Source organism: Xenopus laevis, chromosome 8L, assembly GCF_017654675.1.
Source record: "Xenopus laevis strain J_2021 chromosome 8L, Xenopus_laevis_v10.1, whole genome shotgun sequence".
NCBI classification, from domain to species: Eukaryota; Metazoa; Chordata; class Amphibia; order Anura; family Pipidae; genus Xenopus; species Xenopus laevis.
Genome location: NC_054385.1, coordinates 31,722,171 through 31,794,259, shown reverse-complemented (window position 1 = coordinate 31,794,259; position 72,089 = coordinate 31,722,171). Strand labels below are relative to the sequence as shown.

The following is a 72,089-nucleotide window of genomic DNA, read 5'->3' as shown; positions in this document are numbered from 1 at the left end:
GCCCTGACACCAATGTTTTTTTTTTTTATATATAACTTGTCTGGGGGGTTTACTTTTTTAGCGCTGATGTCTGTGTGGTCTTTGGGCGGGATGGAGTGGGGCTTGGATGGAGTGGGTGGGATCTGGGGTGGGGCTTGGGCGCCAGTGAGGGAGGGGACAAGAAAATGTTGTTGTACGGGGCCCCGTGATTTCAAATGCGGCACGATACATTAGATAGCTTTAAGAAGCGGTTGGATGGTGTTTAGAAAGGGAATACAGGGTTATGGAAGTTAGCTCATAGTACAAGTTGATCCAGGGACTGTTTTTGGAGTCAGGGAGGAATTTTTTCCCCCTCTGAGGCAAATTGGAGAGGTTTCAAATGGGATGTTTTGCCTTCCTCTGGATCAGCTAGCAGTTAGGCAGGTTAAAATAGAGTTAAAAGTTTGAACTTGATGGAAGTGTCTTTTTTCAACCTAACTTACTACGTTACACTTATTATAAATACAATATTGCACGTGGGGCTGCAGGAAAGCTGCAATTGCCCCATTATCTGTGTTGTTTCACCTGCAATTTCTTAAGAAATCAGAGGTTCTATGATCCGGAAGTCATCTCAACTGACATGTTCTTAGATGTAACACTCACTGCCGGACTAAGTCTGAACCTGTTCTGTACTACCAAAGCCATAATACTTACCATGAGAGTGTCCCAGGGAAATGTCTTCTGATCTCAATTCCATCCCCTGCTCTTTTCTTCTGCTTCTTATCTGCATATTCCTGATAAAGACAAATGTATGAACATTATCAATAAAAAATACCTATATCAGGATTTTTTTGGACAACTTACTTTTCAAAAGGTCCAGTCATTTTTGTACAATTAGTGTGCTTGCAATTAAGCACCGCTGATTCCACCCGCTCGTTTATAGTACTAAATGACAAAGCACAGAGGACTTCACCCGCACAGTGCCCTAGATGTACTTAAAATGATACACTTCCTGGTTCTACCCGCACTGTTCTCTTAATGTGCTTCTCATTCGGCACCCCGGAATATAGCCGCTCAGTTTTCTTGGTGTGCGCGTATCACCATGTACTGTAGGGGAAAGTTTAAAGGTCTCGGCAGAAGTGAATTCAGACTCTCAGCATAGCGTAAACCACTCGCTTCCACCCAAACAAACCCTTCCGCCCATTCACCAACCCGCAACTTAAATGGACCGTCTCCCTGCCTAATAGTTTAAAAATTAGTAGCTTTGTCAAAGGCGGGCGTTTCCCTGCTTGGGTAAAGGAGCGGGTTGCCTGCATGGGTAAAGGGGTGGGCGGGTTGCCTGAGTGGGTAAAGCGGTGGGTGACTTTTCTACATAAGTAAAGGGGTGGGCGGGTTACAGGCATGGGTAAAGGGACGGGCATATTGCCAGCGTGGGTAAATGGGCATGTGGTTTCCTGCATGGGCAAAGAGGCGGATTCCCTGTGTGGGTAAAGGAGAAGGCGGGTTTCCTGCATGTGTAAAGGGGCGGGTGAATTGCCTACATGGGTAAAGGGGCGGATGGGTTTCCTGAATAGGTAAAGGGGCAGGCGGGCTCCCTGCGTTGGTAAAGGGCGGATGGGTTTCCTGAATCGGTAAAGGGGCAGATGGGCTCCCTGCATTGGTAAAGGGGCGGGTGGGTTTCCTGCATGGGTAAAGGGGTGGGCAGGTTCCATGCATGGGTAAAGGGGCAGGCGGGTTCCATACGTGGGTAAAGTGGCGGACGGGTTCCCTGCGTGGGTAAAGGGGTGGGCAGGTTTCCTGCGTGGGTGAAGAGGCGGGTGGTTTGCCTGCATGGGTAAAGGGGCAGGCAGTTCCCTGCATGGGTTAAGGTGTGGGCAGGTTCTCTGCGTGGGTAAAGGGGCGGGTGGGTTTTCTGCATGGGTAAAGGGGTGGGCGGGCAGGTTCCCTGTGTGGGTAAAGGAGCAGGCGGGTTCCCTGCATGGGTTAAGGAGCGGGCGAGTTGCCTGCATGGGTAAAGGAGCGGGCTGGGCAGGTTCCATGCATGGTAAAGGGTCAGGCGGGTTCCCTGCATGGGTAAAGGGGTGGGCTGGTTCCCTGCATGGGTAAAGGGGCGGGTTGCCTGCAAGGGTAAAGGGGCGGGTTGCCTGCGAGGGTAAAGGGGTGGGAGTGGGCGGGTTCCCTGCGTGGGTAAAGGGGTGGGCGGGTTCCCTGCGTGTGTAAAAGGGCGGGTGGGTTTCCTACATGAGTAATTGGGTGGGCGGGTTCCATGCATGGGCAAAGAGGCGGGTTCCCTCTGTGGGTAAAGAGGCGTTTTCCATGTGTGGGTAACGGGGCGGGTGGGTTCCCTGCGTTGGTAAAGGGGCAGAACAGCCTCTTTATTAGAGAGAAAATAGGTGCTCGCTGTGTTTTACTCCTCTGGGATTGTCTCCCCTGAGGGGCAAGATGTTTACTACAAGTGACACACAGGTGCTGCTGTGTATTATTGGCACCTGGTGTTCTGGGTCATTATAATTATATCTTCATAATCATTATTAATATAATTATGGGAAAAAAGATGCCTGATGTCGGGCTGCCCCTTACCTGCCCTTATGTTGGGGAGATTCCCCTGGTGGGAAGGAGCACAGCTTACAAGCAGGCATCAAGGAGGGAGGGCAGATGCAGGGTGGGGTGCAGCCCACAAGCAGGAAAAAAAATCTGTTATACCCTCTCTCATTGCATAACAGCCACCAGTGGGAGTTATCTGCTGACTGGCGCCTTTGGCAACACACCCTCTGTGGGGGCCAATAATGACTTTCTCTGGCCACAAAGTGAAAGTCACAGGATTGAACATTTCATGGGACGGAGAACTAATCACCACCTGTTCCTTCGACAGAACCTTCAAGCTGTTGGTCTGATATACAGTAACCCCCCATAGTGACTCTTCAGGGTGTGTAGATAATTGAAATAGATGTTTCTAAATCCTGACTGCCAGGTGTGTGGCCCTCTTGCTACAACTCCCATATCCTCCATATCTAACATGTGACTCATGGTACATATACTGCAATAACTAATGCAGCCATTGAGGGAAGCTTAAACTGCCTTTTCCATTCAGTACCATGGACAGCACTCTGTGGCTGCAGCTCCTATTGATTGACACACTGGTTGGTGGCACCGCTGTCACAGCAAAGAGTCAGTTCTATACACCTACAGATAACAATTTTATAACATTATTCCTATTAGATATCCTTGTACCACGGATATAGGCTGACTCTGTGGTCGGACATCTATACGTATAGTTTTATCTAAGTATGTGGCATATGGGGCCCCAAAATGAAGACACCCATTTGAGCTTTCAGTTCTGTCATTCCAAATACTGCAAAATCAACACATTTACAGATTTCTTTTGAGGGGCAGAGGTAGAAAAGGCTACATTAACACCAAAAAACATATATTTTTGGAAAGTACACATTCCACTGAATCCCAATAACTGTAGATATGCTCGTCTTTCTACTCCAAAGCATCAAGCCGCAAACCTTTCCTAAATTTTTATATTTGGTTACATTTCCAAAAATCCCCTCAAAGTTTTCACCTTGAAGTACCTTATCTCTCAAATACTATTAGTTACCAAGATAAAAAAAAATCTAGCGCAGAGAGCACATTGGCCCTGGACCCCTCCGCCAACATTGTGGACCTCCCCCTTGACTCCCTCTGTTGCAAAAAGATGAGCACACGAGGGGGGGCAGCAAGCTTCCTCAGGCAGCGGAGAGAAAGAAGTTGGGTCTGAAAGGACAATGTAGAGCCAAGGGTTGGAAATATAATGAAACTAATAACGAGGACATGCCAGTGGGTCCCAGTTCCCCCCAGTTCTGACACTGCCTGTCAAATAAATACATATCTGGCTGCTGTCTATCTGCTGTATAGTATAATAAATAAACATTCTCAACCCTTATCTATGAATTACTTCTATAGCCCACTACCAGAAATTGTCTTATTGGGTAAAGCCTGAGCATGTTCTGTACCAACAAAAGCCATAATACTTACCATGAGAGTGTCCTGGGAAATGTCTTGTCTTCTTCTGTATTATGATCTTAATTCCATCCATTCTGCTTTATCTCTTTTCTTCTGCTTCTTACTGGCATATTCCTGATAAAGACAAATGAATGGAAATTGTTAATAAAAAAAAACCAGGGTTTTTTTGGGGCTACTTAAGATTTCCAAATCTGCCATAATTAGTGTGCAATCCCACTAATTCAATAACATTGAATAAAACCACCATGCTTACGCAGCCCTAATGCTAAGGGGACCTGTCACCACATTCCCCTCTAAAGTGACTATAAGAAAACTAATCCTATGTTAACCAGGCCTCACAGTTCCTACTTACTTGGGTCCTGGCTGTGGTTCTCCTGCAAAGTGGCTTCTTCAACAGATGTTCCTCCTCTGATGCACATCTGCCCCTGTGACTTGTCTCCTTTCATATTCTTCTAAACTCCACCCTCTTAGAACCTCCTATGTGTCTCACTACTCCCTCTAGTGGCCAAACACTATATATACAGCTAATGTCTAATCTAACCCATCTCTACACTGCCATCTAGGGGAAGGGGAAAATGGTAATTACTCTACAACAGCTTTAACCCTTTCACTGCAGGCCGATATGGCCGATTTGAAATAAAAAAACATCACGTTTCACATAATACAATCACACATATCAGGCACATCATTTATGTTATGTACGAGACACAGTATATTTGGAAAGTTCAATTTCTCCTCAACACGTCAATACCAAATAATAGAATTTAATGAATATTTCTCACTTGTATAGATCAAAACTCCAAGCAGTTCACTACTAAAATTCCAAAGCACTGCTGCCCAAAACTCCATAAGTTTGATGTCAAGGCCAAACATTCAACTAACAGTATGTTTACCCTAGAAAACTACACATTATTAGAAGGAGCAGATTCTGGCAAATAATAAGAACATATATCTATGTACTAGTGATGTGCGGGCCGGCCCGATACCCACGGGTTTACCCTCTGATCTCCCCACCCGCCACTGTCAAATGCCGGCTTTCGACTTCGTCTTTTATAGACGCTGCACATGCTCGGGTCGGCGCGGGTCTATAAAAGCAACCCGGAAGTCGGATGCGGCGGGCACGGGCTAAGGGAGGGCGGGTATCTACTATGTACTCCAAACTACCAAGTTGCAATTCTTTTCTAAAATCATAATTTTTTTATAGAAACTAGTGAATTTTTTGAAAAATGACCTCAACGATTCTAGTCTACAGCATCATATATGCCACATATCATTGGTTACCAAGGTAAAACACTCTATGAATGCCAGGATTCCACTGAACAGTTTTATGCCCAATGTGTATGGGTTTATGTAAGTATACTGCATATAGGGGCCTCAAAATGTAGACAGCCCATACGAGCAACCTGTAAGTCTACTTACCACCCTGGTGATTTGGGGTATATTTCAACGCATTCCTGCAGGGGAACAGTTGGGTCTTGGTCATCACTGGTTGCGTGCGTATCTTGACGTGTGCGTGGATGTTCGTGTGTCGCAGTGCATCACTGACCATGTGAATAGATGCTGGGATAATATTTGGACGGCAAGTACACTAACCGGTTGCTAGGTTGTTCCACAAAAACAGCAACAATCGCAGACACCGTCTTGCCTTACTAAAAACTATCCAACAGTAACAGCAACAATCCCGGAGATAATCTTGCTTTACTAAACACTATCCAACAGTAACAGCAACAATCCTGGAGACCATCTTGCCTTATTATACACTACCCCACAGTCACAGCAATAATCCTGGAGATCATCTTGCGTAACTAAATACTATCCCACAGTAACAGTATCAATCCCTGAGACGATCTTACCCTACTAAACACTATCCCACAGATACAACAATCCCAGAAACTGTCCTGTCTTACTAAACACTATCCCACAGTTACAGCAACAATCCTGGAGACCATCTTGCCCTATTATCAGAACAAGGGGAATGCAATGCTGTATTTTGCTAATACCATGTACAGGGAGCGAGGGGTCCAGTCGAGTCTCAATCAGCTGTTTCATTGGCACTCGAGAGGTTGGCATCAGTCTGAGAGACACTAGTGTGATGCCCAACAGCACACTGCCTTTATAGTGGCTCTCATTTGGTAATGTTTTGATTATATTATTATCATAACATAACCATAGTAGGTGTCAGAGTTGTAGTATTGACAAATATTTTAGTGAATACATTATGTATGTATTATGTATCAGGATTAGTACTTCTTCCTAATGAATTTCTTAGTATATGACTAAAGGACCTGATATATAAGAGCTCCCTACAGACAGCACTGCCTACCTGCTCCGCCACCTGATCTTCTGCACCCAGTGAGGTGGGACCAGTGGGGTACAGCTATTTGCCACTTCGGCACTACTATCACCTTGAGTGAGGATCTCAGGCACTTCCCTTCAGCTTCAATTGTGAAAGCAAAGAGAGGACAAACACTAGCATAGAAGCCGTGGTGTAACGCGAGTGTGTCGGGCCCCCCTGCAATGCGGGGCACATCTGCAGAAGGGAGATAGGGGAAAGTGCTGTGTTGGACTTAAATATTTTTTGTCATGCCAGACTCTTCACCTGACATATGGATATTCCAGTGCATGAGATTCATCTTTATCTCTAGTGTGAGGCAGGTGGGTTCAGCGCTTGGCCGTTGCAAACATCAGATTATTGATTACACAGAAGCCTGGCAAGTATCTGGTCCATTTGGCAAAAAGCTTGATCTTGCTGGCGGGTCTTATTTACAAAGGCCCTGGACGCATAAATCTGATGCAAGAAACAGAGAGCTGGTGGCTGCAAAACAGCCCTGTCTTTACTAGCACCCTGCACACACTGGCACTCCCTAACTTGCATGTTTGGAGAAGAATTCGGCCGAAACCAAATCCTGCTTAAAAAGGCCGAATCGTGAACCGAATACTGGATTCTGTGCATCCCTGATGTAAATATCACTGGCAAGCTACTGCACCACTACTGCAGGGAGACCATTATCCTCAATGTGAGTGCTTATCACTCTGGTGCAGTGAACTTGATGGTCTATGGACTTGCAGCATCTTGGTAAGACATCAAATAGGTTTGGAAATGTACGACCTAAACCTTGTCTATCTAATTCTATAGAAATACTGTTTATTATCCACTACGGGTAAGACTGTGCAATATAATAGCTGTCGATTGTAGCCGGTGTGCAAGACAATTCTGGGCAGAGGGGGAAGCATTTGGGATGTCACTTTCAAGGGCCCATTAGGCTCAAAGTAGCCGGATGCTTTCACGGGTAGCATCTCAAACAAGGAACAATTGCACAACCCTATTCCTGTACGTACAACAGACCTACATTGCTAAATCCCAATTCCCCAATGTACCCAACAGCCTGTCATAGACTATTGGTCCTTGACAATACATAACTCCACATGGGAGAGGCAAAGCCAAAACTATTGAGTTATTTGTCTCTCTACAAGTGACTTTCAGAATATACAATATTTGGCATTGAAGCTGTGGTCATGGAGGCCCAGCAACTATTCAGATGATTAGGAAGAAAATAATAAAACAGCTCCTTCTATAATTGCAAGAAACTGAATGTGCCACCCAGTCAGACACAACATAGCAAAACTATTGCAGATCATGACTTATTCTGGCAGTGAAGCAGGCAATACAACCACAGCAACACATATAAAAGTAACTATTGCCATTTTGTCCTAGTTTACCTCCTAGGAACCTACAAATCGTTCTCTGGGAAGACTAAGGGGCAGATATACATAGGGTCGAATATCAAGGGTTAATTAACCCTCGATAATCGACTGCCGAATGTAAATCCTTCGACTTCAAATATCGAAGTCGAAGGATTTACCGCAAATAGTTTGATCGAATTTTAATCCATCAATTGAACGATTTTTCTTCGACCAACAAATTGCCAGGAAGCCTATGGGGACCTTCCCCATAGGCTAACATTGCACCTCGGTAGGTTTTAGGTGGCGAAGTAGGGGGTCGAAGTTTTTTTATAAAGAGACAGTACTTCGATTATCGAATGGTCGAATATTCGAACGATTTTTAGTTTGAATCGTTCGATTCAAAGTCGTAGTCGAAGGTGTAAGTAGCCAAAGTTTTTTTTTATTCTATTCCTTCACTCGAGCTAAGTAAATGGGCATACGTGCAAAGAGAAAGTGTCACTACATGTGGCACTATAATGGCAAATTTTAATATCAAAGACATGCCAGGAAAAAACAGTTTCTAAGAACAAATATATATAGTAATGGTGGTATTTTTGGTATAAAGCTGTAGCAAAATAAGGTGACTTTTAGAACCTGTTTAGTAACACGTTTTTAAATGGTAAAGAATAGGATGCCATTAGTGCTGATAATTATTATTATAAACATTGCAGGACAGTAAGGACATGGCCACAAATATTATACCCACTGGTGTAACTTTGCTGCAGGTAAGAGAGCGGCTGGGGAGTATGTTTTTTTAATTAGCGATAGAGGAACCAGATCCCACAGTCCGGGCCACCCTGTTCCTCAGGGCCCCCTGCTACTGCGGGGTCTGCTTCCTATAGTTACGTCACTGATTACACTCCACCAAAAAGACAAACATTATACTTGCTGCCATTCATATGCAAAAAAAAAGTCTATAATATAACCCAAACAGAGAAATGCAAGTGAAGGATAAACATTTTTTTAAAAAATAAAGGAATGCACCCCCAAACAAACATACAGATTAAAGACAAATATCACAGGCCTGTATCAGAATGCCATTTTTCTTAACTCATTCCTCTCCCCAAGTAACTGATTATGGGAGTCAAAATAAAGCTCTGCATCTACTCTGCAGATTGAGGCTGTGCTCAGAGAGTGAGATACATCTGTTTTTACACATCACAACTCAATAAGCTTTCTGTTCAATAAATAGAGAGAGGTTAGGTCTTCCACTGATGACTCAGCTTGCACTACAGTATAACTGCTGGGACAGTGTAGCAATTTCTTGAGGATTTTTTCCAAAAATTGTGGGCAACCCAGCCATAAGGAAGAGGCTCACTGGGTCATTGGGAATAATCCACATTTCATCGGTGGACCCTTTCAAAGTAACCCTGGCTGTGCATGCTAATTACTCTAGTCACTATATATGTCACTATATATGGCAGAAAAATGAAGCAGTGGTTTGTCTGACTTACTAGTGTTGAAATGCTTCTGCATTTGTAAACAGCTTAATTATGCCAGGAGCCAGGTTTGATCCCAGCCAGGGCACTATCTGCTAGTAGTTTGTATGTTCTCCCAGAGACTGTGTGGTTTTTCTCTTTTTCTTTGTACGTGTGTGTTAGTGCAAAAAGTGTGTGTTTGAGTGTGTTAACGCTAACCAGGGTAGCAGATCTGTCCTCTGCAACGTGGGACCGGCTGGAGGCGCTGCAGGAAGTTGTCCCTCAGAGATCCAGGTTGGGAGTCGTCGCTGGGGGGAGGGAGAAGTGCGGGCAGCAGAACGTGCCCCCCACTTTCTGACCATCCAGCTCTTTGCTTAGGGCAATAACAACATATATACATAACATTAACATGCCCTTATATCAGAACCTGCTTTTACAGTCTGTCCATGGATTGTAATCATATAGAAGGATGCTGCATAGATATTAGACTATAGATATCATTCTGACAGTAGTTCTCTGTATTGGGACCAGAATATCAATGACTGCGTTTTTCTTTATGTTAAAAGTGTACATAATCCTAATCACTCTTACCAGCAGTTGTTCATCAGCATGTACACTCTTTCAGAAGACATCTTGGGTCTGAAGAGCCTCAGTCCAGCTGAGATTTTTTCCACAGCCTCGGAGCTGAAAAAATGTTCAAATGGTATCTTGCCCTTGCTGAACACCTCCCACACGAACACTCCTAAAGGAGAGAGAAAAGAAAGGTTTGATTAGACTGATCCACCAGACAGCTGGGCTAAACACTGACCCACACATTATAGTCTTCAAACCATGATATGCAGAAAACACGATACACCAATATTTTACTATTACTGTAGCCATTTCATGAGCTAAAGGGGGCCCTGGCCAGAGGAAGGACCTTCAAATGAGGCTTGTATTAATAAGTATGACAACCGCTGCTTTATACAATAATTTTATGGTGGAGTTTGAAATTGTCTCTTTATTGTGGCTTCTGAACCTGAAATTAGTTGCACTTACCCGGCACCCCAAAATTTGAAACCATGATGACCAATGATTCCCCACCAGGCATGCAGTCTATTAGAGAAAAGGACAGACTACGTTTGGATCACAGGAGAATGAATAAAAAACAGTTTTATCAGTTCTGAAGTTATTAAAAAGGCATGATATGGACAGGTGATGGTTACAAATACATTCTCTAGTTGCTATGGGTTACAGGGCTTGGGAAAATTATCAGATTTTATAAATAATCAGTCCTACTATATAAGCATCTTGGCCTCCTCCACAAAGTCCACCTCAGATATCATCCCTTCCCAAATCATTTTTACTGCCGTTCTGTGAACCTTAAATGAATTCTTATGGATCACGGTAATAGAAACAGTTTTTGGGGATAAATATGGCAGCAAAGTAACTGCACTGACTCAATAGGCCAACATACAAAGCAATGCTCTGTGTACGTAATAAGATATGTATGTACTGCACATCAAAGCAGAAATAAATGCCATATGAACATTACTCTTATGAACCCTACTTACAGGGTACACTTCCCTTTAAGAGCAGGGAACAGAGTTGACTTCCTTCCTAGTGCTGTGGCAGTTGGTTTCAGTCCGTTGGTTGCCATCGTGGTGAGTGGTAAGTGTATATTCTCTCTGGGAGAGATTCTTTGTCAAATAATGCTTATTTAATGAAAAAATAGGGGAAATTGTTGGGTGACATCCCCAGACTAACAGATATTGATCCTCTTACTGATTTTAGTGAATTTAGAACATTTTCCCAGAAAATGGGTCTTTGGAGACGCCTTTAATCTTAGTGCTGGTTGGGAGATACAGACTCAGGATTTGGCAGCTATACAGGACTGACAGCAAATTTACATGTTTTCTACAGTAACTCCATAAGAAGGTAGCATTTGGGGACCCCTGTGCCTCATGATAAAATACTTATTTTTATGCCCAGTATTGACAAGCTCCTTAGGGTTTTGCAACTCAGCCCTTGGTATCTGCCCTGCTCTTATGTACCAGCCTTAACATGTAACTGAATTTAATGGAATAAATAGCAATGCTTCTTCCTTTTACACATTAACATTTATTTATAAGTCTCATGGTTTAAGAGCAGAGATGATAAGTGACATTACCCATAGGGATTTGACAGTTGGTTTGGTCCGTTGGTTGTTTGGAGTGGTAAATGTGAGAGCTTTTCTGACCAATACCCCTTATTTTAGTAAAAAAGGGGGGGTAGTTGGGGACAGACAAGCGGATGTTGATCCTCTTACTGATTTTAGAGAATGTTCCCCTAAAATGGGATTTGGAGATGCCGTTAATCTTAGTGCAGAGATGAGAGGTGACTTTACCCCAGGGATTTGACAGTTGGTTTGGTCCGTTGGTTGGTTGGAGTGGTAAATATGAGAGATTTTTTATGACCAATAACCCTTATTTTAGTAAAAAAAGGGGGGGCAGTTGGGGGACAGACAAGCGGATGTTGATCCTCTTACTGATTTTAGAGAATTTCCCTCTAAAATAGGATTTGAAAATGCCTTTAATCTTAGTGCAAAGATGAGAGGTGACTTTACCCCAGGGATTTGACTGTTGGTTTGGTCCGTTGGTTGGTTGGACTAGTAAATGTTAACAACCTTAACATGAATTTAATGGAATACATAGCAATGTTTATTGCTTTCATGTCCTTTCCCTTCAAATGTCCTGGCTGTGGAGGGGGGGGGGGCAACAGGGTACAAGGTAGGGAAAGCATTGATTACAATAATAGGCAAAGGGGGTAGGCAAAGATGAACACTGGACAATCTGCACCTGGCCAGTGATCTTATGTACAATACATTAATTCTCACTATACCAATGCTCATTTCTGATTGGCTGCTGTGAGGTACTGTATTGTATAAAGTGTCTGTGTAGGGTAAAATGGGCAGATCTCTGCTTTCCTCTGTACTTTATGGGAAATATTAAGTGTTAAATGCATTATCCTTGAAACTAATTTGTCAATTTATTCTCTTCCCTATACAGATTGCTACAGTGGACGGATTGCTTTTTTTAGCAAATTACCAGCGATACTGCGTTGTTTTTTCCTGGCTTCTCCTTAGTTCAGATTTTAAGATTCTTTTCTGAACACATATAAGGAGAGCCAGTAATTAAAGAGGGAGACCCTCTGGGGTACCCCGGCCTTGTGCCGGCCCCTCTACCAAAAGCCAGAACATCTCAGGCTTTTTTTTTTTTTTTTTTTAAACATCATCGGACATCTGAAGAGCTTCTTTTAAGAGGTATTCTTGCAAATCCAATTGATAAAGTTTATGATTTCTTTTACAGCAAACCTGCCCTAAATTATGGGGGAGGGGGCAATTTGTAAGGTCCCACATCTCTTTCCCAGGCCTGTGCTCGTCTTCTTCAAAAAGTGAAGCGCACCTACCCAGGGTAGTTTTCTGCAGGTCAGACTGGTAATCTAACTGGCCGTCTAGGGGGAAGGATTAAAACTAGTGATGGGCGAATTTGGGGCTAAACGGCACCATTTTTTTTACACCAGCAAATTTCTGCTGCGATTTCGCAAATCGCAGGAATTTGCGCCTTGCGAATAAATTTGACCCATCACTGATTAAAACAGAAAGGGACATGGAGATTCGAAAGAGTTTAAAATTTGACTAACTTCTTGATATTTTGAATGGTCACTCCCAGACTTGGAGTGATAGCTATTGTTTGGTTGCTAGGCTTTAATTACCCTAACAACCACACAGCAGTTTGGAAATAACATTGGGAGATGAATAGTAGATGGGCTGAAAATAAATAATGACACCAGTAACAAGAACACAACGTGAAAATGATAGCACCACTTTGTACCCAAATCTTGCCTTAAGTAAGTGTCCATTGGGGGGGGGCAAATACTATTATTAGAAACAAACTAGTGCCTTAATCCCCAATTTTTGGGTTGTATAGCTCCATTAAAAAGAGAATATTTAAAAACGGTTCTTTTTACTTACTGAAAATCTGTCATTGTTTAATGATGTCGTTTTACTTAATTATTATGGCAACATTTCTGAAATATTTATTGCACAGAAGCATTTTATCTCATTTGCACTTGATGCACATTATTTAACATAATCCTTGGTCCTTAAGGCAACCTTTATTATTAGACATTTTATGTCTCTGCATTTGACTCACCGCCACTCGCAATTAGTGTGCAATAACTGATTCTAATATTTTCTAATATTTCCCAGAAATGTCTTTCCCTTTACTAACCTGTAGAATTTTGTATGTAAAACACATCAGGGGATCCGCCATTATCTCTGGAAACTGCATTCTACTTCTGTACTTGAAGTGTTTAGGCCGGATTGCCCACAAATCCACGGTTTTGTTAGGGCACAAATGCCCCCGTGTTCCACAGCCCTAATGTGATGTAAAACAATAGTTTTAATTTTAATTTTAATTAAAGGATTCCTATTATCACTCATACTTTCTTGATATGTAAACATACCTTTAACAGATGTAACAGCCACTTTTCCAAAATTTAACCCACTAATCCAATATTATGCAAGTAGAAAAACTACTTTCTGTCTGTTTTGTTAACTCCATTTGCTATGTCTTATGTTATGATGCCGGGACACTAATCAGAACAGAGCTGGTTATGGGAAGCAGGCACATTGGGTACATAATTTGTCCTTTGGACTAGGTCACAAACCAGGGTTAATCTCCACTCCAAATGTCAGAAAAACAAAACAATAGAATAATTTGATCCTATAAAACAAAAGTGCAAATCAAGGTTCACTTAACACCAATACTGGTGTGGCCACAACATTTTGCTTTTAACACAACTCCTATGAGAATAGTGCAATAAGCTAAAACCTCCTCAGTGACGAGGTAGCCCTAACACTGCCAGCCCTCCCATTTTTGAGGTAGCTTAATATGCAGAGTTTTAAGCCAATCCTTCAGCCACATCCATCATACTGCCCCCCCGTACCCATGCCAGTAGCCATCTCTACTGCCCCCCTGTACCTGTGCAAGTAGCCATCCATTATATGCCATCATACTGCCCCCTGTACCTGTGGCAGTAGCCAACCTTCATACTGCCCCCCTGTACCTGTGCCAGCAGCCATCCATACTGCCCCCCTATGCCAGTAGCCATCCATCATATTGCCCCCCTGTATCTGTGCCAGTAGCCATCCATACTGCCCCCTGTACCTGTGCCAATAGCCAACCATCATACTGCCCCCCTGTACCTGTGCCAGCAGCCATCCATACTGCTCTCTGTACCTGTGCCAGTAGCCAACCATCATACTGCCCCCCTGTCAGCAGCCATCATATGCCATCATACTGCCCCCTGTACCTGTGCCAGCAGCCATCCATACTGCCCCCCTGTACCTGTGCCAGCAGCCATCCTTCATATGCCATCATACTGCCCCCTGTACCTGTGCGAGTAGCGATCCATACTGCCCCCCTGTACCTGTGCCAGCAGCCAACCATACTGCTCTCTGTACCTGTGCCAGTAGCCAACCATCATACTGCCCCCCTGTGTCAGCAGCCATCCATCATATGCCATCATACTGCCCCCCTGTGCCAGCAGCCATCCATACTGCCCCCCTGTACCTGTGCCAGTAGCCAATCATATGCCATCATACTGCCCCCCTGTACCTGTGCCAGAAGCCATCCATCATGACGCCCCACTGTACCTGTTCCAGTAGATAACGAAACTGCCCGCCCTGTACCTGTGCCAGTAGCCATCATACTGCCCGCTGTACTTGTGTCAGTAGCCAATCATACTGCCCCCCTGTACCAGCAGCCATCCATCATATGCCATCATACAGCCCCCTGTACCTGTGCCAGCAGCCATCCATACTGCCCCCCTGTACCTGTGACAGCAGCCATCCTTCATATGCCATCATACTGCCCTCTGTACCTGTGCCAGCAGCCATCCATACTGCTCTCTGTACCTGTGCCAGTAGCCAACCATCATACTGCCCCCCTGTGTCTGCAGCCATCCATCATATGCCATCATACTGCCCCCCTGTGCCAACAGCCATCCATACCACTGTACCTGTGCCAGTAGCCAATCATATGCCATCATACTGCCCCCCTGTACCTGTGCCAGCAGCCATTCATACTAACCCCCTATGCCAGTAGCCATCCATCATATTGCCCCCCTGTATCTGTGCCAGTAGCCATCCATACTGCCCCCTGTACCTTTGCCAGTAGCCATCCATACTGCACCCTGCTGTACTTGTGCCAGTAGCCAACCATCATACTGCCCCCTGTACCTGTGCCAGCAGCCATCCATCATATGCCATCATACAGCCCCCTGTACCTGTGCCAGTAGCAATCCATACTGCCCCCCTGTACCTGTGCCAGCAGCCATTCATACTGCTCTCTGTACCTGTGCCAGTAGCCAACCATCATACTGCCCCCTGTACCTATGCAAGTAGCCATCCATTATATGCCATCATACTGTACCTGTGGCAGTAGCCAACCTTCATACTGCCCCCCTGTACCTGTGCCAGCAGCCATCCATACTGCCCCCCTATGCCAGTAGCCATCCATCATATTGCCCCCCTGTATCTGTGCCAGTAGCCATCCATGCTGCCCCTTGTACCTGTGCCAATAGCCAACCATCATACTGCCACCTGTACCTGCAGCCATCCATCATATGCCATCATACAGCCCCCTGTACCTGTGCCAGCAGTCATCCATACTGCCCCCCTGTACCTGTGCCAGCAGCCATCCTTCATATGCCATCATACAGCCCCCTGTACCTGTGTCAGCAGCCATCCATACTGCCCCCCTGTACCTGTGCCAGCAGCCATCCTTCATATGCCATCATACTGCCCCCTGTACCTGTGCCAGTAGCCATCCATACTGACCCCCTGCACCTGTGCCAGCAGCCATCCATACTGCTCTCTGTACCTGTGCCAGTAGCCAACCATCATACTGCCCCCCTGTGTCAGCAGCCATCCATCATATGCCATCATACTGCCCCCCTGTGCCAGCAGCCATCCATACAGCCCCCCCTGTACCTCTGCCAGTAGCCATCCATCATAACGCCCCACTGTACCTGTGCCAGTAGCCAACCAAACTGCCTCCCCTGTACCTGTGCCAGTAGCCATCCATACTGCCCCCTGTACTTGTGCCAGTAGCCAACCATCATACTGCCACCCTGTACCTATGCCAGCAGCCATCCATCATATGCCATCATACAGCCCCCTGTACCTGTGCCAGCAGCCATCCATACTGCCCCCTTGTACCTGTGCCAGCAGCCATCCTTCATATGCCATCATACTGCCCCCTGTACCTGTGCCAGTAGCAATCCATACTGCCCCCCTGTACCTGTGCCAGCAGCCATCCATACTGCTCTCTGTACCTGTGCCAGTAGCCAACCATTATACTGCCCCCCTGTACCTGTGCTAGCAGCCAACCATCATACAGCCCCCCTGTACCTGTGCAGGTAGCCATCCATTACATGCCATCATACCGCCCCCTGTACCTGTGGCAGTAGCCAACCTTCATACTGCCCCCCTGTACCTGTGCCAGCAGCCATCCATACTGCCCCCTATGCCAGTAGCCATCCATCATATTGCCCCCCTGTATCTGTGCCAGTAGCCATCCATATTGCCCCCTGTACCAATAGCCAACAATCATACTGCCCCCCTGTACCTGTGGCAGCAGCCATCCATACTGCCCCCTATGCCAGTAGCCATCCATCATATTGCCCCCCTGTATCTGTGCCAGTAGCCATCCATATTGCCCCCTGTACCAATAGCCAACCATCATACTGCCCCCCTGTACCTGTGCCAGCAGCCATCCATACTGCCCCCCTGTACCTGTGCCAGCAGCCATCCATCATATGCCATCATACTGCCCCCTGTACCTGTGCCAGCAGCCATCCATACTGCCCCCTGTACCTGTGCCAGCAGCCATCCTTCATATGCCATCATACTGCCCCCTGTACCTGTGCCAGTAGCCATCCATACTGCCCCCCTGTACCTGTGCCAGCAGCCATCCATACTGCTCTCTGTACCTGTGCCAGTAGCCAACCATCATACTGCCCCCGTGTCAGCAGCCATCCATCATATGCCATCATACTGCCCCCCCTGTACCTGTGCCAGTAGCCATTCATCATAACGCCCCACTGTACCTGTGCCAGTAGCCAACCAAAATGCCCGCCCTGTACCTGTAGCCATCCATACTGGCCGCTGTACTTGTGCCAGTAGCCAAACATCATACTGCCCCCCTGTACCAGCAGCCATCCATCATATGCCATCATACAGCCCCCTGTACCTGTGCCAGCAGCCATCCATACTGCCCCCCTGTACCTGTGCCAGCAGCCATCCTTCATATGCCATCATACTGCCCCCTGTACCTGTGCCAGTAGCAATCCATACTGCCCCCTGTACCTGTGCCAGCAGCCATCCATACTGCTCTCTGTACCTGTGCCAGTAGCCAACCATCATACTGCCCCCGTGTCAGCAGCCACCCATCATATGCCATCATACTGCCCCCCTGTGCCAGCAGCCATCCATACTGCCCCCCTGTACCTGTGCCAGTAGCCAATCATATGCCATCATACTGCCCCCCTGTACCTGTGCCAGTAGCCATCCATCATAACGCCCCACTGTACCTGTGCCAGTAGCCAACCAAACGGCCCCCCCTGTACCTGTACCAGTAGCTAACCATCATATTGCCCCTGTACCAGCAGCCATCATACTGCCCCTCGCCCCCTGTACCAGCAGCCATCATACTGCCCCAGGAACCAATCTTTACCTGTGCTAGCAGCAGCCAAAAATAAATTAGATCATGCGGCCCCCCCACCCCTCAAGTATCGATGTACCTGTGCCAGCCCAGCAGCAACATTAAAAAAATGGCCCCAAATCTGTACCTGGCTGTGCCAGCAGCAGGAACCTTCACAGTACAGAATCCAATCTTCAGTGCCTGCAAACAGTGTGCAAGGCTGCGAGCACTGAGCCTGACTGAGCCACACCAACGTGCCTGTCCACCAACTCTCTGTCGTGTAGGCACCAGTGACGTCACTGACGGGCGTACGTGTGTGTGACGCAAGACGCGATGCGCCACCAGGCAGCTCTTAAGCTGCAGTACTAAGTTGCCGGCAAGAGGGAGAGGGTGGGCGGAAGTGCTGGAAGGAGGCGGGAGGTTTCCCCCAGGCAAGAGTGCCATGAAAACTATAAAAATAATTAAAGTAAATAATTAAATAATCACTTAAAAAAAAAAACTAAAAGAAAAGGAAAAACAAAAAAATAAAAACAAAAATGCTTTTTGAAGTGCGCCCCTCACTGATGGCACCCTAGGAAGCCACCTACTCTGCCCACCCCTAGTTCCGGCCCTGACTCACACTGGCACACATTGCCAATTGCAGTAATGTATAACATTTAAACTTACATTTCTAACATCAACAATGGCAGCTGTGAAATGATTGGTTGCTCTGACTAATCCAGTTTAAATCAATTGGGATAAGAAGTTTGATATGATCATAATATAAGCACTTTGCCCATATCTGCTTCCCTTTCCCTACCTGCCCAGGTGTGTAGCTGTGATGTTACAGAGAGGTGCTTGTCTTCTGTTTGTGATTTACCAGCACTTGTATTCTTTATCTCCACTAAAGCAGTGACTTATACTAACCTTTCTTTTCTTGTACAGGAGTTTCAAGATGGGCGCCAAAGTGTGTGGCATCTCATGTCGGCACCGGCATACTGAGGTAAGGCAGATGGAAATATAAAGCTGTTCTTTTATACCTGACAAAATAAAGGGGAACTGTCAATGCAAAGAGAAGAGCCTTAGCTTACAATAAATATTTTTTTACATTTCTCTGATGTTCTTCACAAATATCATGTCTCATTGTACAATATTCATTATAGTTTGGGAGAATATCAAGAGCTTAATAATTTTTTCAAAATTTTTTCCATTCTCTATAGACTGTTGACATCAGTCAGTCTTTTGAATTTTTGGGGCCCTCGGTAAGTATGGGTAAGTATCTTTTAGATACGAAGCAGGAGCTGCTAATAAACATCAAGAAAGAAATGCGGATAGCAGCAGGGGCAGAAAAGCTGTTCCATGTCACCAAGGACAGGAAGACGAGAGCCCGGGTGAAGGAGCTGCGGAACAGCAGCGAGAAAAAGGTGAAAGATCTTTACACCTCTCTCCACAAGCTGAATGAGGAGATAGTGCAGTGGAGGGAAGAAGAGAATGCTCCAGGTGAGATATAACAGTCTCTGACCTCTTTCCTATTGCTATTATGTAGGGAACCCACGTGCCATCATAACATGAAATCCTTATATCTCTCAAATTTGCTCTATTTTCAGAAGCAGTACAGGAAACAACAGAGAATGCTGGAGACATCAGTGTAGCATTCCCAACAGAGGTCACTGAGCCGGAGGATCAAGTTATTTCAGAACTCGCCAGTGATTCCTCCAAAGTGAGTACATTACACTGATTCTATTCATTTCTTGGGCTTAACAAAGCATTGCCCTTTTTCATTGTCACATTGATTAATTGCACACTTGTCCCTTATTTGATGCAGCATCAACAGGATGATTCTGCTGAAGAACCTGTGCCAGAGGTAGAACAGCCACAGGTGCCATCAGACAGGTAAGGATTTTTGGAGTTTCACAGAGGCCAGATTAAATTTTTTTAATAATGAGATTATTCTTATAATACAAGCGAAGTAGCAGCAGATTAAATTGTTGGAGAAAAAGAGAACAGATGGTAAGATGCACCTGCATTTGATGGGGAGATTCCACAATATATAATAATTTAGTAGCACAGTGCCATCTATGAATTATAGCTAAGGGTGCTGCAGAATAGTGGATTATGAAGAATTAATAAACTAAGGGAAGCTATAGGGTAGCTCATAGCTAATCAATCACTAAGGAAAAGAATGCATTAGAATAAATATTAACCTCTACTATATTATTATAGTGACTTACCTGCAGCTGAAGAAGCTGAGGAGGCAGAATCTGTCAACCTGGAGATACAACAGCCTGAGAGAGAGGAGGAAAAGTAAGATAGCATTTAATATGTGAGGCTGCAGTTTAGCCTGCTTTCTACTAATGCATTAGAATGAATATTAACCTGTATTATATTATTATAGTGACTTACCTGCAGCTGAAGAAGCTGAAGAAGCTGAGGAGGCAGAATCTGTCATCCTGGAGATGCAACAACCTGAGAGAGAGGAGCAGAAGTAAGATACCATTTAATATGTGAGGCTGCAGTTTAGACTGCTTTCTACTATTTACTGTAAAATTGCATTATAATGATCTTTCACCTCAATTTACTAATCTCACTAGCGATGTTGCAGAGAATGAGGAGGAAACATCTCAGGGCCCTCACCTTGAGGATAATATTCCAAAACCAGAGTGCTGCAAGGAGGAAGAGACACCATTAGAGGAGGCTGAAAGTACACAGTAAGACACTAGCAATTGATACATACATAATATATATATATATATATATATAGATAGATAGATAGATAGATATATATATATATACACATAAATATATTCCTGTTTATTTCCTTTCAGGGTGCTACAGTTCAGCAGTTTCGCACCAAGAGACTTTCGGCGGATTAATGTTTTAGGCAGAGGAAGTTTTGGAAAGGTAATTAATTATGTCTTTAATTAGGACTTGGATATTTAGCTACACATACAGGGTAACAATGACACTAAACCCATTCTCTTATTCCAGGTTCTTCTTGTAGAGTATCTACCGGCAAAAATCTACTGTGCCTTGAAAGTGCTGAAGAAGGAGAACATAGACTCCAACAAAGAAATAGAAAAGTGAGCTCATGGGGATGATTCCAATCTTTTCTATACTTTTTTTTTTTACTTCCTTTCACCATTGTTAACATGGTATTTTACACTATGCTGAACTCATTTTCCCTTTCATCTTTCAGCATTTTAGCAGAGAAGGAAATCGGGCAGTTGGTCAATCCACACAACTTTATAGTGGATTTATATGCAACATTCAACACCAACTACCTGCTGTTCTTTCTCATGGAGTTTGTGCCAGGAGGCAGCCTAAGAACTCACCTGCAGAAGAGTGGGAGCTTCGACCTAGCGACAACTAAGTATGAATAAATGACTTGGGCTTTTATACATAACATCCCAGAGTTATAGGAGACTGAAGACTAGGGGAGGATGATGGAACTGGGAGATTGTTATGTTACACTAAATATTATGATTCCTCTATGAATGCTGCAGCATATAATAGCCAAATGTATTTTCCTTATCTTTGTAGGTTCTATGCTGCATGTATAACGCTCGGTCTCGAAGGCATACACACCAAGGATGTTATCCACAGGTAAGAGTTAATAAAGGGGTACGTACCTTTAGTAGTGAATACAACCTGGGGTTTGTAGCTTCTGCAATTTAGTAGCAGGACAGCTACAGGTTGAAATTCACTACTTGGGACATCTGAGGGAAGGAAGGATTTTTTGTGCTTGGCTTATCACAGCAGTTTCATAATATCTTACTTTTGTTTCAACACAGAGATTTAAAACCGGGAAATCTCCTAATGCAAGAAGATGGATATATAAAGATTGCAGATTTTGGAATGGGCAAAATCGGTAAGAAGTGCCTTTTATATTTGCCCAGAGCAAAGACTTATTTAGGACATAATCTGGCCTAAACACCTTCATAAAACCACTTACAATTTGTCTTTTTAAGGCATTGGATACGGAGACCGCACCAACACCATGGTCGGGAGTCCCGCTTATATGGCGCCGGAAGTAGTGATGGAGGAGGAGTATACAAGAGCCGTCGACTGGTGGGCTCTTGGAGTCATCGTATATGAAATGCTCCTCGGAAAGGTAAGCAAAATGTGCCAATGGTGCAGTTATTTATCTAACCTCATACAACACTCGGTATCAAAACAACCTGGCCTCCTAATTAATTCCCATAAACCATTTCAGAGACCCTTCACTGGATATGACAGGGACTTCCTCTATGATTGCATCGTGGAGGATGAACCATGCTACCCTGAAACCATGGACTCTGGAGCATTAAGCTTTATATCAGAGGTAAGTAGTGTTACACTTTATTTTTATTACAATGACCGCTTTCCAATTCTCGCGAGTTTCCCCAAAGCTTCTGTACATGTAACTGCTATTTTCTGTTCTTCTAGCTGTTGAAGAAGAATGCCGAGGAGAGACTGGGTTCTACCCCGGGAGATGCAGCAGATGTAGCAGAACATCCTTTCTTTCATGTAAGTCCCCTGTCTCTATTGTCCAAATAACTTTGGATATTATCCACAATTTCTAAAAATGGCCACTTAGCCCCTTTTTCCCTAATAATGAGCATTTGTTATGGTGTCTACTTTGCAGGACATTGACTGGGATGACATAATCGAGAGGAAGGTGATGGCTCCGTTTATTCCAAGCCTGGACGGACCAGAGGATGTGAGATATTTTGAGAAGGAGTATACCGACCTGCCGGCGAATCTGACGCAGCCCAAAGGACCCCCTCTTGAAATGGCGAGCGAGATAGATGAAGCCTTTGAGGACTTTGACTATTCAGCTTTTTAAGTCCTACTGGGATGATGGGTAAGAAAAGACCTGAGTAGAAAGACAAGTAGCACAAATCAGAAGAAGAAATGTCTAGCATTAGTATTCCTTGCATTATGGTTGCAGGGGCACTGATAAGAGCAGTGCTGGTTATGTGAAAAAAGGTACACTGGGTATATGCAGGGAGAAGTGGATTCTACGGGAATATAGATCCCTGAGATGACTGTATTAGGATTCCTTGTGGTATGGTAGAGTAGAACAGTGCTACAATTATGATTAATGTGCCAATAAGTGTTATAGGGTTAACACAGTATTACCACTAGTTAAGATGAGAAAAATGTGCATTGAGTTTTTATGTTATTTTATTTATTTTTTGGCTTTTACAGGCTGCGTTCAGAAAAGGAACCAACTGACATCTCCTTCGATTCTGTTTTCAAGTAAGAATGCTCCAATTCCACCAGTGCCTTCTCCTCTATACCTTATGTTTCTATCACTATTGCCTTCCATTTATGCTACTGTAGTTTCAGTAACAATGCATCTCCTTCTATCCGCCATAATTACAACAGTGATGCCTCAACTTACATCTGCTGCAATTCCATCAGCAATGTATGCCCTTCCTTCTACTCCAATTATACCAGCAGGGCCTTATTACACTGCAACACTACTCCAATTATACCAGCAGGGCCTTATTACACTGCAATACTACCAGCAGTGTGTTTCCTGCCACCCATCACAGTTCCTCCTACACTGCCTCCCTTGCCACTGCAGATCCTCCTGTGGTACTTCCTCCACTAACCAAAATATGGCATCATAAACAGAAGCAAGCTTAAGCCACTCAGTCGGTACATGCTGCATTCCTTTTCACTCCATCCCTCAGACTGTAGAAGCCGGGTCTGCATGCTGTTTTGGGACCCATAGAATGAAGAGGAATGCAGTATTCACCTAGTAGCTTAACAGGGCTCCTGTGTATGCAGCCATATTGTTTTCTGTTTCCCTTGACTGCATTTCCCCCAGTGGTGCCTTTTCTTTCTTCATAAATATGTTTTTATACACCGGTGCACATTTAAGCCACTCGGTAGATCCTGCATTCCTTTTCACTCCATCCATCAGACTGTAGAAGCCGGGTCTGCAGGCTGTTTGGGGACCGATATAATGAAAAGGAATGCAGTATTCACCTAGCAGCTTAAGGCGCTCCTCTGTATGCCCCCATGTTGCTTTCTATTTCCCTTGATTTTACTGCATTTCCCCAAGCCGTGTCTTCTCTTTCTCCCAAAATATGGTTCTATACACTGGTGCACCTTTGAGCTACTCTGTAGATCCTGCATTCCTTTTCACTCTATCCCTCAGACTGTAGAAGCCGGGTCTGCCTGCCTGGGGTCCCATGGAATGAAGTGGAATGCAGTATTCACCTAGCAGCTTAATGGCGCTCCTGTGTAAGTCTCCATGTTGCTTTCTATCTCCCTTGTTTATACTGCATTTCCCCAATCGGTGTCTTCTCTTTCTCCCAAAATATGGTTCTATACACTGGTGCACCTTTAAGCCACTCGGTAGATCCTGCATTCCTTTTCATTCCATCCCTCAGACTGTAGAAGCCGGGTCTGCAGGCTGTTTGGGGACCAATAGAATGAAGAGGAATGCAGTATTCACCTAGTAGCTTAGTGGGGCTCCTGTGTATGCAGCCATTTTGTCTTCTATTTCCCTTGACCTCATTTCCCCCAGCAGTGCCTTCTCTTTCTCCATAAATGTGTTTTTATACACCGGTGCACCTTTAAGCCACTCGGTACATGCTGCATTCCTTTTCACTCCATCCCTCAGACTGTAGAAGCCGGGTTTGCAGGCTGTTTGGGGACAAATAGAATGAATAGGAATGCAGTATTCACCTTGTAGCTTAACGGGGCTCCTGTGTATGCAGCCATATTGTTTTCTGTTTCCCTCACCCTGCTTCCCTTCATTCAATATGGCACATTGATCCTGGGAGCAAATCCGATTGCCGTTAAGGAGTCAGGAAGGAATTTTTCCCTCTAGTGAAGCAGATCATCTACATTCTCAAGAGGTTTTTCGCCTTCCTCAGGATCAAAAAGCCAAATTAATACTACTAATAAAATTGTGACTTCACAGATTAACAACAAAGCCATTGTGTCTGTTTTTATTCTGGTTAATTCCATCATTTGGCAAGGGTAACATATAGAGGGAGTGAGAGAATGGATCAAATCTGCAATAAAGAAACACTGAAATGTTCAGTACCTGTGGGTAAGAGACAAAGTCCTTCTGCAGGAATGGTTTCTCCAACAAACATACTCACCCTGGAAACAAATTGGAGATTCTGTGGTTATTCTTGGCACCATTCCCCATCATGTCATGTATACTACGTGCATCCGCTGGAAGACACATAACAAAACTGGAGGGAAAGAAAAAAAATATTAATAATATAATCCCCAAACCCGAGTTTAATACAATACTGACACTTCAATGATCGCAAGTAAGAGCAAATCCTATTAAAAAGGAACAAAAAAAAAAATCATTTTGACTATGTCAATGCAAAGGGATATTCCAAAAGCCAGTAGCCATATGTGAGGAACAGAACTAATTTTCCCTTCATAGTCTGGCTTATCAGGTGCCAACCCTTAGGAAATAAAATGCACATGAGCAAACTGGCTCTTACCTTCCCTTACTCTCAAATCCTGAGATTAAATCAGTAAAGGGCAAGGTAGAAAAAATGCATAGCTTTTCCACTGTGATTAAAACTCCATTTGCCTATGTAGCAGTATAAGGCATATTACTAACAGCTTGTGGGACTATATCAAATAAGATTTATTCCCACCAAAACTACCTTTCTTACCACTAATATATTATACAGGTATAGGACCTATTATCTAGAATAGTCGGAACTTGGGGTTTTCTGGATAAATGGGTCTTTAAGTCTTAAAAATCATTTAAACCATAAAGGAGCAGGAAAGGTCTTTTAACTTGGGGGTGCAAAAAGTTAGGCACCCCCAAGTGATGACATGTACTTAACTGAAGCCCAGGGCTCATATCAGAAGATATCAGAACTGTCCCAGGAGTCTTCCAGCAAGCATCACAGAGCGATCGTCTTCTGGCTTCTTCTTTTTTCTTGAGGCTGTGCATGCGCAGTAGCGCAAAAAGATGAACTATAGCGAAAAGATGGGTACCTTTAATCAATATAGGATTGTTCTGCCTCCAATAATGATTAATTATTATCTATAGGTAGTGTGTTACTATATCTATAGGTAGTGTGTTACTATATACAGATGCAGCCACTTTGGTTTGTCTGTTTGACACAGAATAACTAAACACAGATATCCCATTTATCTCATTTAACACAGAAAACTGCGTCACAACATCCCATCTAATTAAAGCATTCACCATTGTTCACAATGGTGCTTTGGTATGCTAATGGAAAGGTTAAATGCATTAAATGAGTTAAGATGACTTTAGATAACGCAGTTTCTTCAATTAACCATGAGTCATGACGCATTTATCTCACAAATCCAAGTGGCTTCATCTGTAAGTGAAAAAGGAAATATTTTATTAAAATGTGAATTTTTAATTAAACTCAAGTCTATTGGAGATGGTCTCACCACAGTTCTGAGCTTTTGGACAATGGATCCCATACCAGTACTAAATGGCACAAACATCGGGATTTTCAACATTTTTGTAAGCAATCTTAAATATTGCCCATTACATGCCCCACCTATTGCAATGTACCAACATAAAAGATCCTAGATATGATGAAGCCAGGGGTCTGCTGAACAGTTTGATGCCCAATGTGCATAGATGCATTTTTAATCTTCCATTTTTTTACGAAATAAACACAGGGGGTTAGTCCCTGGCTTATGAGTGCCAGTGCCACCCCCCTCCTTTGCATCATCACCCCTCCTCTATTCATTGTGGGCCAGTATTTACCAGCAAAAGATGGCAACCTAGCTGCTGCCCAAGGGCTCTCTAGTTATCCCAAAAGGGAACTGTGATTTGGTGGGTTCACTCATTTCCCAGATGCCCCAAGTCATGTGACTTGTGCTCTAATAATCTTCAATCACTCTTTACTGCTGTACTGCAAGTTGGAGTGATATCACCCCCTCCCTTTTCCCCCCAGCAGCCAAACAAAAGAACAATGGGAAGGTAACCAGATAGCAGCTCCCTAACACAAGATAACAGCTGCCTGGTAGATCTAAGAACAACACTCAATAGTAAAATCCCATGTCTCACTGAGACACATTCAGTTACATTGAGAAGGAAAAACAGCAGCCTGCCAGAAAGAAAAAAAAATCTGTTTGCTCTTTTGAGAAATGGATTTCAGTGCAGAATTCTGCTGGAGTAGCACTATTAATGGATGTGTTTTGAAAAAAACATGTTTTCCGTTGACACGATCCCTTTAAGGTTAACAGTTTAATAGTGCTCACTGTTGTGTTCATTTGAAGACAAAGGTATACAATAATACACAATGGCATGTCTGAAGTCCAACTGTAAGACTGAGTACTGTCACGCATCGCTGTAGCATAGATACAATATCCAACCTGCAGTCCCTACAGCTGCTGTTGGACTACACCTTCCAGAATATTGGGAGTTGTAGTTCTCTTGGGACCCAACTGAGACTTTGTAAATAATATAAAGTATCTGTTTGATGTAGAGTGTACATAGGCTTATCAAGGCTATTACCCACTTTTCTGCCAAAGGCATACTTTGGTTCATCTGTCTACAGAAATGCAACCTGACTGTGCAGCTACCAAGGAAGAACGTTCCCATTCAGTTGGATGGAGAAATAAAAAAGAAAAGCGATAACAAACTCACCCCTTGTACCAGTTCTGCAGCAAAGCAGGCAGCAGCTACCAGTAGGCAAAGTCTGCAAGCAAAGCAGAGTGAACTCTTTTAAGATCATTTCGGGGAGACACAAACAACAAAACCCACACTGTCCCCACAGCGACTCTGAACTACAACCCCCAAAAGAAACACTTACGTTGTCACCATCTTTCTAATCACAGAGACGTGAAGTACGAAGAAGTCACCCCTTTTGTCATTCTCCCTTTAGAGTGTTCTGTGCAGGGGGCTCATTGAAATCTTCTCCTTGGAACTTCACAATCAAAGTCTAGCAGGGGAAGTCCCTGAAGAACCTACAACAAAAGCAGAAGTGATGAGTGAGATTAGAGGTTTGGCCGAGTGAGATTAAAGGTTGAGGTGTGAGACCGAGAGCTGCATGACTAATTGACTATAAACTTTTTGGTGTGCTGCCATCATTAATGTGGACATGGTCTAGTGGTAACATGGCTTTGGTGGGTGTGGTTTAAAAACAGGGAGTGGTCAACACTGTTTTCTATTATTGGCCTACCATGAAGGTTAGATGAATTCCAGCTATTGGCACCACAGCAGTTGGACAACAATGCTCTAAAATGCATTTTTCATACAAATTGCTAATATGCTGAAATGTTGTTATTTCTGGGGGATATATGCTGCTGCGGGTTCTACTGCCGCAATAGGTTCACTACACATTTCATGTACTAGCAAAGTGCTAGCAAAATTAGAGCATTGAATGTATTGTAGGGTCATTAAATAGAGTTGTTTTTGATCCAAATATTGCAGTAGCGCCAGCAGCAGTGACAGTGGCAAAGGAAGTAGAGAGAAAGGAAGGAAGGTGTGGGAGTTAATGAGAGAGCAAGAGCATTTATTTTTTCTGCTGTATCCATAACCTGCATTTTCAGCTACAAGTATTGTAAGAAACATGCTGCGTACACAAGCTGTACCATATAAATACAAATACACAGACACTCATTTAATAGGTTTGATTACCTTACTGCATGTCACTATGGAGTGTTGTTTATATGGTGCTTGCACTATGTTTAGCTGCCAAGAATGGTTTTGTGACTGGGGATCAGTTAGGATAGGACTATTAGGCCAAAAGTCTTCCCATAATTCCAAGGTACTCGGCCCGGCCTGGCAATCTGTAGGTTCTGGAAAAATACCAGCAGAAGAGGCTGCTGTAAGATAGACACTGGATATTTATTGGGCCTGTGGGGGAGTTGTATCCTGGGATAGACCTGCTAGATATAGTTCTGCCGTGTCACCCTGGCCGGGGTGTGCTGAGCATAATTAACATACATGTCAATTCCCCTGTATTTGTCAGGAGTCTCCCAATTTAAGTCCCTTTTCCTCATTCTCCTGCATTAACGGGTCCATCTCTCACTCTCAGTAATTTACCCCCCAAATTCCAAATTCCTCACTCCATTGCTAGGCTTTCAATTGTCACCCAAAGATCTCAAATATCACCCGAAAAAGTGGGTCAGGGATCATGGCAGGAGACCGATCCAGGGGTCGGACATGAATGGGTCCAGGTTGACATTTCTGCAGGTGACCATCTTGACATGACAGGTGTGAAAGAGGGTAGGACAGTTAGAAGAGGCCTTCACACAGGTAAAAGAGTGACCTTTGTTATTTAAGCTCCTTCCCTGGCAATTTGTAAACACCTGTGGGGCTACTGTAAGATATATTAGTCATTCTCTATTTATTGGGTTGGTGGGGGACTGTTTGAGCCTCTGGGTAACAAATATTGGGTCATATTGCAAATCTCACTCTGCACTTGGTCCTGCCAACAATAAGACTTCACAAAATGTACCCTTCAACTGCCAGCTCAATACAGCTATCATGACAGAGCACCGGGATATGGAGAGCATCATCTTCCCTCTGGCTCCTGCTCCTTTATAATTTCCACACCCTCCCCTTCTCCTCACTCATTCCCTCTTCTCCTACCTGCCCGTGGCCGACCTTATGGTAAATGGCACTTTGTAAAGTGGTCACAAGCAGTGTACAAACAACAGTGGTTCCTTTATCCGCCTCCTGCTTGAAAGATGCCTATAAATAGCAGTTTCACAGTAACTTGTGTTAAACTGCCTAAATACTGTTTGGCCCAGTATTTAGAAATGAGCTGCAGCGAGAAGAACGTCATACTTTACCAACGTGAGCACACCAGACTCTATTCCTCCTTCTTTTTGTAGGGTTCTTTGGTGGACACATTTCCTAATTCTTGGTGATGCTTATTATATGGACGACTAGCCAAATTCTTGAAGCAAATCTACACCCCCAATAGGTATGTGTGGGGAAGGGCATCTCTGCAGCTTCATTTCTATTGTATTATTCTCTATCATTCTGTGTATGTGGGTAGTAATCATCAGTGCATATACCTGTAAGAAAAAAAGTGTGTTAGTGACTATATTCCAGACCTGTGTCCTGCACATTGTCACTTGTATAAAAATAAAACTAAATTGTTTTTTAGTGGTGAATTGCAAATTAAACATTTTTATGTGTATATAGAACACCTTGCTTTTTCTGGGGAAATTACAGTTACCTATATAAAGTCCAAATTAAGTCTGATGAATTGCAGAGACAATCTTGCCTTACTATACGCACTAACCCACAGTTACAGTCACTACCCCGAAGAACATCTTGCCTTATTATACACACTATCCCCCTATATACAGCCTCTACCCTGTAGAACATTGTGCCATATACACACTGGTGGGCAGGAGTGTGTTTGGTTGTGTCAGTGAGAGGGTAGGTACATGAGGGGGTGGAAGGGTGAGATTACATGAGTCTGCAAAACAAAACAGCACATTACGTGATTTACTTACCTTGCGTCTCCTACATGCAGTGAAAACATTGATCCCTAGACGTTGTCTCAGCCCCCAACACAATCCCAATAGATTACCCTGGGAGAGCAAATAAGCAAATGAGAAGAAATAACACATTTCATACACAATAAAAGGAAGGCCTATTGGAAAACATGGGAACACTAAAGTAACTGAAGAGGAAGCAGATCTGTTTCCTCTATAACGTTTAAATCCACATCCCGCTGCTTTTATTTTCTTTAAAGGGGTTGTTCACCTTTAAGTTAACTTTTAGCATGTTATAGAATGGCCAGTTTTAAGCAACTATTCAATTGTCCTTCAATGTTTATTTTTTATAGTTTTTGAATTATTTGCCTTCTTCTTCTTCTGACTCTTTCCAGCTTTCAAATGGTGGGTCACTGACCCCCAACTTAAAAACAAATGCTCTAGAAGGCTACAAATGTATTGTTATTGCTACTTTTTATTACTCATCTTTCTATTCAGGCCTCTCCTATACATATTATTCATAATAAAAATGAAAACCAATTGCAAATTGTCTCATACTATCACTCTTTACATCATACTTAAAGTGAACAACCCCTTTAAATTGACTAGCGTGCTCCTCCCAATCAGCAGAGGGCGGGGGGAAAGGTGGAGTGCGTTAATTTAAGTTTTGTCATTTGCTATTATTATTATCCATATATCACCATCATTACAGAGCGGTTATTACTTGTAGTCTAGTATCATTGCATTTTTTAAAGGAGGCAAATCCATTCCATAGGCTGTGACTGTACTGCGCCACATCTCACGTCTCCTACATGTTTTGCAGACAAATCCACTGATGTCTAAATACTTTCAGAATGAAGCATGTCTGGAAATGGCAATGATCTTATTTTATTTAACTGGAACATCTTTGAAATATATAGAAATATTTGGCTCCTTTATCTATACTATTACTTTTTAAAAGTTGGGGGAGGGTCAGGTTGAACATGGACAGGGTTTTGACATTACGGGGCATAACTATGTGTACGCATGGCTTTTATTCACTGGGGCTTCATTTTACTTGACCAGGAAGCCATATAATTGGGCCCCTTAGGGGAAGAGGGACCTGCTAACTTAGTAGTATGGAGCCCTAACTTTACTCTCATTTATTAAATTTTAATTTCATGAAACAATGTGTTTTTTCCCCAAAAGAAAAAAAACCATTGCTAGCCAGTGTCCCCCAAAACATTGGTGAACAGGGCCCCAGTAAAAGTAAAAAACAAAAACACTGGTGGTTACGAGTTAAAAAAAACTAACAACGATGGCCAGGAGTTTGAAGAAATGGTGTTTGATGGCACTTATCTTTTTCCTTTTTTCATTCTCCCCAGTGGCTTTGGCGGTTACCCGTGCCCCTCGTAAAATTTGAAATCCACCCCCGGGATATCTGTAAATAAATCAAAACAGAACCAAAATAAAAAATATTAAACTAAAGCAGATACACATAGACATATAAGTAAAGTAGAAAACAAATTTACAATAATATATCCTCATTCAATGAGGCAGGTATTGTACTAATATGTTTGTTCTTGCACCATAGTAATAGTGAAAAGTCAGGCACCTCCCTGAGAAACAACCAAGGAAGATTGTCTGGGATTAAATAGTGAAGTGTTAGTATATATTCTGTAAGTATTCTAAAAAGAAATTAAGAATAAACCACATAAAACCCCAAAGTATTTAAGTACTAACCGGCTCCCTTGCACTGATCAATTCCGGACTGTGCCGCGCCTCAATTCATTCCATAAACTGCAGGGAAAAAAGTGATCACAAGATGGCGGTAGAGCAAAGGTTCCGTAAAATCCCATCATTCAGGAGTAAAGGGATATGGACACCAGTTGGCTCTGAAGTGACAGTTAAGAAAAGAATGGGACTACAGCTTTTAAAAGGATAACATAAAACATTAGTGAATAATAGTGAGCAACTACAAAATATAGAAGGGTGATATTATTCTGTAATTCAGTCAGTTAACATTCAATACTTCAATCACATGTGAAAAGTACCAAAAAAATCTTTAGGCGTAATTGCTCAATGGAGTTTATTAGTCACAGCGGTGGGTACAAGATTATCCGGCATCATCAGCCATGGGATTAGAGGAGATTTCTTTAGTAACTCCATCCCCTTGTGTCACTTTAGGGGTAAGGGAGGTGAGTTAAACCCAGTGATCAGCATCAAACCCCTGCCTTACATAATCTCACTACTTTAGAAGAGGCACATTACACAAGATCTGTCCCATAATACGTCCTATACATCACTTAATTATTGCTCTCGACGTGACCCATTTCAGTTACAACACTGTATATCCAGTCACTAGTAAAAATCTGCAACTCGAATACCCTGTTAACACAAAGGAAGCAGCAAGAGTGGAACCATACCTCCCAAATGTCCCGTTTTCAGCAGGACAGTCCCTCTTTCAAACTGCAACCCGAAGTCCCGATTTTCTCTGCACTGAAAAGCTAAAAAAAAAAAAGATACAAGTTTCTAACTTAATTGGCTTTTGGCAGAGGGCCCAGAATAGCCATGAGGTGCAGATAAGATACTTTGTAACAATTTTGAGAAAAGTAATTAAGTAATTGTAACAATTTAGATAAGGAGGTTCCTTAGGAAATGTTACACTCACAGCTTAACGGCAATTCACCTTCATTAGCAAAACTGTAATAACTGGAAAAAAAAACACAGAAATATGTTCAAACTTTTGTAACCTGCCATTTTTTTTTTAAAAGGAACATGGTAATTAGGGGGCGGCCAAAAAATGGGTGTGGTCAAAAAAAATTCACGCCACTTTTTTTGTCCCTTGTTATTTCTAAAATGTTGGGAGGTATTCGGAACTATAGCAAAATTCCAGAGAAAGGGACAGAAAAGTACAGTAAAAAAAATGTGGATATGGAGAAGAACATGCCCCTATTCCTGAAAACATCTTACCTTACTACACACACTATCCCATTGTTATACTCACTACCAATAAGGTCATCTTGACTTACTATACACCCTATCCCACAGTTACAGTCTCTGTTCATAAGACCATCTTGCTGTAAGATGCACATTATGCCACAATTACAGCCACTACCCCTGAGACCATCTTATGGTTACAGTCCTTATTCCTGACACCATCTTGCCTTACTATACTCATTATCCCACAATTCATCATTCCACTGACACAATCTTGTCTCACTATACACACTATCTCACTGTTACAGTCTCTACCCTGCAGAACATTGTGCCATACAGGCCCAGATTTATGACAAAGATCTAGGGTGGCAGAATTTTAGGGGGGTGGCATGCTGCCCAACCACACCCACATTGGTCCCTAAGCACTGAGGATTCACAGGAGATACAACAGATTTTAAAATTTCCTGTGTCCCAATCCCCAGTTTTTAAAATTCCCTGTCCACCAATATCATCAGAACTCTGGAACCCAATGCTAAAAATTTGCCCATGTTCAGAAAGGAAGATGAGAGAATAGGGCGGATGAACGGCAGCGGGTCTAGGGGTGCTAGCCCTAGTAAATCCGACCCTGGTGCCATATACACATTAACCCACAGTTATAAATTCTACCCCAAATCATATCTTGTCTTACTAGTCACACTATCCAATAGTTACAGTCATTTCCCCTGAGAACCTCTTGCCTTACTATACACACTATTCCCCAGTTACAGCTCATTCCCCTCATCTTTGTTTTCATTATAGCTTTATGGAGAATTCAAGGAAAGAGAAGTTGGAAGAGAAAGAAAGAGAGGAAACAGAGAAAATCGAATCACGGGAGGAGAGAGAGAAGAAAGGGTGACAGCAAATGAGGGAAAAGGAGGATGGGGCATTTCTGTCATATTTTTGTCAAGTCAAAGCAATTGATTTAACCCCTCCACCCTCAGAGAGACCTTCAGTACCCAGCAGATGTATTTGGACTCCAGACTAATGTCTCACCTCTCCCCGTACACTACTTCTGTGCACCTCTGAAGACTGAATCTTTCAAAGTAGAGGAGTAAAGTACTTCCCCAGTCTGACCCGCACCCAACTCAAACCCACAGCAGTCGCCCACATTTCAACCTGAACCCCACCAACATGTGGGTTTGAGGTCAACCAGCACATCACTAAAGGGGACGAGTCAAATATGTTTTAGTATAACATGGGGGCAGCCGTGTGCTTTAGGTGTAGGTCATTAGGTGCAGTATAACTTGATGGCAAATGAGGGAAAGAACCCTTTATACACCCATTACCATTAGAAGAAAGGACGTTCCGCCTAAATATTCGGAAGGGTTTTTTTACAGTGAGAGCTGTGAAGATGTGGAATTGTCTCCCTGAATCAGTGGTACAGGCTGATACATTAGATAGCTTTAAGAAGGAGTTGGATGGTGTTTAGCAAGTGAGGGAATACAGAGTTACGGGAGATAGCTCATAGTACAAGTTGATCCAGGGACTGGTCCCATTGCCATTTTGGAGTCAGGAAGGAATTTTTGCCCCTCTGAGGCAAATTGGAGAGGCTTGAAACTTGATGGAACTTGAACTTGATGGAAGTGTCTTTTTTCAACCTAACTTACTATGTTACACTTATTATAAATACAATAATGCAGTGGGGCTGCAGGAAAGCTGCAATTGCCCCATTATCTGTGTTGTTTCACCTGCAATTTCTTAAGAAATCAGAGGTTCTATGATCCGGAAGTCATCTCAACTGACATGTTCTTAGATGTATCACTCACTGCTGAGTTCTAAACTGTCTCTGGAAGCAATATCAGCACAAAACAAACATGAAGAACACAGAACCGGCACACGGAATTGCTCTTCCATGAGGGGGTGATCCCGAGTCTATTGTGACAAACGGCTTCAAACACCTTTGGGTGAGCTTTGTATGTGCTGGGAATCAGCAGAAAAGAAGATGGGGAGCTACTGGAGCATATGTGGAGACACAGATATTTACTACTGACAACCAATTTGGTACTTTTATTGCCAGACAGATTTTGAATATTTTGAACTCTATTCCTTTAGGGATGTTTCCTATGAAGGTCTTTGAGTTTACCCAGGAAAACTATTTTTTTTTCAGAAACATAAGCTTTCAAACTCTACTAGAATGTTGATGTCACTTCTGTAATAAGATATAGACTTCTATGTGTCTGACTATGAAGATCTCATCCAGGTCATGGTATATCTAGTTTAGGTAAATCTAAAAACAACTGGACTTGCTGAGTAATCAATGAAGACGTTTCACTACTCATTAGTTCAATTGACTAGTGTGGGAAGTTCTCGACATATAACCTCTTCCACTAATCCAATCACAATGGCACATTGTAATTCTTCAAAGAGGTGACATCTGAAGAAATTTACAGAGGTGTTGATTCTGTGTAGTTACTGTGATAGGATTATCCAATGTGTCATGCAACACAATGATTCAATGATTCCTCAGCAAGTCCAGTTGTTTTTAGATTTACCTATACTAGCTTCTAAGTGTCTAACTTTATGAATGTTTCCCACAAAATAAACACATGTATCAGAGACATCATTTAGTTTATGCATGAAATACAGATTTGGACAGTTCCATGTCTCCTGAACTTGCCAATACCAAATATGTATAGTATATGACAATTTCTTTTTTATAAAAATTGTGAAATTGTTCAAAAATAACCAAAGCTTCCAGTCCACAGCACGTCTCCTACAGGTCATCGGGAACCAAGCTAAAATACTAAAAATATGAATGCCAGGGATCCGCTGAACAGTTTGATGCCCAAGGTAGCAAGAAAAAGGTACACTCATCTAGAATGTCGTATATATTTGTTAAGTACACATTCCCCCAAATTAAAAATGGGTACACGTCTTTAAACTCCAAAGTATCAAGTCACAGAGCTTTCCTAAAGTTGCCAATTTTGAGAACATTTCCAAAAATCACCTTAAAGAGGTGGTTTACCTTTAAGGTAACTTTTAGTATGATATAGAATCATTGCTAGATTTACATAGCGGGCGCCCCTAGGTCCCCTCCCCTTTATTCGTGCAAATTTTCATCATGGACTGGAGAAATGGGGATTGGCGCATTGGAAATTAAAAAAAATTATTGTATCTTTTGCGCATTTCCAGTGTTTTTGAACTAATGTGGGTGTGGTTGGGCTGCATGCCGCCCCCTAAAATCCTGCCGCCCTATGGGGGCGTTGCTGACACCATCTAAAAAGCAAATACTCTATAAGGCTACAAATGTATTGCTATTGCTACTTTTTATTACTCATCTTTCTATTCAGTCCTCTCCTATTCTTATTAAAATCAGTGAATGGTTGCCAGGGGAAATTAAACTTAGCAACCCGATTACTGAAACTGGAGAGCAGCTGAATAAAAAAGCTTAATAACAAGAAATGAAAACCAATTGCAAATTGTCTCGGAATATCCATCTCTACATCATACTAAAATTTAATTTAAAGGTGCACAAACCCTTTAAAGCTTCACATTTGCAACATCTTAGCTCCCACATATCATTAGGTACCAAGACAAAATGCCCTAAATATAGGGGGGCGTGGCTAGCCATGGTCTAGAAAAGACATGTTTCCAGTTTTTTAACAAGTCCCAAAAAAATAGCCATTAGGAGCATTCAGAACCCAGATCAGGCTAGACTAATTGAAGACAATGGGGAAAAGAAAACCGAAGGACCAGACTTGCACCATGTTGACCTTTCTTCAGAAATCAGCACAAACTGAAAGGTCTGTCTCTTTTCAAGATAGCTGGCGAAGCGGAGCTGGAATGTACATCTCTCTCACCTGCTTATTCTTTTAGCGGTAGCGACAATCAGACACCACTTCAGTCTCAATCAGCACCAGTACTCTCACCAGAGATTCGCGAATACAGCCTGTTACCTGCCAGATACTAGCACAAAAGTTCAGAGACAGCCTGGCCCAGGTGCCCCAGGCAGTCCAGCCAGCCAGCTCGCCCCACATCCCATCTCACACGTGTGCGCGGCATCAGTGCTCGCGTGCGAGGCATAATCGATCACGCGCGCATGGGCGACACTAGCTCTCGTGTGTGAATGCCTGCCAGCAGCTTTCGAGCACGCATGCGCGTAAGGGCTATTGTCAAGCGCAACTCTAGTGCCAGGTCTGGTCTTGGAGTAGGCAGAAGAGGTAGCTGCCCAGCGCCCCAATCGTTGTGCCCTAGGCAGCTGCCCTTTCTGCCTACTCCTAGTTACGGCCCTGGAAAAGCTACATAACTTACAACAAAGGTAACTGAGTAAGAGCCACCAACAAACAGAGCTGGTCTTCTGAAATGCTAAAATATCAATATTTATGGATCTCTCTCCAATTACATGAGCAAAACAAAGAGAGATACGGCCAGTGACTCAAGAAGTACACAAAAACAATATCCCCTACAGCTGGGGCTTACCCTTTCACTTAATTGTAAATAAAGATGGTAAGCAACACACTCTGCAAGACCCAGATGACAACAAATTTTTAAATAAATTGGGCATCCTAAATACAAGTAAAATCCAACCTACTGCAATTGCACCGACAAAGCCCAGGCCCCAACCAGTGTGGTCTAATGTCCAAGCTTCACAACATAAACCATCAACACCTAATCAGGATCCACCACTTGTACCCCTATGCACATGCCATCATACCCCTATGTATAGGTCATCAGTACCCCATGTACATACCATCCGTAAAGCTACAGACACACCATCTGTACCCCTATGCACAGATGACCTGCATCCCTATGAATAGGTCATCTGTACCCCTAGCGGTGGGCGGGTTCCCTGCGTGGGTAAAGGGGTGGGCGGGTTCCCTGCGTGGGTAAAGGGGCAGGCCGGTTCTTTACGTGGGTAAAGAGGCGGGCGAGTTCCCTGCGTGGGTAAAAGGGTGGGTGGATTTCGTGCATGGGTAAAGGGGTGGGCGGGTTCCATGCATGGGTAAAGGGACAGGCGGGTTCCATGCATGGGTAAAGGGGCAGGCGGGTTCCCTGCGTGTGTAATAGGGCGGGGAGAGTGGCCTGCATGGATAAAGGTGTGGGCGGGTTCCCAGCGTGGGTAAAAGGGCGGGCGGGTTTCCAGCATGGGTAAAGGGGTGGGCGGGTTCCATGCATGGGTAAAGGGACGGGCGGGTTCCCTGCGTGGGTAAAGGAGAAGGCAAGTTCCCTGCATGGGTAAAGGGGCAGGCGGGTTCCCTGCGTGTGTAATATGGCGGGAGAGGGGCCTGCATGGATAAAGGTGTGGGCGAGTTCCCAGCGTGGGGTAAAAGGGCGGGCGGGTTTCCAGCATGGGTAAAGGGGTGGGCGGGTTCCATGCACGGGTAAAGGGACGGGTGGGTTCCCTGCGTGGGTAAAGGAGAAGGCGGGTTCCCTGCATGGGTAAAGGGGCAGGCGGGTTCCCTGCGTGTGTAATAGGGCGGGAGAGTGGCCTGCATGGATAAAGGTGTGGGCGGGTTCCCTGCGTGGGTAAAAGGGTGGGCAGGTTCCATGCATGGGTAAAGGAGCGGGCAGGTTCCCTGCATTGATAATGGGACGGGCAGGTTCCCTGCATGGATAAATGGGCGGTCAGGTGGGTTCCCTGCGTGGGTAAAGGGGTGGGTGGGTTTTCTGCTTGGGTAAAGGGGTTGGGCGGGTTGCCTACATGGGTAAAGGGAAGGTAAGGTAAAGGGGTGGGCGGGTTCCAAGGGTTGGTAAAGGGGCGGGTGGATTTTCTGCATGGGTAAAGGAGTGGGCGGGTTCCCTGCGTGGATAAAGGAGCGGTTTGCTTGCATGGGTAAAGGGTTTTGCGGCTTCCCTGCGTGGGTAAAGGGGCAGGCAGGTTCCCTGAGTGGATAAAGGGGCGGGAAGGCCGGCTCCATGCATGGGTAAAGGGGCGGGGGGTTCCATGCATGGGTAAAGGGGTGGGCGGGTTCCATGCATGGGTAAAGGGACGGGCATGTTGCCAGCGTGGGTAAAGAGGCGGGTTCCCTCCGTGGGAAAAGAGGCAAGTTCCACGCATGAGTAAAGGGGCGGGCGAGATCCCTGCGTGGGTAAAGGGGCGGGTGCCGCGTGGGTAAAGGGGCGGGTGTGTTGCCTGCATGGGTAAAGGGGTGGGCAAGTTCACTGCGTGGGTAAAGGGGCGGGCGGGTTCCCATTGTGAGATAAGGGGTGCACGGGTTACTAGCGTGGGTAAAGGGGTGCACGGGTTGCCTGCGTGGGCGGGTTGCGTGCATGGGTAAAGGGGCGGGTCACCTGCGTGGGCAAAGGGGCTCGTGGGTTCCCTGTCTGGGTAGAGGGGAGGGCGGGCAGGTTCCCTGTGTAGGTAATGGGGCAGGCGAGTGGGTTCCCTTTTTGGGTAAAAAGGCGGGTGGGCTCCCTGCGTGGGTAAAGGGGCGAACGGGTTCCCTGCGTGGGTAAAGGGGCAGAACAGCCTCTTTATTAGAGAGAGAATAGGTGCTCGCTGTGTTTTACTCCTCTGGGATTGTCTCCCCTGAGGGGCAAGATGTTTACTACAAGTGACACACGGGTGCTGCTGTGTATTATTGGCACCCGGTGTTCTGGGTCATTATAATTATATCTTCATAATCATTATTAATATAATTATGGGAAAAAAGATGCCTGATGTTGGGCTGCCCCTTACCTGCCCTTATGTTGGGGAGATTCCCCTGGTGGGAAGGAGCACAGCTTACAAGCAGGCATCAAGGAGGGAGGGCAGATGTAGGGTGGGGTGCAGCCCACAAGCAGGCAAGGAGAAAAAAAAACGTTATACCCTCTCTCATTGCATAACAGCCACCAGTGGGAATTATCTGCTGACTGGCGCTAATGACAACACAGCCAAAGTGTGGACACACCCTCTGTGGGGGCCAATAACGACTCTCGCTGGCCACAAAGGGAATGTCACAGGATTGAACATTTCATGGGACGGAGAACTAATCACCACCTGTTCCTTCGACAGAACCTTCAAGCTGTTGGTCTGATATAACCCCCCATAGTGACTCTTCAGGGTGTGTAGATAATTGAAATAGATGTTTCTAAATCCTGACTGCCAGGTGTGTGGCCGTCTTGCTACAACTCCCATATCCTCAAGTTGTTAAACTACAGCTCCCTTATACGCCCAACACTGAAGGGTCACATGCCCAGCACCTCTAATACCAGAACTGTTGGCGCTTTCCTCTTCTCCTGTACCTGGTGGCATCTCATCCCAGCCCCCACTCTGCCCACCATGCCCATTACATTCTATTGCACTGGTTTCCCAGGGACAAGAAAAAAAGCACCAGTTATTGGACAGTGGGTGCCCGCGGGTGTTTCTATTCATTGCACAAATAAAATTAGTCAAACCGGAATCTTCTCAAGTTCTGTGTGCCAGAGGTGCGGGGAGTTGGGCAGAAAACACACACAATGGGCATCATGTGCTGCTTAACAACTGCTGCCTTGTGTTTATTATAAAGGAGAGAGAACAACCCTGTCAGCCAATCAGAATGCAACTTCTGTGTGGGTAAAGGGGTGGGAGGGCGGGTTTCCTGTGTGGATAAAACACATTTGCTATAGTAAGTACATATCTAACATGTGACTTATGGTACATATACTGCAATAACTAATGCAGCCATTGAGGGAAGCTTAAACTGCCTTTTCCATTCAGTACCATGGACAGCACTCTGTGGCTGCAGCTCCTATTGATTGACACACTGGTTGGTGGCACCGCTGTCACAGCAAAGAGTCAGTTCTATACACCTACAGATAACATTTTTATAACATTATTCCTATTAGATATCCTTGTACCACTGACTCTGTGGCATATGAGGGCCCCAAAATGAAGACAGTTCTGTCATTCCAGATACTGCAAAATCAACTACAGATTTCTTTTGAGGGGCAAAGGTAGAAAAGGGTACATTAACTCCCAAAAAACATATTTTTGGAAAGTACACATTCCCTTGAATCCCAATTGGGTATGCATGCCTTTCTACTCCAAAGCACCAAGTTGCAAACCTTTCATACATTTTTGGATTTGGTTACATTTCCAAAACTCACCTAAAAAGCTTTCACCTTGAAGTATCTTATCTCTCAAATACTATTAGTTACCAAGATAAAAAAAATCCTAAATACTAGCGCAGAAAGCGAATTTACCCTGGACCCCTCCGTCAACATTGTGGACCTCCCCCTTGACTCCCTCTGACACTGACACTGCCTGTCAAATAAATGCATATCTGGCTGCTGTCTATCTGCTGTATAGTATAATAAAAAAACATTCTCAACCCTTATCTATGAATTACTTCTATAGCCCACTACCAGAAATTGTCTTATTGGGTAAAGCCTGAGCATGTTCTGTACCAACAAAAGCCATAATAATTACCATGAGAGTGTCCCGGGAAATGTCTTGTCTTCTTCTGTATTATGATCTCAATTCCATCCCTTCTGCTTTATCTCTTTTCTTCTGCTTCTTACTGGCATTTTCCTGATAAAGACAAACTAATGAAAATTAATTAAAAAAACAATATATTTTTGGGGCTACTTAAGATTTCCAAATCTGCCATAATTAATGTGCAACCCCACTAAATAAATAACATTGAATAAAACCACCATGCTTATGCAGCCCTAATGCTAAGGGGACCTGTCACCACATTCCCCTCTAAAGGGCTGAGTTACCTCAGTAAAGGGCAGAGTTCCAAGCGAATGCTGTAAATGTTACTTGTTAACTGTTTGGGAATGCAAATCAGCAGTTTCAAAACTAGTCTGATGGGGAGGGAAAAGGGGTTTATATACAGGGGTTAAAAATGTTCAAGGTTTTCACACAAAAAATGTTCAAGTATGGTAATTTCAGTATAACACATGGGGGTCAATCCACTGTTACAAATGGAAGGCGACTGACAGTAAACCTACAACTTAGTTGGAATGTACGTGGATTAAAAGACTGCATAAAACGCCGGCTAGTTATGGATTTCATAAAAATATCAGGTGCCAAAATTAATATGTTGCAGGAAACCCCCTTAACTGGTGCTAAAGCGGGATTTATACTTACAATAAATGTTTTTCTAGTAGGCCCGAACCGGAGGGCCGACGAGAAAGCCCTAGCTTTGAAAAAGCCTTGGGTGGGATGGTATTACCATGCCGAGTTTTCCAACTATTCTCAGGAGTAGCAATCCTAATTTCCCGTGGTATCCCCTTCAGATTGATAGATGCAAAGTAGGACCGCAAAGACCGCTATATATTCATACATGGCTTTATTCAATCGCATGAAGTGATACTAGCTTCAATATATATACCTCCCCCCTATTGGGACACCTGCTTAAACCAACTCATGGAGTTTGCTGCAAATTATCCCCACGCTGAGGTAATAGCTATGGGGGACTTCAACACTTTACTTGACACAAACCTGGACAGGCTTAGGAAGGACAATAGTATACACCATGACAAAGCCACTAACCTAAAAGAGATAACAGCGCAGACGGGCCTAATAGAAACCTGGAGGCATCTACATCCAGATGTGAGCCAATTTTCTTGTTACTCTCAATCACATACTGTAAGGTTCTGTCGCGTATTGACTTTGCATTTGTCAGCCGATGAGCACTACACTGGGTAAGGGGTGCCAAATACCTAACCAGGGTCCCATCACGTGCCCCTAGAAATCCAAATTATGCTGGAAAACCAACAGGTCAAACCACGTTGGTCCTTGAACCCTGCCTGGTTAAACATACTAGATAACCAAAAAGCCATAGACGATGCTATAGTTGAATATATGTTAATTAATGAACATACGGTGGACCATTTAGTACTCTTTGATGCCCTAAAGGCGCATATTAGAGGGCTGTTCAACCACAAGATTAACTGATTTAAATCAGGAACAACTAGAACAAGCGATTAATAGGCTCGAGCTGGAGGTGATAAATGACCCGACAGCAGGGAAATTTGCTGAGTTATATAAGGCACAAAATAAATATGAGGAACTGCTAAAGGGGAAAGCCCAAGCCAGTTTGGATTTTAGGAAACTAGCCATAAATGACTGTGGTGAAAGAGCTGGAAAGATGTTAGCTCACCTAGCCAAAACAAACACCACCCCTCCAGCCATTACTATACTAAAAACGCAACAGGGACTGCTCACCACCGAGCCCAAGCAAATACAAAATATACTGGTTCAATTCTGTACTGTTTTATACAAATCTACACTAAATGCCGAAACTATGCCGCTCGTAGTAAATTTTCTAGATACGGTTAAAACTGCCACTTCTAACTGCAGAATATAGAGAATTCCTGGAAACTGACCTATCCCTTATGGAGATACAGGAAGCAATAGATACATTTCCCTCTGGGAAAGCCTCAGGAGCGGATGGAATCCCGATTGAGCTATATAAAAAACATGCAAGAACACTGGCCCCAATCCTACTAAAAGTGTTTGGAGAGGCAGTATCTAAAGGCCATCTTCGTGCTTCAATGTACCAAGCAGCAATTGCTCAACTCCCCAAATCCGGCAAAGACCAGACTTAAAAGAGTAATCAAAACTACTGCCCTCAATGTCAGAAGGTTAATGCACAGTCTCACAACCTCGCATACCAATTCGGGCTCCAGGGCCATTGCTGCCTTGGACATTGCCAAGGCCTTTGATACGGTAGAGTGGCCGTATCTGTGGAAGGTCTTGGCGGCGTTTGGACTAGGCCCCAGGTTTATTGCATTGGTGCAACTCTTGTATAAGGCCCCCGTGGCTTCTCTTAGGGTAGGGGGTGGGGATTCTCCCTCCTTTCAGCTTACTAGAGGAACGAGGCAGGGTTGCCCCCTGTCCCCTTTGTTGTTCGCTCTAGCAATAGAGCCCTTGGCAGCAGCAGTCCGCCAGAATAACGTAATGCAGGGATGGATCACTCCTGTCCAGAAGGATAAACTGCAACTTTATGCGGATGACACACTCATATACTTAGGGGACAGGGGGCACTCCCTCGAGGAACTCATGACTTTAACAGATACCTTTGGTAAAATTTCTGGTCTACAAATAAGTAAGTCAAAATCTATATTGTTTTTGGTGGACCCGCAACAGAAGGAAGAGAGACTAGAGCAGTCGGTACTACCAATAGTGGATAAATTTACATACTTGGGGGTGGAGATCTCCTTACCAATCAACTCATATTATGAGCTAAATATAGCCCCCTTACTAAATTGGGTAAAAACCAAATTTGAGGCATGGCGTAATCTACCGGTGGGACCTGCTGGTCGAATAAACCTCATAAAAATGTTCATACAACCTAAAGTTCTATATATGCTGTGGCACTCTCCTACAACGCCCCCAAAAGCGTTTTTCAGCAAGCTGGAATCCCAGATAAGGGAGTTCATACGGGGCAAGGGAAGGCACAGATATCCCTTCTGAAATGTCCAAATCAGGGAGGAGGGGTGTCACCCCCGGACTTCCATGTGTTATATTTAGCAGCACAACTATCTCATATCTGCCCATTAACTCCAGAGGGTCCGTGTACTCCGCTATTTAATGTATGGGGACTACAATACCCACCTAATCTTAAAGCATGGCAGACTTTGCTCCTAGCACCAAAATCAATGGGGCATAATCCCATTGGCAAAGCAACAAGAGAGGCTTATGTAACAGCTAAGAAAATTATGCGTATCCCTTGCCTAGATCCTTCTACCCCCCTGTGGAGCAATAGAATATTTGGGGACCTAGCTGACCTATCCCCGCCTAAATGCTGGGCAGAATGGGGTATCGTAACCATAGGAGATTTTTGGGAAGAGGTCAGAATGAAGCCTTTTATAACTCTTTTATAACTCTGATAAACCAATTTGCCCTACCTGAAGCACAATGGCTAGTGTATGCAAGAGTGCAGGGAGGAAAGGATGCAGTGACGTTACCCATAAAAGTAGAACTAATTGGGAAAGAGATTTAGGGCAATTGACGGACACCCAATGGGCTCTAGCGCTTAAAACCCCTAAACAAATCTCCAAAGACTGTAGACATGAGATGTTACAACTATATATGATCCACAGAGCTTACTATACTAGAGAAAAATGTCATAAAATATATACCCGAAAGTTTCACCAATATGTCTAAGATGTAGGCAAGAGACGGGGACCCTCATTCACACTCTATGGTCATGCCCAATGATAACACAATTTTGGGAAGAGGTCATTAGTATACTTAACAAGGTCATGGGCACACAGGTAAACGCTGACCCAGTTGTGTGTCTACTAGGAGTTTTCACTAGCCCCGATTTACAACCAGCTAAACACTTCCTTGGTAAAGCCTTATTCCAAGCCCGCAGGCTAATTACAAAAAATTGGAAAGCTGACGCCGCACCCAATGTGAAATGATGGGAATCTGAGCTATATGAAGCAGGAAAACTAGAAAAGTACATCTATAGGAGAAGGAATAAACTTGCAGTATTTACGAGAATTTGGGGAAAGTGGTTTGAGTACTGCTGGGAGAAGGAATGACATGACCGGCCAATGTGTGATGTAATACATTTTTTGTAATAGTATATGAGTTAAAGGAGAAGGAAAGGTTAAAACTAAGTAAGCCTTATTAGAAAAGTCTATATAAATACACCAGTAACCCCTCAAAGTAATGCTGCTCTGAGTCCCCTGTCAAAAGAAACACTGCATTTCTTTCCTTCTATTGTGTACACATGGGCTTCTGTATCAGAATTCCTGCCTTCAGCTTAAACCTCATTGCCCTGGGCAAGAGCATGCTCAGTTTGTTCCTCTTCCCCACCCCTCCCTTCTCTACTGTAATCTGAGCCCAGAGCAGGGAGAGACTCAGGCAGGAAATGATGTCACACCACATTAATACTGCAGCTCCTATCCTAAACAAACAGAGAGTTTCTAGAGCTTTTTACTCAGGTATGGTAAAACATTCTACAGAATAAATATAGCATTCTAGCTTGCACTATTGCAGCTAATATATTGGCAATAAAATGGCTCTGTAGCTTTCCTTCTCCTTTAAGGGGGGCCTGTACAGCAAAACAAACATCTATCTTCTTGTATCCATAAAGTTTTAAAATATCCAATCTGCGTATTGGAAACCTTCAATGTCTTATGCCTGCATATGCTAATTGTACTGTTGAATCTGAAATAAACTTAACTTGAACAAAAAAAAAAATTAATTCTGTTATATTCATCCTCAGACAGAGGGAGATAAATGTAATGGTCAGGGCCACCATCAGAAATCACAGGACCATATACAAAATTGACTGGGCCCACCTACCCCCACACCACACTAAAAAGACCACAGACATAAGTGCTAAAACTATAATGTGGTGTGTTTTACCTGCAGCCACAAGAGGTCTTCAGTTGATATGAAAACAAGGTAAAAGCCCATTGGTGGTCAGGGCCCCCCCGCCCCCAATAGAAAAAAAAAAACATTGCTAGCCAGTGTCCCCCATATAAGTAAGAAAAACACTGATGAACAGGGTCCCAGTAAAAGTAAAAAATAAATACACTGGTGGTTACGAGTTAAACAAACAAACAACAGTGGCCAGGAGTTTGAAATAATGGTGTTTGATGGCACTTACCTTTGGTCTTTTTCCTCCTTGGCAATTTTTTCATTCTCCCCGGTGGCTTTGGCGGTTACCCGTGCCCCTCCTAAAACTTGAAATCCACCACCGGGATATCTGTAAATAAATCAAAACAGAACCAAAATAAAAAATATTAAACTAAAGCAGATACACATAGACATATAAGTAAAGTAGAAAACAAATTTACAATAATATATCGCCATTCAATGAGGCAGGTATTGTACTAATATGTTTGTTCTTGCACCATAGTAATAGTGAAAAGTCAGGCATCTCCCCGAGAAACAACCAAGGAAGATTGTCTGGGATCAAATAGTGAAGTGTTAGTATATATTCTGTAAATATTCTAAAAAGGAATGAAGAACAAACCACATAAAACCCCAAAGTATTTAAGTACTAACCGGCTCCCTTGCACTGATCAGTTCCGGACTGTGCCGCGCCTCAATTCACTCCATAAACTGCAGGAAAAAAAATGATCACAAGATGGCGCTAGAGCAAAGGTTCCATAAATCACATCATTCAGGAGTAAAGGGATATGGACACCAGTTGGCTCTGAAGTGACAGTTAAGAAAAGAATGGGGCTACAGCTTTTAAAAGGATAACATAAAACATTAGTGAATAATAGTGAGCAACTACAAAATATAGAAGGGTGAAATTATTCTGTAATTCAGTCAGTTAACATTCAATACTTCAATCACATGTGAAAAGTACCAAAAATTTCTTTAGGTGTAATTGCTCAATGGAGTTTATTAGTCACAGCGGTGGGTACAAGATTATCCAGCATCATCAGACATGGGATTAGAGGAGATTTCTTTAGTAACTCCATCCCCTTGTGTCACTTTAGGGGTAAGAGAGGTGAGTTAAATCCAGTGATCAGCATCAAACCCCTGCCTTACATAATCTCACTACTTTAGAAGAGGCACATTACACAAGATCTGTCCCATAATACGTCCTATCACTTAATTATTGCTCTCGACTTAACCCATTTCAGTTACAACACTGTATATCAAGTCACTAGTAAAAATTTGCAATTTAGAACCCTATTAACCCAAAGGAAGAGTGGAACCATACCTCCCAAATGTCCCGTTTTCAGCAGACAGTCCCTCTTTTAAAAGCTCAACCCACAGGCACGGATTTGTACTGGAAAGTCCAGATTTTCTCTGCACTGAACAGCTAAAAAAAAAAAAAGATACAAGTTTCTAACTTAATTTGCTTTTGGCAGAGGGCCCAGAACAGCCATGAGGTGCAGATAAGATACTTTGTAACAATTTTGAGAAAAGCAATTAAGTAATTGTAACAATTTAAATAAGGAGGTTCCTTAGGAAATGTTACACTCACAGCTTAACAGCAATTCACCTTCATTAGCAAAACTGTAATAACTGAAAAAAAACACAGAAATATGTTCAAACTTTTGGAACCTATCAATTTTTTGTAAAATGAACATGGTAATAAGGGAGTGGCCAAATAAAAATTCACACCACATTGTTATTCTAAAATGTTGGGAGGTATGTGGAACTATAGCAAAATCCCAGAGAAAGGGACAGAAAAGTACAGTAAAAAAAAAAAAAAGTGGATATGGAGAAGAACATGCCCCTATTCCTGAGAACATCTTGCCTAACTACACACACTATCCCATCATTTAACTCACTACCAATAAGGTCATCTTGACTTACTATACACCCTATCCCACAGTTACAGTCTCTGTTCATAAGACCATCTTGCTGTATGATGCACATTATGCCACAATTACAGCCACTACCCCTGAGACCATCTTATGGTTACAGTCCTTATTCCTGACACCATCTTGCCTTACTATACTCACTATCCCACAATTGATCATTCCACTGACACGATCTTGTCTCACTATACACACTATGTCACTGTTACAGTCTCTACCCTGCAGAACATTGTGCCATACATGAACAGATTTGTGACAAAGACCTAGGGTGGCAGAATTTTAGGGGGGCGGCATGCTGCCCAACCACACCCACATTGGCCCCTAAGCACTGAGGATTCACAGGAGATACAACAGTTTTTAAAATTTCATGTGCCCCAATCCCCAGTTTTTAAAATTCCCTGTCCACCAATATTATCAGAACTCTGGAACCCAATGCTAAAAATTTGCGCATGTTCAGAAAGGAAGATGAGGGAATAGGGGTGATGAACAGCAGCGGGTCTAGGGGTGCTAGCCCTAGTAAATCCGGCCCTGGTGAAATATACACATTAACCCACAGTTACAAATTCTACCCCAAATAATATCTTGCCTTACTATTCACACTATCCAATAGTTACAGTCATTTCCCCTGAGAAACTCTTTGATTTACTATACACACTATTCCCCAGTTACAGCTCATTCCCCTCATCTTGTTTTCATTATAGCTTTATGGAGAATTCAAGGAAAGAGAAGTTGGAAGAGAAAGAAAGAGAGGAAACAGAGAAAATCGAATCACGGGAGGAGAGAGAGAAGAAAGGGTGACAGCAAATGAGGGAAAAGGAGGATGGGGCATTTCTGTCATATTTTTGTCAAGTCAAAGCAATTGATTTAACCCCTCCACCCTCAGAGAGACCTTCAGTACCCAGCAGATGTATTTGGACTCCAGACTAATGTCTCACCTCTCCCCGTACACTACTTCTGTGCACCTCTGAAGACTGAATCTTTCAAAGTAGAGGAGTAAAGTACTTCCCCAGTCTGACCCGCACCCAACTCAAACCCACAGCAGTCGCCCACATTTCAACCTGAACCCCCAACATGTGGGTTTGAGGTCAACCAGCAAATCACTACAGGGGAGAGTCAAATATGTTTTGGTATAACATGGGGGCAGCCGTGTGTTTTAGGTGTAGGTCATTTGGTGCAGTATAACTTGATGGCAAATGAGGGAAAGAACCCTTTATACACCAATTACCATTAGAAGAGGAGGTTCGGCCTAAATATTTGGAAGGGGTTTTTTACAGTGAGAGCTGTGAAGATGTGGAATTGTCTCCCTGAATCAGTGGTACAGGCTGATACATTAGATAGCTTTAAGAAGGGGTTGGATGGTGTTTAGCAAGTGAGGGAATACAGGGTTATGGGAGATAGCTCATAGTACAAGTTGATCCAGGGACTGGTCCCATTGCCATTTTGGAGTCAGGAAGGAATTTTTGCCCCTCTGAGGCAAATTGGAGAGGCTTCAAATGGGGTATTTTGCCTTCCTTTGGATCAACTAGCAGTTAGGCAGGTTAAAATAGAGTTAAAAGTTTGAACTTGATGGAAGTGTCTTTTTTCAACCTAACATACTATGTTACACTTATTATAAATACAATAATGCTGTGGGGCTGCAGGAAAGCTGCAATTGCCCCATTATCTGTGTTGTTTAACCTGCATGTTCTTAAGAAATCAGCGGTTCTATGATCCGGAAGTCATCTCAACTGACATGTTCTTAGATGTAACACTCACTGCTGAGTTCTAAACTGTCTCTGGAAGCAATATCAGCACAACACAAACATGAAGAACACAGAACGGGCACACGGAATTGCTCTTCCATGAAGGGGTGATCCCCTGAGTCTATTGTGATTGGATTAGTGGAAGAGTTTATACGTCGAGAACTTCCCACACCCAGGGCCGCCATTAGAAATCACGGGGCCCCGTACAACAAAATTTTTGGGGCCCCCTGGGCCCCGCCCACACTGACGACCAAGCTCCGCCCCATATCCCGCCCACATCGCAGTTAAAAGACCACACAGACATCAGCGCTAAAAAAGTAACCCCCCCCCACACAAGTTGTAAAAAGCTATTGATGGTCAGGGCCCCCTTATAAAAAAAATTGGGGCCCCAAAAAAAAAAAATTAAATTTTTTTTTTTTTTTAAAAACATTGGTGGCAGGGGCCCCCTGTTAAAAAAAACTTGGGGCCCCAACAAAAAAAAATGTAAAAAAAACTAAAAAATAAACAAACATTGGTGGCAGGGGCCCCCTTCTAAGTTAAAAACAAATTGGGGCCCCAAAAAAAAATTTGAAAAAAAATTTTTTTTTTGAAAAAAAAAAAAAAACATTGGCGGCAGGGGCCCCCTTATAAGTTAAAAACAAATTGGGGCCCCAAAAAAAAATTTTTTTGAAAAAAAAATTTTTTTGAAAAAAAAAAAAAAATGGTGGCAGGGGTCCCCTTACAAGTTAAAAAAATTTGGGGCCACCAAAAAGAAAATTAATTTTTTTTTTAAAAAAAAAACCCAAAAAAATGGTGGCAAGGGGCCCCTTACGAGTTAAAAAAAAAATTGGGGCCCCAAAAACAAAAGTTTTAAAAAAAAGATTGGTGGCAGGGGCCTATAGAATATTAAAATAATAAATTGGTGGCCAGGGGATTAAAAAAAAAAAAACACAAACTGGTGTTCAGTAGAATTGAACTCATGGCTTCAGTACTTCAACTTCGCCTCCTTTCGTGACTTCGGGTCTTTTCACCGCTTCAGGACTTCGGCTTCGGCTGTTTTCGTGACTTCGGGTCTTTGCGCTGCTTCAGGACTTCGGCTTCGGCTGTTTTCGTGACTTCGGGTCTTTTCGGCGCTTCGTGACTTCGGGACTTCGGCTTTTTCCGTGACTTCGGGTCTTTTCGTCGCATCGGCTTCGGCTTTTCGGCACTTCCGCATTCGGCACTGAAGAGGCAAGACGTACGGCTCGGGCGCTCGTAAGGGGGGCCCGGATCTTCAAAAAAATGCAGCGCTGCCGGGCCCCCCTTCATGCCCGGGCCCGGTACGCTTGACCCCCCTGTCCCCCCCTGATGGCGGCCCTGCCCACACCAGTCAGTTGAACTGAAGAAGCTGCTCGGATGAGTAGTGAAACGTCTTCATTGATTCCTCAGCAAGTCCAGCTGTTTTTAGATTTACCTATACTAGCTTCTAAGTGTCTAACTTTATGAATGTTTCCCACAAAATAAACACATGTATCAGAGACATAATTTAGTTTATGCATGAAAACACAGATTTGGATAGTTCCATGTCTCCTGAACTCGCCAATACCAAATTTGTATAGTATGTGATTAAATTAATTATTATAAAAATTTGTGAAATTGTTCAAAAATAACCAAAGCTTCCAGTCCACAGCACGTCTCCTACAGGTCATCGGGAACTAAGCTAAAACACCAAAAATATGAATGCCAGGGATCCGCTGAACAGTTTGATGCCCAATGTAGCAAGAAAAAAGTACACTCATCTAGAATGTCATATATTTTTGTTAAGTACACATTCCCCCAAATTAAAAATGGGTACACGTCTTTAAACTCAAAAGTATCAAGCCACAGAGCTTTCCTAAAGTTGCCAATTTTGAGAACATTTCCAAAAATCACCTTAAAGGGGTGGTTTACCTTTAAGGTAACTTTTAGTAGGATATAGAATCAGGGCCGGATTTACATAGCACCCCTAGGTCCCCTCCCCTTTATTCGTGCAAATTTTAATCATGGACTGGAGAAATGGGGAAATTTAAAAAAATGATTGTGGGGGCGTGGCCTGATGCTAGATGTGAACAGACGTGTTGCTGGGTGCTCCTCTCTCTGGGCATTCATAATTCTAAACCTAAAACCACCTTAAACCCTCCAAAACGGCCTCAGATGAACCGGACTGGCAGCAGTTACCCCAGAGGATACTAATGGGGCAGAATCGAGCCCAGAAAAGGGCTTCATTGACAGCCAGCAAACTTGAAAAATATGCCAGTGAGGATAGACAAGATGGCGACCATGCCTCGACAAGGAGCCCTCCCTCCTCTCCCATGATGCGGCCTACGGCTGAACCTACACTACAGGAAATATTACAAGAGATAAGGGAGTCTAAAGATGCCTGTACTACCCTCATAAATGCCAAAACCGATGAAATAAAGCTGGACCTCTCGATAATAAAGCAGGACCTGCAGAAGATTAGAGAGAGGACGGCAGCTGTGGAGCAGCGAGTAAGCACCCTAGAGGATGAATGCGCACCGATGCCAGAGCGCATAACAGAGGCACACCGACTGGCAACCAACAGCATCGCAAAGATCGATGACCTGGAAAACAGGCTCCGTCGTAACAACCTCCACTTTGGGGCTTCCCCGAAGTAGAAGCGGATAAACCAGAGAACTTCATCGAGGAGTGGCTGCTGGATAAATTCGATAGGGCCAACCTCTCCAACACCTTCGCAATAGAAAGGGCCCACAGGATCCCGACACGGCCTGGACCACCCGGAGCTCCACTGTGGCCATTGATAGCCCGACTGCTTAACTCACGCGTCAGGGATACCATTCTTGCAATGTCGCGAAAGCAAGACGTCCTGTCCTTCCAAGCGGCTTCAATTTCCATCTATGCCGATTACTCTGCTGAGGTCCAGCGTCAGCGCGCCAAGTTCCTTGAGGTAAAAAGAAGGATCAGAGCGGCAAAAATTATATATACAATGCTCTACCTCGCCCGCCTGAGGATCGTACAGAATGGGGCCTCATACTTCTTCACAGTGCCGCAGGAGGCGAGCAATTGGCTGGATGCCCAAAATGTTCCGGCATTATAAGCTCAGGATGACTGGATACTTCTGGACGGTAAAGGTAACCAATAACGGCTGCTGGACTGTTTTGCAAATTCCCTCCCCCCCCCCCTTTTTTTTTTTCCTAAGTTGATTTTTTCTCTTTGCCGTTTGTGTGTTAAAAGCTAGGACTGGCGGCCAACTTACTACAATAATATCGTATAATGTCCTCCGATAACATAAAAAATGTCCGGCTGGGAGGGTCAACACAATCTGGGCCAGAGGGAGGAGGTGAACTGAGCTGGACTATGTGTTTTCTAACAGTTCACGGTCTGTATGTAGGGCCAGGTGTAATGGCCACCATGTACACATTGAGTTTTTTTCAGGGATTAATTCTTCCCCCAGTTAGGGAAGGGGTAGAAAGGGAGGGGTTGTAAGATGGGGAATGTTGGGTACTGTTATCTGTGGTTTACAAATGTTAATGCTCAAGCTGAAATCAGTTAGGAGGTCCAATATGTATGCATGCAACTGTTACACCATAGCAGAGGGTAAATGGATACCAAGCTAATCAGTTGGAATGTCAGAGGACTTAATTGCCCTATTTAAAGGAGGCTGGTCCTAGATCATCTCAAGCAAAATCAGGTTAAAATAGCATTTCTTCAAGGAACCCACCTAACAGGGGGCAAGGTCATGGCTCTCAAAAAGCCCTGGGTAGGCTGGGCATACCACTCCACCTATTCAAACCACTCAGCTGGCGTAGCACTGTTAATACACAAAGCAGTCCCGTTTGTGCTGAATGAGATAAAAACGGATGTTAACGGTAGATATGTTTTTGTACATTGCCATATTAGCAACAAGGAGTTAGTCCTTGCAAGCATATACATCCCCCCCCATTCAATAGGGAATGCCTAGTGGCCCTATACCCCCATGCGAATACAATCGCTATGGGCGACTTTAATATTTTACTAGACCTAGACAAACTGGTGACGCCAGGACAAATGGCGCCATACAAAAAGAGGCATTTACAGCAACTCCTTGATGAGATAGGCCTGGTGGAGAGCTGGAGGTACATGCACCCAGGAACCAGACAATATTCTTGCTTCTCACATTCCCAATCTAGAATTAATTTTGCAATGGTGGACAGACCCCTGCTACCACTTATCAAGGTGGTGCAATACCTCCCCAGAGTGATCTCTGATAACCCTCCACTAGGGCTAATGATCCAGATCCATAACTCGAGCCAGCCCCCCAGATGGTATTTGAACCCGGTGTAGCTAAACATCCTATATAACGAAACTACATTGGAAGCCACAACACAGGAATTCTTTGCTATTAATAAAGGGTCAGCTAATCCTCTGATAGTATGGGATGCCTTTAAGGCATATCTCTGAGGACAGCTAGGGGCAGAAATTGTCGCATTTAAAAAGCAAAGCTTTATGAGGCAAAATAGTTTGGAGAGTGAGGTTGTTGCAACTGTACAGCTAGCGACCTTACAGCCCACTGTGGAAAACCTCTCAGCCCTTAAGCTCAAACAGCAGGAATATAGCCAGTATATGACACAAAAAGCCCAGAGAAAGCAATTGTTTACCAAAGCACACATATACGAGCAAGGGGAAAGAGAAGGTAAAATGCTAGCTCATCTCTCTAGGCAGCACTCCACCCCACCAACTATAACAGCTGTATTAGACCAGAGTGGAATCAGCCGTACGCTGGTCCAATTCTACACTGATCTATACTCATCCAAGTTGACAAAGCCCATAGAAAACATAGACACTTTCCTCGAGGGGTTAACTACCCCCAAGCATCAGTGCTTGCGTGCGAGGCATAAGCGATCACGTGCGGACAGTAGCTCTCGTGTGTGCATGCGCGCCAGCAGCTTTCGAGCACGCATGCGCGTAAGGGATATTATCAGGCGCAAGTCTAGTGCCAGGTCTGGTCTTGGAGTAGGCAGAAGAGGTAGCTGCCCAGCGCCCCAATCGTTGTGCCCTAGGCAGCTGCCCCCTCTGCCTACTCCTAGTTCCGGCCCTGGAAAAGCTACATAACTTACAACAAAGGTTAACTGACCACCAACAGAGCTGGTCTTCTGAAATGCTAAAATATCAATATTTATGGATCTCTCTCCAATAACACGAGCAAAACAAAGAGAGATACGGCCAGTGACTCAAGAAGTACACAAAAACAATATCCCCTACAGCTGGGGCTTACCCTTTCACTTAATTGTAAATAAAGATGGTAAGCAACACACTCTGCAGGACCCAGATGACAGCAAATCTTTTTTAAATAAATTGGGCATCCTAAATACAAGCAAAATCCAACCTACTGCAATTACACCGACAAAGCCCAGGCCCCAACCAGTGTGGACTAAAGTCCAAACTTCACAACATAAGCCATCAACACCTAACCAGTATCCACCACAGCAAACCTGTACCCCTATACACATGCCATCATACCCCTATGTATAGGTCATCAGTACCCCATGTGGGTTTCTAGCATGGGTAAAAGGGTGGGCGGGTTCCCTGCCCTTGCGTGGGTAAAGAGGCGGGTGGGTTCCCTTCGTGAGTAAAGGGGCAGGTTTCCTGTATGGGTAAAGGGGTGGGTGGGTTCCTTGCATGGGTAAAGGGGCTTGCGGGTTCTCTGCGTGGGTTAAGGGGCTGGTAGGTTCCTTGCGTGGGTAAAGAGACGGACGGGTTCCCTGCGTGGGTAAAGGGGCAGGCGGATTCCTTGCGGGGATAAAGAGGCGGATGGGTTCCCTTCGTGAGTAAAGGGGCGGGTGGAAAACATGCTTGGGTAAAGGGGAAGGCGGGTTCCCTACATGGGTAAATGGGCAGGCGGGTTCCCTGCGTGTGTAATGGGGCGGGTGAGTTGCCTGCATCGATAAAAGGGTGGACGGGTTCCCTGCGTGGGTAAAGGGGCAGGCAGGTTTCCTGCATGGGTAAAGGGGTGGGCGGGCACCATGCATGGGTAAAGGGGCGGGTTCGCTGCGTGGGTAAATGGGCTTGCGGGTTCTCTGCGTGGGTAAAGGGGTGGTCGGTTCCCTGCGTGGGTAAAGGGGTGGGCGGGTTCCCTGCATGGGTAAAGGGGCAGAACAGCCTCTTTATTAGAGAGAGAATAGGTGCTCGCTGTGTTTTACCCCTGTGGGATTGTCTCCCCTGAGGGGCAAGATGTTTACTACAAGTGACACACGGGTGCTACTGTGTATTATTGGCACCCGGTGATCTGGGTCATTATAATTATATCTTCATAATCATTATTAATATAATTATGGGAAAAAAGATGCCTGAAGTTGGGCTGCCCCTTACCTGCCCTTAAGTTGGGGAGATTCCCCTGGTGGGAAGGAGCACAGCTTACAAGCAGGCATCAAGGAGGGAGGGCAGATGCAGGGTGGGGTGCAGCCCACAAGCAGGCAAGGAGGAAAAAAATCTGTTATACCCTCTCTCATTGCATAACAGCCACCAGTGGGAATTATCTGCTGACTGGCGCCTATGACAACACAGCCAAAGTGTGGACATACCCTCTGTGGGGGGCAATAATGACTCTCACTGGCCACAAAGTGAAAGTCACAGGATTGAACATTTCATGGGACGGAGAACTAATCACCACCTGTTCCTTCGACAGAACCTTCAAGCTGTTGGCCTAATATAACCCCCCATAGTGACTCTTCAGGGTGTGTAGATAATATAGATGTTTCTAAATCCTGACTGCCAGGTGTGTGGCCCTCTTGCTACAACTCCCATATCCTCAAGTTGTTAAACTACCACTCCCTTATCCTCCCGAAACGCCACATGCCCAGCACCTCTAATACCAGAACTGTTGGCGCTTTCCTCTTCACCTGTACCTGGTGGCATCTCATCCCTGCCCCCACTCTGCCCACCATGCCCATTACATTCTATTGCACTGGTTTCCCAGGGTCAAGAAAAAACGCACCAGTTATTGGACAGTCGGTGCCAGCGGGTGTTTCTATTCATTGCACAAATACAATTAGTCAAACCGGAATCTACTCAAGTTCTGTGTGCCACAGGTGCGAGGAGTTGGGCAGAAAACACACACAATGGGCATCATGTGCTGCTTAACAACTGCTGCCTTGTGTTTATTATAAAGGAGAGAGAACAACCTGGTTGGCCAATCAGAATGCGACTTCTGTGTGGGTAAAGGTGTGGGCAGGAGGGTTCAGGTAGGATCCCTGTGTGGCTAAAACACATTTGCTATAATAAGTACATATCTAGCATGTGACTTATGGTACATATACTGCAATAGCTAATGCAGCCATTGAGGGAAGCTTAAACTGCCCTTTCCATTCAGTACCATGGACAGCACTCTGTGGCTGCAGCTCCTATTGATTAACACACTGGTTGGTGGCACCACTGTCACAGCAAAGAGTCAGTTCTATACACCTACAGATAACATTTTTATAACATTATTCCTATTAGATATCCTTGTACCACGGATATAGGCTGGCTCTGTGGTCAGACATCTATACGTATAGGTTTATCTAAGTATGTGGCATATGGGGTCCCCAAAATGAAGACACCCCATTTGAGCCATCAGTCCTGTCATTCCAGATACTGCAAAATCAACACATTTACAGATTTCTTTTGAGGGGCAAAGGTAGAAAAGGCTACATTAAAGTTGGAAAGTTCACATTCCACTGAATCCCATTAACTGTAGATATGCTTGTCTTTCTACTCCAAAGCATCAAGCCGCAAACCTTTCATAAGTTTTTATATTTGGTTACATTTCCAAAAATCCACTCAAAGTTTTCACCTTGAAGTATCTTATCTCTCAAATACTATTGGTTACCAAGATAAAAAAAAATCTAAATATGAGCGCAGAGAGCACATTGGCCCTGGACCCCTCCGCCAACATTGTGGACCTCCCCCTTGACTCCCTCTGTTGCAAAAAGCTGAGCACACGAGGGGGGGCAGCAAGCTTCCTCAGGCAGCGGAGAGAAAGAAGTTGGGTCTGAAAGGACAATGTAGAGCCAAGGGTTGGAAATATATATATATGAAACTAATAACGAGGACATGCCAGTGGGTCCCAGTTCCCCCAGTTCTGACACTGCCTGTCAAATAAATGCATATCTGGCTGCTGTCTATCTGCTGTATAGTATAATAAAAAAACATTCTCAACCCTTATCTATGAATTACTTCTATAGCCCTCTACCAGAAATTGTCTTATTGGGCAAAGCCTGAGCATGTTCTGTACCAACAAAATAGAAGATTTAAGAGAATAGCACACCACCATGTATGTTGCAGGTGGGGAGCTTACCCCTTTTATTTAAAGTGACCACCTGTGCATCAATGTGGTCACTTTAAATAAAAGGGGTAAGCTCCCCACCTGCAACATACATGGTTTTGTGCTATTCTCTTAAATCTTCTACATTGTACTGACGAGTGCCGACTGTCTAGAGAGATCTGCACCACCAGGGCAGGAAGCATTGTGGAAAGGGTGAGAGGTGCGGTTCATCTACACACAGAACCTGTACCAACAAAAGCCATAATACTTACCATGAGAGTGTCCTGAGAAATGTCTTGTCTTCTTCTGTATTATGATCTCAATTCCATCACTTCTGCTTTATCTCTTTTCTTCTGCTTCTTACTGGCATATTCCTGATAAAGACAAATTAATGAAAATTGTTAATATAAAAACTCAGTTTTTTTGGGGCTACTTAAGGTTTCCAAATCTACCATAATTAATGTGCAATCCCACTAAATAAATAACATTGAATAAAACCACCATGCTTACGCAGCCCTAATGCTAAGGGGACCTGTCACCACATTCCCCTCTAAAGGGCTGAGCAGTGACTATAAGAAAACTAATCCTATGTTAACCAGCCCTCACACTTCCTACTTACTTGGGTCCTGGCTGTGGTTCTCCTGCAAAGTGGCTTCTTCAATAGATGTTCCTCCTCTGATGCACATCTGCCCCTGTGACTTGTCTCCTTTCATATTCTTCTAAACTCCACCCTCTTAGAACCTCCTATGTGTCTCACTACTCCCTCTTGTGGCCAATCACTATATTTACAGCTAATGTCTAATCTAATCCATCTCTACACTGCCATCTAGAGGAAGAAAATGGTAATTACTGTACAAGGGCTTTAACCCTTTCACTGCTGTCAGATATGGCCGATTTGAAATAAAAAAATATTTTTTCACATAATACAATCACACATATCAGACACAATTTATTTTATCTACGAGACACAGTATATTTGGAAAGTTCAATTTCTCCTCAACACGTCAATACCAAATAATATAATTTAATGAATATTTCTCACTTGTATAGATCAAAACTCCAAGCAGTTCACTACTAAAATTCCAAAGCACTGCTGCCCAAAACTCCATAAGTTTGATTTCAAGGCCAAACATTCAACTAACAGTAGGTTTACCCTAGAAAACTACACATTATTAGAAGGAGCAGATTCTGGCAAATAATAAGAACATATATCTATGTACTAGTGATGTGCGGGCCGGCCCGATACCCACGGATTTACCCTCTGATCTCCCCACCCGTCACTGTCAAATGCCGGCTTCCGACTTCGTCTTTTATAGACGCTGCACATGCTCGGGTCGGCGCCGGTCTATAAAAGCAACCCGGAAGTCGGATGCGGTGGGCACGGTCTAAGGGAGGGCGGGTATATACTATGTACTCCAAACTACCAAGTTGCAATTCTTTTCTAAAATTAAATTTTTTATAGAAACTAGTGAATTTTTGAATAAAAAAAAGTAGCAATAAACATATAGCCTTACAAGGCATTGTGCAAGATGGTACGGTGGCAATTACATGTATAAATACCCCCAGAACTCAGAGTAAGATGGGTCGGTGGCAATTACATGTATAAATACCCCCAGAACTCAGAGAAAGATGGTACGGTGGCAATTACATGTATAAATACCCCAGAACTCAGAGAAAGATGGTACGGTGGCAATTACATGTATAAATACCCCCAGAACTCAGAGCACGATGGAACGGTGGCAATTACATGTGTAAATAACCCCAGAACTCAGAGAAAGATGGTACGGTGGCAATGACATGTATAAATACCCCAGAACGCCGACAAGATGATATGGTGGCAATTATATGTATAAATACCCCCAGAAGACAGAGAGGAATAATACGGTGGAAATTACATGTATAAATACCCCCAAAATGCCGACAAGATGATATGGTGGCAATTGCATGTATAAAATACCCTCAGAAGACAGAGAGGAATGATACGGTGGCAATTACATGTATAAATACCCCCAGAACTCAGAGCAAGATGGTACGGAGGCAATTACATGTATAAATACCCCAGAACTCTGAGCAAGATGGTACAATGGCAATTACATGTATAAATACCCCCAGAAATCAGTGAAAAATGGCACGGAGGCAATTACATGTATAAATACCCCAGAACTCCGATAAAGATGGTACGGTGGCAATTACATATATAAATACCCCCAGAAGAAAGAGAGGAATGGTACGGTGGCAATAACATGTATATATACCCCAGAACAACGAGAAAGATGGTACGGTGGCAATTACATATATAAATACCCCCAGAAGAAAGAGAGGAATGGTACGGTGGCAATAACATGTATATATACCCCAGAACAACGAGAAAGATGGTACGGTGGCAATTACATGTATAAATACCCCTAGAACTCAGTGCAAATGGTACGGTGGCAATTACATGTATAACTACCCCCAGAACTCTGAGCAAGACGATACGTGGCAATTACATGTATAAATACCCTCAGAAGACAGAGAAAGATGGTACGGTGGCAATTACATGTATAATACCCCCAGAACGCCGAGCAAGACGATACGGTGGCAATTACATGTATAAATACCCCAGAACTCCGAGCAAGATGGGTCGGTGGCAATTACATGTATAAATACCCCTAGAACTCTGAGCAACATGGTACGGTGGAAATTACATGTATAAATACCCCAGAACTCCGAGCAAGATGGTACGGTGGCAATTACATGTATAAATACCCCCAGAACTCTGAGCAAGATGATAAGGTGACAATTACATGTATAAATACCCCCAGAACTCAGAGCAAGATGATAAGGTGGCAATTACATGTATAAATACCCCCAGAACTCAGAGCAAGATGATAAGGTGGCAATTACATGTATAAATACCCCCAGAACTCAGAGCAAGATGGAACGGTGGCAATTCCATGTATAAATACCCCCAGAACTCTGAGCAAGATGGTACAATGGCAATTACATGTATAAATACCCCAGAACTCAGATAAAGATGGTACGGTGGCAATTACATATATAAACACCCCCATAAGAAAGAGAGGAATGGTACGGTGGCAATTACATGTATATATACCCCAGAACAACGAGAAAGATGGTACGGTGGCAATTACATGTATAAATACCCCCAGAAGACAGAGAGGAATGGTACAGTGGCAATTACATGTATAAATACCCCAGAACTCAGAGCAAGATGGTACGGTGGCAATTACATGTATACATACCCCCCGAACTCAGAGCAAGATGGTACGGTGGCAATTACATGTATAAATACCCCAGAACACAGAGCAAGATGGTATGGTGGCATTTACATGTATAAATACCCCCAGAACTCAGAAAAAGATGGTACGGTGGCAATTACATGTATAAATACCCCAGAATTTAGAGACAGATGGTACGGTGGCAATTACATGTATAAATACCCCCAGAATTCAGAGAAAGATGGTACGGTGGCAATTATATGTATAAATTCCCCCAGAATTAAGAGAAAGATGGTACGGTGGCAATTACATGTATAAATACCCCCAGAACTCTGATCAAGATGGTACGGTGGCAATTACATGTATAAATACCCCCAGAATTAAGAGAAAGATGGTACGGTGGCAATTACATGTATAAATACCCCCAGAACTCTGATCAAGATGGTAAGGTGGCAATTACATTCATAAATAACCCCAGAACTCAGAGAAAGATGGTACGGTGGCAATTACATGGATAAATACCCCCAGAATTAAGAGAAAGATGGTACGGTGGCAATTACATGTATAAATACCCCCAGAACTCTGATCAAGATGGAACGGCGGCAATTACATTTATAAATAACCCCAGAACTCAGAGAAAGATGGTACGGTGGCAATTATATGTATAAATTCCCCCAGAATTAAGAAAAAGATGGTACGGTGGCAATTACATGTATAAATACCCCAGAACTCAGAGCAACATGGTACGGTGGCAATTACATGTATAAATACCCCCACAACAAGATGGTACGGTGGCAATTACATGTATAAAGACCCCCAGCACTAGGAGAAAGCTGATACGGTGGCATTTACATGTATAAATACCCCCAGAAGAAAGAGAGGAATTGTACTGTGGCATTTACATGTATAAATACCCGCAGAACTCAGAGCAAGATAGTACGGTGGCAATTACATGTATAAATACCCCAGAACACAGAGCAAGATGATACGGTGGCAAATGTATACATACCCCCAAAACTCTGAGCAAGATGGTACGGCGGTAATGACATGAATAAATACCCCAGAACTCAGAGAAAGATGGTACGGTGGCAATTACATGTATAAAATCCCCCAGAAGACAGAGAGGAATGGTACGGTGGTAATTACATGTATAAATACCCCAGAACTCAAGATGGTATGGTGGCAATGACATGTATTAATACCCCCAGAAGACAGAGAGGAATGGTACGGTGGCAATTACATGTATAAATACCCCCAGAACTCAGAGAAAGATGGTACAGTGGCAATTACATGTATAAATACCCCAGAACTCAGAGAAAGATGGTACGGTGGCAATTACATGTGTAAATAACCCCAGAACTCAGAGAAAGATGGTACGGTGGCAATGACATGTATAAATACCCCAGAATGCCGACAAGATGATATGGTGGCAATTACATGTATAAATACCCCCAGAAGACAGAGAGGAATAATACGGTGGAAATTACATGTATAAATACCCCCAAAATGCCGACAAGATGATATGGTGGCAATTACATGTATAAAATACCCTCAGAAGACAGAGAGGAATGGTACGGTGGCAATTACATGTATAAATACCCCCAGAACTCAGAGCAAGATGGTACAGTGGCAATTACATGTATAAATACCCCCAGAACTCAGAGCAAGATGGTACGATGGCAATTACATGTATAAATACCCCAGAACTCAGAGAAAGATGGTACGGTGGCAATTACATGTATAAATACCCCCAGAACTCAGAGCACGATGGTACGGTGGCAATTACATGTATAAATACCCCCAGAACTCAGAGCAAGATGGTACGGTGGCAATTACATGTATAAATAACCCCAGAACTCAGAGCAAGATGGTACGGTGGCAATTACATGTATAAATAACCCCAGAACTCAGAGCAAGATGGTACGATGGCAATTACATGTATAAATACCCCAGAACTCAGAGCAAGATGGTACGATGGCAATTACATGTATAAATACCCCAGAACTCAGAGAAAGATGGTACGGTGGCAATTACATGTATAAATACCCCCAGAACTCAGAGCACGATGGAACGGTGGCAATTACATGTGTAAATAACCCCAGAACTCAGAGAAAGATTGTACGGTGGCAATGACATGTATAAATACCCCAGAACGCCGACAAGATGATATGGTGGCAATTACATGTATAAATACCCCCAGAAGACAGAGAGGAAAAATACGGTGGAAATTACATGTATAAATACCCCCAAAATGCCGACAAGATGATATGGTGGCAATTACATGTATAAAATACCCTCAGAAGACAGAGAGGAATGGTACGGTGGCAATTACATGTATAAATACCCCCAGAACTCAGAGCAAGATGGTACAGTGGCAATTACATGTATAAATACCCCCAGAACTCAGAGCAAGATGATACGGTCGCAATTACATGTATAAATACCCCCAGAACTCAGAGCAAGATGATACGGTGGCAATTACATGTATAAATACCCCCAGAACTCAGAGCAAGATGATACGGTGGCAATTACATGTATAAATACCCCCAGAACTCAGAGCAAGATGGTAGGGTAGTAATTACATGTATAAATACCCCCAGAACTCAGAGCAAGATGATACTGTGGCAATTACATGTATAAATACCCCCAGAACTCAGAGCAAGATGGTACGGTGGCAATTACATGTATAAATACCCCCAGAACTCAGAGCAAGATGATATGGTGGCAATTACATGTATAAATACCCCCAGAACTTAGAGCAAGATGGTACGGTGGCAATTACATGTATAAATACCCCCAGAACTCAGAACAAGATGATATGGTGGCAATTACATGTATAAATACCCCCAGAACTCAGAGCAAGATGGTACGATGGCAATTGCATGTATAAATACCCCCAGAACTCAGAGCAAGATGATACGGTGGCAATTACATGTATAAATACCCCCAGAACTCAGAGCAATATGGTACGGTGGCAATTACATGTATAAATACCCCCAGAACTCAGAGCAAGATGGTACGGTGGCAATTACATGTATAAATACCCCAGAACTCTGAGCAAGATGGTACAATGGCAATTACATGTATAAATACCCCCAGAAATCAGTGAAAAATGGCACGGAGGCAATTACATGTATAAATACCCCAGAACTCAGATAAAGATGGTACGGTGGCAATTACATATATAAATACCCCCAGAAGAAAGAGAGGAATGGTACGGTGGCAATAACATGTATATATACCCCAGAACAACGAGAAAGATGGTACGGTGGCAATTACATGTATAAATACCCCAGATCTCAGAGCAAGATGGTACGGTGGCAATTACATGTATAAATACCCCCAGAACGCCGAGCAAGATGATACGGTGGCAATTACATGTATAAATACCCCTAGAACTCAGTGCAAATGGTACGGTGGCAATTACATGTATAACTACCCCCAGAACTCTGAGCAAGACGATACGGTGGCAATTACATGTATAAATACCCTCAGAAGACAGAGAAAGATGGTACGGTGGTAATTACATGTATAATACCCCCAGAACGCCGAGCAAGACGATACGGTGGCAATTACATGTATAAATACCCCAGAACTCCGAGCAAGATGGGTCGGTGGCAATTACATGTATAAATACCCCTAGAACTCTGAGCAAGATGGTACGGTGGAAATTACATGTATAAATACCCCAGAACTCCGAGCAAGATGGTACGGTGGCAATTACATGTATAAATACCCCCAGAACTCTGAGCAAGATGATAAGGTGACAATTACATGTATAAATACCCCCAGAACTCAGAGCAAGATGATAAGGTGGCAATTACATGTATAAATACCCCCAGAACTCAGAGCAAGATGATAAGGTGGCAATTACATGTATAAATACCCCCAGAACTCAGAGCAAGATGGAACGGTGGCAATTCCATGTATAAATACCCCCAGAACTCTGAGCAAGATGGTACAATGGCAATTACATGTATAAATACCCCAGAACTCAGATAAAGATGGTACGGTGGCAATTACATATATAAACACCCCCATAAGAAAGAGAGGAATGGTACGGTGGCAATTACATGTATATATACCCCAGAACAACGAGAAAGATGGTACGGTGGCAATTACATGTATAAATACCCCCAGAAGACAGAGAGGAATGGTACAGTGGCAATTACATGTATAAATACCCCAGAACTCAGAGCAAGATGGTACGGTGGCAATTACATGTATACATACCCCCCGAACTCAGAGCAAGATGGTACGGTGGCAATTACATGTATAAATACCCCAGAACACAGAGCAAGATGGTATGGTGGCATTTACATGTATAAATACCCCCAGAAGACAGAGAGGAATGGTACGGTGGCAATTACATATATAAATACCCCCAGAACTCAGAGAAAGATGGTACGGTGGCAATTACATGTATAAATACCCCCAGAACTCCGAGCAAGATGGTACGGTGGCAATTACATGTATAAATACCCCCAGAACTCAGAGCAAGATGGAACGGTGGCAATTCCATGTATAAATACCCCCAGAACTTAGAGCAAGATGGTACGGTGGCAATTACATGTATAAATACCCCCAGAACTCAGAACAAGATGATATGGTGGCAATTACATGTATAAATACCCCCAGAACTCAGAGCAAGATGGTACGATGGCAATTGCATGTATAAATACCCCCAGAACTCAGAGCAAGATGATACGGTGGCAATTACATGTATAAATACCCCCAGAACTCAGAGCAATATGGTACGGTGGCAATTACATGTATAAATACCCCCAGAACTCAGAGCAAGATGGTACGGTGGCAATTACATGTATAAATACCCCAGAACTCTGAGCAAGATGGTACAATGGCAATTACATGTATAAATACCCCCAGAAATCAGTGAAAAATGGCACGGAGGCAATTACATGTATAAATACCCCAGAACTCAGATAAAGATGGTACGGTGGCAATTACATATATAAATACCCCCAGAAGAAAGAGAGGAATGGTACGGTGGCAATAACATGTATATATACCCCAGAACAACGAGAAAGATGGTACGGTGGCAATTACATGTATAAATACCCCAGATCTCAGAGCAAGATGGTACGGTGGCAATTACATGTATAAATACCCCCAGAACGCCGAGCAAGATGATACGGTGGCAATTACATGTATAAATACCCCTAGAACTCAGTGCAAATGGTACGGTGGCAATTACATGTATAACTACCCCCAGAACTCTGAGCAAGACGATACGGTGGCAATTACATGTATAAATACCCTCAGAAGACAGAGAAAGATGGTACGGTGGTAATTACATGTATAATACCCCCAGAACGCCGAGCAAGACGATACGGTGGCAATTACATGTATAAATACCCCAGAACTCCGAGCAAGATGGGTCGGTGGCAATTACATGTATAAATACCCCTAGAACTCTGAGCAAGATGGTACGGTGGAAATTACATGTATAAATACCCCAGAACTCCGAGCAAGATGGTACGGTGGCAATTACATGTATAAATACCCCCAGAACTCTGAGCAAGATGATAAGGTGACAATTACATGTATAAATACCCCCAGAACTCAGAGCAAGATGATAAGGTGGCAATTACATGTATAAATACCCCCAGAACTCAGAGCAAGATGATAAGGTGGCAATTACATGTATAAATACCCCCAGAACTCAGAGCAAGATGGAACGGTGGCAATTCCATGTATAAATACCCCCAGAACTCTGAGCAAGATGGTACAATGGCAATTACATGTATAAATACCCCAGAACTCAGATAAAGATGGTACGGTGGCAATTACATATATAAACACCCCCATAAGAAAGAGAGGAATGGTACGGTGGCAATTACATGTATATATACCCCAGAACAACGAGAAAGATGGTACGGTGGCAATTACATGTATAAATACCCCCAGAAGACAGAGAGGAATGGTACAGTGGCAATTACATGTATAAATACCCCAGAACTCAGAGCAAGATGGTACGGTGGCAATTACATGTATACATACCCCCCGAACTCAGAGCAAGATGGTACGGTGGCAATTACATGTATAAATACCCCAGAACTCAGAACAAGATGATATGGTGGCAATTACATGTATAAATACCCCCAGAAGACAGAGAGGAATGGTACGGTGGCAATTACATATATAAATACCCCCAGAACTCAGAGAAAGATGGTACGGTGGCAATTACATGTATAAATACCCCCAGAACTCCGAGCAAGATGGTACGGTGGCAATTACATGTATAAATACCCCCAGAACTCAGAGCAAGATGGAACGGTGGCAATTCCATGTATAAATACCCCCAGAACTCTGAGCAAGATGGTACAATGGCAATTACATGTATAAATACCCCCAGAAATCAGAGAAAAATGGTACGGAGGCAATTACATGTATAAATACCCCAGAACTCAGATAAAGATGGTACGGTGGCAATTACATATATAAACACCCCCATAAGAAAGAGAGGAATGGTACGGTGGCAATTACATGTATATATACCCCAGAACAACGAGAAAGATGGTACGGTGGCAATTACATGTATAAATACCCCAGAACTCAGAGCAAGATGGTACGGTGGCAATTACATGTATAAATACCCCCAGAAGACAGAGAGGAATGGTACAGTGGCAATTACATGTATAAATACCCTTGAACTCAGAGCAAGATGGTACGGTGGCAATTACATGTATACATACCCCCCGAACTCAGAGCAAGATGGTACGGTGGCATTTACATGAATAAATACCCCCAGAAGACAGAGAGGAATGGTACGGTGGCAATTACATATATAAATACCCCCAGAACTCAGAGAAAGATGGTACGGTGGCAATTACATGTATAAATACCCCCAGAACTCCGAGCAAGATGGTACGGTGGCAATTACATGTAAAAATTGCCCAGAACTCAGAGCAAGATGGTACGGTGGCAATTATATGTATAAATACCCCAGAACACAGAGCAAGATGGTATGGTGGCATTTACATGTATAAATACCCCCAGAACTCAGAAAAAGATGGTACGGTGGCAATTACATGTATAAATACCCCAGAATTTAGAGACAGATGGTACGGTGGCAATTACATGTATAAATACCCCCAGAATTAAGAGAAAGATGGTACGGTGGCAATTACATGTATAAATACCCCCAGAACTCTGATCAAGATGGTACGGTGGCAATTACATTCATAAATAACCCCAGAACTCAGAGAAAGATGGTACGGTGGCAATTACATGTATAAATACCCCCAGAATTAAGAGAAAGATGGTACGGTGGCAATTACATGTATAAATACCCCCAGAACTCTGATCAAGATGGAACGGCGGCAATTACATTTATAAATAACCCCAGAACTCAGAGAAAGATGGTACGGTGGCAATTATATGTATAAATTCCCCCAGAATTAAGAAAAAGATGGTACGGTGGCAATTACATGTATAAATACCCCAGAACTCAGAGCAAGATGGTACGGTGGCAATTACATGTATAAATACCCCCAGAACAAGATGGTACGGTGGCAATTACATGTATAAAGACCCCCAGCACTAGGAGAAAGCTGATACGGTGGCATTTACATGTATAAATACCCCCAGAAGAAAGAGAGGAATTGTACTGTGGCATTTACATGTATAAATACCCGCAGAACTCAGAGCAAGATAGTACAGTGGCAATTACATGTATAAATACCCCAGAACACAGAGCAAGATGATACGGTGGCAAATGTATACATACCCCCAAAACTCTGAGCAAGATGGTACGGCGGTAATGACATGAATAAATACCCCAGAACTCAGAGAAAGATGGTACGGTGGCAATTACATGTATAAAATCCCCCAGAAGACAGAGAGGAATGGTACGGTGGTAATTACATGTATAAATACCCCAGAACTCAAGATGGTATGGTGGCAATGACATGTATTAATACCCCCAGAAGACAGAGAGGAATGGTACGGTGGCAATTACATGTATAAATACCCCCAGAACTCAGAGAAAGATGGCACGGTGGCAATTACATGTATAAATACGCCAGAACTCAGAGAAAGATGGTACAGTGGCAATTACATGTATAAATACCCCAGAACTCAGAGAAAGATGGTACGGTGGCAATTACATGTATAAATACCCCCAGAACTCAGAGCACGATGGAACGGTGGCAATTACATGTGTAAATAACCCCAGAACTCAGAGAAAGATGGTACGGTGGCAATTACATGTATAAATACCCCCAGAATTAAGAGAAAGATGGTACGGTGGCAATTACATGTATAAATACCCCCAGAACTCTGATCAAGATGGTAAGGTGGCAATTACATGTATAAATACCCCCAGAACTCTGAGCAAGATGGTACAATGGCAATTACATGTATAAATACCCCCAGAAATCAGAGAAAAATGGTACGGAGGCAATTACATGTATAAATACCCCAGAACTCAGATAAAGATGGTACGGTGGCAATTTCATATATAAACACCCCCATAAGAAAGAGAGGAATGGTACGGTGGCAATTACATGTATAACTACCCCCAGAACGCCGAGCAAAATGGTACGGTGGCAATTACATCTATAACTACCCCCAGAACTCTGAGCAAGACGATACGGTGGCAATTACATGTATAAATACCCTCAGAAGACAGAGAAAGATGGTACGGTGGCAATTACATGTATAATACCCCCAGAACGCCGAGCAAGACGATACGGTGGCAATTACATGTATAAATACCCCAGAACTCAGAGCAAGATGGGTCGGTGGAAATTACATGTATAAATACCCCAGAACTCCGAGCAAGATGGTACGGTGGCAATTACATGTATAAATACCCCCAGAACTCTGAGCAAGATGATAAGGTGACAATTACATGTATAAATACCCCCAGAACGCCGACAAGATGATATGGTGGCAATTACATGTATAAATACCCCCAGAACTCAGAGCAAGATGATAAGGTGGCAATTACATGTATAAATACCCCCAGAACTCAGAGCAAGATGGAACGGTGGCAATTCCATGTATAAATACCCCCAGAACTCTGAGCAAGATGGTACAATGGCAATTACATGTATAAATACCCCCAGAAATCAGAGAAAAATGGTACGGAGGCAATTACATGTATAAATACCCCAGAACTCAGATAAAGATGGTACGGTGGCAATTTCATATATAAACACCCCCATAAGAAAGAGAGGAATGGTACGGTGGCAATTACATGTATATATACCCCAGAACAACGAGAAAGATGGTACTGTGGCAATTACATCTATAAATACCCCAGAACTCAGAGCAAGATGGTACGGTGGCAATTACATGTATAAATACCCCCAGAAGACAGAGAGGAATGGTACGGTGGCAATTACATGTATAAATACCCCCAGAACTCAGAGCAAGATGGTACGGTGGCAATTACATGTATAAATACCCCAGAACTCTGAGCAAGATGGTACAATGGCAATTACATGTATAAATACCCCCAGAAATCAGAGACAAATGGCACGGAGGCAATTACATGTATAAATACCCCAGAACTCAGATAAAGATGGTACGGTGGCAATTACATATATAAATACCCCCAGAAGAAAGAGAGGAATGGTACGGTGGCAATAACATGTATATATACCCCAGAACAACGAGAAAGATGGTACGGTGGCAATTACATGTATAAATACCCCAGAACTCAGAGCAAGATGGTATGGTGGCAATTACATGTATAAATACCCCCAGAACGCCGAAAAGATGGTACAGTGGCAATTACATGTATAACTACCCCCAGAACGCCGAGCAAGATGATACGGTGGCAATTACATGTATAAATACCCCCAGAAGAAAGAGATGAATGGTAAGGTGGCAATTACATGTATAAATACCCCCAGAACTCAGAGAAAGATGATACATTGGCAATTACATGTATAAATACCCCCAGAACTCAGAGCACGATGGAACGGTGGCAATTACATGTATAAATACCCCCAGAAGATGAGATGAACGGTACGGTGGCAATTACATGTATAAATACCCCAGAACTCAGAGAAAGATGGTACGGTGGCAATTACATGTATAAATACCCCCAGAACTCCGAGCAAGATGTGTTATGAAAAATTATATCTGGAACGGTCTAAATCCTAAGACGGACGAATGGCTAGTGTCAGAGGGTTGATAGTTGTCACCCCCGCCCTCTATGACGCCATAACGCTATAGGGCCCAAGGCAGGATGGACTTTAAGGGTTAATGGTCTACTGTGGACAATGGTCACTCATATAACTTATACTAGGCCATACAAATAAAAGATCACCACTCTGTTACTTAAATTCCAGAGTGCCAGCATAGTGTCAGACTGTCTTGTGGGGCCCCTTTTTGCATAAGTGTTGCTCAAACTTACTGGAAATACCACAATGGCTATGTTTAGCCAATAGCTGATTGCGAGGCTGCGGACCGTTGGAACTAAGAACAATATGTTGCAATATTGTCTGAAATACTTGTAAGACTAAGCAAATTATCTAGACATTAAT

The 72,089-nt window shown here is 43.5% G+C and overlaps 1 long non-coding RNA gene across 1 annotated transcript; it reads right to left on the bottom strand.

The window, feature by feature from the left end:
- Window positions 1–32,662: 32,662 nt before the first annotated feature.
- On the bottom strand, window positions 32,663–47,228 carry LOC108705693. Its single transcript, XR_005963313.1, has 4 exons — window positions 47,073–47,228; window positions 46,672–46,770; window positions 41,523–41,624; window positions 32,663–32,721 (listed from the first exon to the last, which is right to left on the bottom strand). It is a non-coding gene; the product is annotated as an uncharacterized LOC108705693 (long non-coding RNA).
- Window positions 47,229–72,089: the final 24,861 nt, after the last annotated feature.